This window comes from Amblyomma maculatum, chromosome 9 (genome assembly GCF_055883805.1).
Source record: "Amblyomma maculatum isolate TAMU_Amacu chromosome 9, ASM5588380v1, whole genome shotgun sequence".
NCBI classification, from domain to species: domain Eukaryota; kingdom Metazoa; phylum Arthropoda; class Arachnida; order Ixodida; family Ixodidae; genus Amblyomma; species Amblyomma maculatum.
The window spans coordinates 90839449-90911258 of NC_139352.1; the positions used below are offsets into that span (position 1 = coordinate 90839449).

At 45.2% G+C, this 71810-nt stretch overlaps 1 long non-coding RNA gene across 1 annotated transcript; it reads left to right on the top strand.

Moving 5' to 3' along the window:
* The first annotated feature begins 21186 nt into the window (after window positions 1-21186).
* On the top strand, window positions 21187-52922 carry LOC146179728 (uncharacterized). The gene is made up of 3 exons (XR_014700938.1): window positions 21187-21276; window positions 21809-21919; window positions 52818-52922. It is a non-coding gene; the product is annotated as an uncharacterized LOC146179728 (long non-coding RNA).
* The last annotated feature ends 18888 nt before the right edge of the window (window positions 52923-71810 follow it).

Here is a 71810-nt window from a genome sequence, read left to right on the forward strand (position 1 = left end):
CTCCTCATCACTTGACGGCGAAGATGACTCGCCCGGCCAGAGAAGCAACTGGATGTGTCCAGAAGGTTCAGCTGAAGCTGACCAATGACGACGCGGATCTGCACGAAGAGTGGAGAGAACGCTTGCGCAGTGAAGTTACGTGTATGTGCGCGTCTGCCTTAGCGCGCTGTAGAAGACACGTGCAGTGTGCCCTATTTATTGAGGTCACGTCGCGTCGGCAAACTGGCCATTGTTGGAGCCAGTGCGGCAGCGATTGCTACTGCACGGTTCCCGGGGTCAACCTGCTGCTCAGCAAGCCCACTGATCTGCGAGCGAGCGGCGCTCGTCAGCAGGACAGCACATCGTGGCTCTCTAGACATCGGTCTGCGACAGTGCCCGGTGAGCAATTTGGTACTTATTTGTTCTGACTCTCGTGTATTGTTCAGTGTTGCAAAGACTCTGTGTTAAAAGCCTCTTTAGTTCCATGTCACTAAGTCCCTTTCTCCGATCCTCTTGTCTGTGTATTTGGAGTGTTAGAGCAAATTCCTTCGTATTGTCCCTTGGTTTATAAAGTTTGCTTTGATCGCCAATTCCGACTGTAACGTTTACTCTGGCTTGAACCAGCGAAGGCTGCGCACCAAAGGGACACCCCCTTCTGTCCGTATAGGTAGCTCACTTCCGGCTGAGCTTGCAACGGAAGTCGACAGGCCTCTTCTTTGTGTTCGGCACAGCTGCCCCTCCCCCCCCCCCCCACACACACACACACAAACTCCAAAGTTGTCTGAGAGTGTGCGCATCGATAGTGGCGCATTGTTAAGAACTTATAATTATTAACGGGTGACATCAGTCTTCCTTCCTGCTCTTCGGCGCCCTGAGTCCGGGAAAAGCAATACATCAGCGCTCTATTCCGCTAAGAAATAACGGTGTCTCAGCGCAACCACGCATTTTGACGAAAATGGTGAGCCAAACGGCAACACCGTTGGTCATTATAAAGATATTTTTTCAGCAATTCGTCACCAGCAGGTAAGGGTGCAAAGCCAAGTTCATTTCCTAAACCAGCCTCTCATATTGTATAACTCAGAACGTATTGCCGGACGTCATAGCTCTTAGCTTGTTGCAGTTCCATGCCCACAATACATTGACTCTTTGCAATGACTATGAAAACATAGTTGCTTGTGGAAAGCCGAAAATCCCATATTGTCGTTGTGTCGAGACAAACCTTGCTAGCTTTTTGAACTTCGCGCCCCAAGGGTCAAATCAAGAGGACAGGGGGATGCCATATATTTTGACATAACCAAAACTTTCGACCTTGTCAGTTAATTTCTGCTATTGTGCAAAATGCGAAAGTACGGATTCTCACCTTCTCTCTGTGAATTTTTTGCAAGTTACATTTCTGACCGAGTAAATATTGACACATACGACGGATGCTTCTCATCTGCATGTCCTGCTAAACTGGTGTACCGCAATGGTATAATCTATTGCCCTTACTTTTCAATCTGCTTATTAATGATGTTGTGGACTCGGTAAGATACTCTGACATGGTACAGTTAGTTGATGAACTGAATATTTTAGCTCTGTGGACGCTTACAGAAAGAAGTCCATTCAATTTGTGAATGATGCGCACAAAATGCTCTGATGTTCAACTGCAACAAAACGGTAGCTATTTCGTTCAGTAGAAGGCAGAAGCTAATATTGTATAAACAGTGTAGATGGCAGTCTTGTACGTCGTGTTGATGTTGACCGCGACCTGTGGCTTGGGTCTATACCTGGATTCCCAGCCGACATTTAACGCCCTGGTTAACAACGTAACATGCTCGAGTTTACAGTGTTCAGGTATCACTGCACGTGCTAAAATGAATTCTTGTCAAAACACAGCATTTTGCTCCTGTACAAACCACTCATTTTATGAAGATTGACTTTTGCAGTGTAGTGTGGAGCTCTTTTCACACTTACGCAGTGCGCCGCAGTTGAACGTGTAAACAACCGCTTTATTTGGTTACTTTATGGTCGGCAATTACGTCGGCAATAGTACTTAGAATACAGCAACCTGTTGTCGTCTCTGAACCATGTTTCACTCTCTACACGACGTGGCTGACGTGACGCTATCTTGTGGCAGAAATGTTTGCATGGTGTATTTGTTTGTCCCACGCTTACCATCTCGCTTTATTTGGATGTGCCCGGAACAAACTCCTAAAGCAGTCGTCCATTCTGCGTAGCCGGTGCAAACAGTATATGCCCCATGTTGCGCATTAAGCACGTGTTGGATAAGTCTAGCATGTATGAAGAAACCACAGTAGATATTTTGACGAAATATTGTGTTACAGTGTACACGATAGCCTTTCTATTGTTCTAGCTTCTTTCAGCCTTTCTTTTTCAATCTCTCCTCCCTGGATGGTGAAACAAGCTCTCCTACGCATGCTTCCATGTATGTACCTTGTATTTGGAGATGGGTGTAGAATGTGCACGCAGACCTGCACTTACTCGATTCTTAAACTTGACACATGTTTGTTTCATGTATCCCAATGCACAACTGTTCAGGTAGAACAGCTATTTGTTGGCACCACGTATACAATAAATGAATAATAAACACAATAAATTAATATTTTTATTGCATTCAGACACACTTCGGCCCTCTTGGCGAGGAGGAGGCCAAAGTAGTATCCAATGACATTAAGGGAAATAGGACATACCAAGCATGAAATAGAAGACGATATACAATCTAATAATAAAAGATGACAAAAACTACAGAGGTCAAAAAAGCAGTTTTTGGGCTCTGAAAAAAACAAGCAATTTGAAAGAGCCCTTGCATTAAAGCTGAAGATGCCCCAACTAGAACATCGAAGCCAACAGTCGATCCTCAATCTCCACTCCCCTCTATAATGCCCACCGGGCCAAAGAGGGTAACTGAAATAAATAAATAAATAAATAGAGAAAATGAACGAAATAAAACATGAAAACTTTCTCATCGAACACCATTTAAGAATATATTCGAGAATTGTGGATTTTAAAACCACGTTCATATATTGATCTGAAACCCTCTGCAAATCGAAGCTAAATGACGTCGACAAGAGCAGGCCTGCGCTTGTGTAGTTACAGATTACTATGAGAATACAGGGCTCTTAAACGTGTACTCTGCTAAAAGGAATTCATCACTGAATACTACTGTAGAGTTTTTAAAAATCGGAAAGGTTCAGGAAAAAGCTGAAGTAAAAGAGACAGGCCGGGGAGGAAAAATAGATGTGTTACTACGCTCTCTGATCGTGCAATATACAGGGTGTTGCACAATTAGACCCGCGCTGTAGAATGCTTCTCCCAGCTAAACCGCGGAATCCTTGCAGTTCAGATTTCGCACAGAAATCACATTTTGTCGCTAGTATTTTTTAATACTAAATTTGTTTAGGGTACTTGCCTGATTCGATCAGAAGAAGTAAAATATTCCCATCGCCTGCGGCGGCGGCGACGCCAGACGAACCGCTGCCCCAGCGATGGGACTGGTGGCGCCACCTCATGCTGCTTACAACAACTCAAACCTTCTGCCAGAAACGTTCGCCCCCTCTTTTCCTGCTACAGAGTTGTTGTTAGCAGCATGAGGTGGCGCCACCAGTCCCATCGCTGGGGCAGCGGTTCGTCTGGCGTCGCCGCCGCCGCAGGCGATGGGAATATTTTACTTCTTCTGATCGAATCAGGCAAGTACCCTAAACAAATTTAGTATTAAAAAATACTAGCGACAAAATGCGATTTCTGTGCGAAATCTGAACTGCAAGGATTCCGCGGTTTAGCTGGGAGAAGCATTCTACAGCGCGGGTCTAATTGTGCTACACCCTGTACAAGCGCAAATCAGAAAATCGTAATGCGTGTACAGCGCTCTGCGCCATAAACAAAGATGGGCGTCCTATAGAGGTGCTGTGCATAGATTTCTGCGTTGCGGGTGCAATTATTGGCATCCTGTCGAAGCCGAGCGTATTGTGGCGCCCTGTCTTTTTTGTCTAGTAGGATTGGTTGCAAAATGGCCGCCCTGTGCTGCTCTGTGCGTAGGAAAGCCCATTCTAAGCGCGAACCATATCATATCGGTCCCAATATTCAATGCCTCTTAGAGCAAGCTATCGTATAGGGAGGCCAGCCAGTACATATGCGTTACCGACCTTTATGTAAGGTGCGGAACTTTCTCTGTTTCATTTATTCAGTGCAAGGGGCAAATAACTTGAACGTCTTCACCGAACCGACTCCGCACGTCCACGTTTGTCCTGTCTCCACCACCTAAATGCTCAAACGCTGCATTTCTATACAGCTGAACTTAGTGGCCTCGTTTCAGCAGCGTGAATATATGGCACGAAAAGCGACCAAAATGGTTCCGCTCGATGTAAATCTGCTGCTGCGCTGTTACAACAGATGACACGAGCCGCCACACGAATAAAACCTTTATACATGCATCGATTGTCATCAAAGCATAGGGATTTGAGACAGCAAACAAGGCCCGATAACATTATCGCGTTGAACTGTTAATCGTCCTCCACCGTTATTTTGTCTTCCACGGCGTCGAGATCGTAGAAGTCTGGCGCGAATCGTCCTGCGTGCCACCGCGGTGCTCTGCTGTCCACGCCGACCCATTGCCGCCGTCGTTTTAGCTTACAGCGCGCGCCTGCTGCGGCACCCGTGACGTAAATTTTGATCTCTCCTTCAAGCTTTCTTAGTCGCTTGTTTTGCCAATATTTCATGAATTAGCTAAACGACTGCTTGAGACTCATGGTACATCAAGCTGCTTTTCGGGAGTGTACGCGATATTTCCCCAGGAATGCGCCGACGGCTGAAGCTGCACTTGGCGCTACGCCTGTTTATTAGCTATATACGAGCAGATATATCTGTTTACGTGACGTAAATTGCAAGCAGAGCTTACTTAATATTATCAACGTGACAATTTGACATAATATTCATCCGATAGTGGATTCATTTGGTTTTCAAAGCACGTTAAATATAATAGCAGCGTCGATGAATGAGAACGTGCTTGCCTCCTCGTAATCCATTGAACACACATGCGGCTGAAGCATCCAGCTTATTGTATCTGCTCTAGACAAAACAACCAATATTAGATAATAAATCGTTTTATCAAGCAGTATTTCCGGCTAGCAACTGCAATAGCTATAAAGTGGCCTAAACTGCGCTCAGCAAGACGCTCGAACTGCAGCTGCCGCCCACTTTAAGCAATTCTCAGCAGATAGGCTGCATCGCAGGAGCGTTTTTGCAGGTTTTACGCGAGTCCAGCGACTTACGTAATCGTTCACTTCGTATTACTGCGGCTGCTACTGCACTTGGTCTACATTTTCATTCTTTAAAGCTTCCTAATTCGCTGCCTTCAAACCAAACATGCGAATTCAATGATTTCAATTGTCTCCACGGGTTTCGGGCTCGGCATCGGCTATTTGTGTGAAAATGTTAACTTTAGTTCACAATCTTGCCATATTTTTAACCAGAATGGAAGGTGCCTCTTGTTTACTGAACAACATATGACGTCTACGCATACTAGTACAGGGGGATCGTCTAATATTTGAGTAGCAGTGATAGTTTTAGTTGTATATTTAAATGTCCAAAAAGAAAATGATTGTTTATTGTCCAAATATTACATGCTTCAGTTTCTTCGCCAGCTGCATTTCATGGGAGAGGAGGAACCGGCTAGACATTTTTCGGTCGCGCCTCTGAAGCTGGAAAGCCATGTCGATACGTAAAACATACCGACATGCTTCCACGCAGGCAAATTACATTACCTGAACGCAGAGCAGCAGAGTGGCCATCGAATTTCTTCATCAAATAAACATCTCAAAGGCTTCCATTTCGTCGCTAAAGCGCCCAGATACTCGAACAATGTGTCCAGTGGACCCTCGGTGCGGATGCCGTGAGCGGAGTGTAAAGCTGTGTCATAGCTCTAGAACACATGTTTTGCCAGTAAGCATTGTAGGACTCTGGTGCAGCCTTTAAACGCTTATCGTCTGTAGCTGGATAGCTCGCTGTGGCTCTCTTGCGTCTTACGCTGCCCCCCTTAAAAATGCATAACGAAAAACACGAACAGTAAAACAAGGTGAGTGTCACACTTTGCACTAACGGGAAAGCAACAAAATATCAATATTTTTAAGCGACAGGTTATAGAGCTCCACTGAATAAACTTGCACAAAACGTTGAGGAAGGAACAGAACTGACAACAGGATGACAAGAACTTCCATGTCAACCAATATTTCTATATCAATTATTTTATTTCAGTTCTAAATTTCTATGTATATTTTTCAACAAGAAATTATATGTGGCATCTACATATCCACCATGGACCAGCAAATGTCTGACATCCTGACAGGCATAGGTGTTCTGATACTTCTCATACTTCAAGCGACAACTGGGTGCGACTTGGATGCTCTCGTGGCCAGAATTGTAAAGTGTTCATCACCGAACAAAATTTCTTAAGTTTACCTCGGAAATCCCATAAGAACAGGAGATTCCGTTTCCTTGATGGGGTCCTCGCTTTAAATATAATCCACGCAGCAAGAAAAGCCTATTGGCTTCCCAGTCGAAAAAAAAAACCGTGTCAAAATTACGAGAAAATATTCTGCACTACTGTCGTTAATGTGCGATTTTTCTGTAGTTCTGTAGTACTTTTCTGTAGTTCTGCGATTTTTTTTGTATTATATTTCATTGCCTGTAGTTCTGTAGCACTTTTCTGCTCTAACTACAGAAAGTTCTGATGTTTTTACAGAACTTTCTAATGTCACAATAGGTTTCCCGTCAAAAACCGGAGAGAAATTCTGTCGTAACAACAAAATATTTTCTGTAGTTTTTTTCCGATCGTGTTATGAAAGCGCCCACTCTAAGCTCGTAAAACGTCGAATTGGAATTATAGCTGCACTTCTTCAAGCCGCATTTACCAGAAGCTGTTCACACAACATAAAATAACATAAAAACAGCGTCATACGCCAGATTAATCATCTCGAAAAAGCGGGGTATCCCGCAGACGTAATCAACAGTGTAACAGCAAGTCTTGCAAAAAGCAAAAAGGAACGACAGTAAGAAATCCTCGACTGTGCTTCGGCCAAAACAGAAGGTTCAAGTCATGCCATATCTACATAGAATCTCGCATAACCTGAAGATTGACAAGAAAAAGTGACGTAACGGTGCTCTTTTCTGCGTCTACAAAGCTTTCGAGCGTCTGTATTGTTCTGACTTAGAAACACGACCAATGTGAAAAGCAGCATGACTCTAGGTTAATCGAATGCTCCATCAATATTGTGTACAGCCTGCCACTCACATTTGGGTGAACTTACATTGGACAGACGGATAGATGCGTCAATGACCGAATCGTTGGACATAAAAGGAATGTAGAAAGAAACGCGCTGACCTGTATGATCGTCTCTCACAAATGCAAAACTGTGTATGAGGCCACTAATATTCTTGCATGCGCCAAAACCAAAGTACAGAGGAGATTTTTGAGGGCTTTTAATTAGTGAAATTCAGTTAAAATGTGTTAGTTAGACTTCTTTAACTCGTTCGCCAGCCCACTAATTCCAGTCGGCCTCTAGGTCCTTTACACTTTCTTGATAACCCGAAGCCCAATTGAAAAGGCAAAATCATAGCGCCTTATATCTTAATTCGCTTCAATAATCAATATTTTGGTGCCGATGTGGGCGACACGCGACGGCGAAGTTCTTTGATGGATATGACGTTTCCTTCTCGCTTGGGCGCTGCTTCGCTGATAGGTTGAGCACGTGCTTTAGACTTACAATCGAATTTTCATCAAGTACTGTGAGGAAAACAAATAAAAGGTGTTAACTTCGCTTGTGTTCTTGATGTGCTTGTAAAATAGGAACTATAAACTCGGGTAGATACGGTGTTGTCAACAAGCCCTCAAATTCCAATGCAGCTGAGAACATTCGGATCTCGGAAGTCAGCAAGATCGCTGGAGAGTCCGAAATCACGTGGCTGATCGTGTATGGAGATGGTCCACAGGTGGCACAAGTTGTGTCGAGAACGCTCGTCAAGCGCACTCGCCACGCCTGAGTCCGCAGCACTCCACAGCGGGCTTCCGCCAGCTGCTGGCTCTGTAAAGGTAGAGGGTAGGCGTCACCTCAGCTCCTGTACGTCATTTCTCTGTCTCCGCCTTTCGCATTCGTTCTCGAAATTTCGCACAAGTAGCGCTCGAGTGATTCGCGGCAGCAGCCGCGATGTTACGCCCGAACACCAAAATGGCGGCGCAGTTTGCTGATCGTCGGGTCCACCTCGTCAATACACCCGCAAAGATGGTGTGCCGCGGCGCCTGGTGGGCTAGGCTAGCCTTGAGAAGACGAGAAGCCGGTCCTCACAGTACAGCTTCGCAGCGTCGTTATCATGGTAACGACGCTGCCAAAAAGCGCGGCTGCAGGTTGAGTTGGGCAGGCGGTTAGCTTCCGATACGTCTGCAGAAAGCTGCGTTTCTCATATGTTGCTCCTAAGTGGAGCGCTGGGCGAGCGAAATGCTCAGACGCACCGTTCTTTTTTTTTCATGTATTTAGAATTTCATAAGCCGAATAACATTCGTTTCCGCGTGCCGATTTTTGTCATTCTCTTTGGACGGACGTCGGCACGGCTAAAATTATCGACCTGACGAAAATCAGATTTGAATTATTCGGGCCTACCTCTCTGCCTTTTCCTATCTATCTGTCTCTCTGTCTCTCTGTCTGTCTGTTTGTCTGTCTGTCTGTCTGTCTGTCTGTCTGTCTGTCTGTCTGTCTGTCTGTCTGTCTGTCTGTCTGTCTGTCTGTCTGTCCGTCTGTCCGTCTGTCCGTCCGTCCGTCCGCCCGTCCGTCTGTCTGTCTGTCTGTCTGTCTGTCTGTCTGTCTGTCTGTCTGTCTGTCTGTCTGTCTGTCTGTCTGTCTGTCTGTCTGTCTGTCTGTCTGTCTGTCTGTCTGTCTGTCTATCTATCTATCTATCTATCTATCAATCTATCTATCTATCTATCTATCTATCTATCTATCTATCTATCTATCTATCTATCTATCTATCTATCTATCTATCTATCTATCTATCTATCTATCTATCTATCTATCTATCTATCTATCTATCTATCTATCTATCTATCTATCTATCTATCTATCTATCTATCTATCTATCTATCTATCTATCTATCTATCTATCTATCTATCTATCTATCTATCTATCTATCTATCTATCTATCTATCTATCTATCTATCTATCTATCTATCTATCTATCTATCTATCTATCTATCTATCTATCTATCTATCTATCTATCTATCTATCTATCTATCTATCACTGTGCCCACAGTGATCACTGTGCCCACAGGAAATATTGAAGAATCTTGAAACATAGCAACCCCACAAGTGGAGACTAGAAATAAGTCAATAATTTTTTTGTTTTACTAAAACAAAAAAAAACATTAATGTGTGCTCACCAACGAAATATTTGTCATAAAATTATTGTTGCCTGGACATGCTGCTCTTCAAGAAAATTATTTTTGTCCGAAAGCTCTATAAGCGCGTGCATGTATAACTGCGTTTGAATATTTTTCCAAGTTCGGCTTAACATCACGTGTTTAAATGATTGTTCCTATGCAGTAATCTTGGATGATTCGCTATGCATTTTAGTAACATTTCCAAAACACATTGCAACCAGACTGAGGGTATTTAAATCTAGAAATTACGTTCACTCGCTCGTACCATCTTTGCCAAAAGTAACCAGGCTGCAATTGGTTTCCTTGTCAAGCCCTTGATCTATTTCAAAAGGCAAAAAATGGTCTTCACAGATAAGAGTGATGTTTTTTGTTTTTTTTTTTCGCCCAGGTGAATAATAATTCAGCCTGGTTACTTTTGGCAAAGGCTGTACGTTCTTTCTAGCAGTGTTAGACAGGTGGCTGTTTGCGACGCAGCGGCACAAGCCTTCTCGTGGCAGCGTACGCATTCTTCGTTCCCACGCCTCAGCAGCGTCCATTCACTCCAGTGAACACCGGCGGAATTCCAACGGTGTCATATTAAGCCATGCGGACAGCGCTTCCGCGCTCGCGAGACTGGCGCGCGCTCTCTTTCTTCGATCTTCCCTTTTCTCTCTAGCAGCGCAAGTGCGCGCCTCGCTGCTTGTCTGCTGCAGCTCCGCTCACACTCAGAGAATAAGCAGAAGAACCACGACATAACTCGACCTGTATCACGGAAGTCTGCAGCTCAGTGTGAGTACCACTGACCCTTTTTCTTTTTAAGATATATGTTCGTACGAAGTAGGTTTTTGGGAGCATTTGGTTTATTTGCCTCCAAGATTACGAAAAAGCATTTGACTGAGTTGAAACCTCGGCGGTGAGGCAGGCATTGCGAAATCAGGGGGTAGACGAACCGTACGTGAAAGTGCTGGAAGATATCTATAGTGGCTGCACAGCAAGCATAAAGAACGTAACAAAATTCCCATAAAGAAGGTGTTAGGCAAGGAGACACAATCTCCCCAAAACTATTCACAGCTTGCTTAGAGGAAGTATTCGGAGACTTGGCATGGGAGCAGCTAGGGATAAGGGTAGCTGGAGAATACCTCAGTAATCTGCGATTTGCTGATGACATTGCCTTGCTAAGCAACTCGGGAGATGTACTGCAAATAATGATTGATGACCTAGAGAGGAAAAGTAGAAAGGTAGGCTTGAAAATCAAAATGCAGAACACTAAGGTAATGTTCAACAGCCTCGGGAAGGAACAGCAGTTTACATTAGGTAGCGAAGTACTGGAAGTAGTAGGCGAATATGTCTACTTAGGACAGGTAGTAACCGCAGATCCGGACCATGAAAAGGAAATAACAAAAAGAATAAGATTGGGATGGAGCGCATTTGGCACCCTAGCAAAAAAGACCAATAGGGTGCGTTATTGGTTTTATAAGAATCGGTATTGGTTCTGTAGGTATTCTATGTGTTTTATCTGCATTTCTATGAGACTTATTCAGAAACTCATACATCTTATAGACTGGTACATATTTGTCCAATAGGCAATAGTATTGGTTTCATAGGTTTATCTGTGGGTTGTATAAGAAAAGTATCAGACCAGTGCAGAAGCCCATACATCTTATAGGCTGATACATCCTTGTCTTATAGACCACTACATATTGGTTCATGTGTCTGATACATCAGTATGCCTTTGTTTATGGGTCTTGCAGCAGGATCAGTACGTTGGAGATTTTAGGTATTTGTCATTGTTTCCTTTTCCATCTCGGACACATCCCCAAAACTCACGCATTCATCCCGTTTATTGAGTGTTGCCGTAACGTACAATATTAGCCGCAATAACAATTGAGAACGCTGCGCGCGGTCTCAACAAACTACGTACGGTTGGAGCCGCAAGACGCGCGACGCTGTTGCTACATGGATCACTGAATGGAGATGGGAAAGCACGCGGATATAGCACGGTTCTGTCGGGGCCCAGCTCAGTCACAATCACCTACATGTGGAGAGCAGGACGGTGAAATGGATTGAGAGGCGCGCGTCCAAGCAACTGCAACGCTGCAACCGACGCCGAAGCGAGAGGAGTCTACATTGAGCACGCGACGAGTACGGCTCGAGCTGCCGACGCGGTAGCGCGATGCCGGAGGCGCTTCGTCCTTTCTCTCACTCCCACTCCCGCGCAAGCGTTCCCGTGCTGGCCTCTCTCATCCTCCTTTCCACCTCTCCTTTGGGCGCGCATGCGCAGCTCCGTAGAGGCATTGGTGGCGCTGGCGCGATCGCTGATCGGGCGGCAGTTCGGCCGGTGCCGTGTTCATAAGTTTTCGCCGATTTTCGGGATGCTTCTCGAGGATATCAACGTTCCAGCGCACGTTCAGCTTTTGATCAGGTGCGTGTGCATCACTTGCAACTTCGGGCTGACGTTTATACTTTGTCAGTGTATGATGTGGCTTTGCGTTGCAGAATGCCGTTGCTTGCACGCCAACAAAGGAATTTGAATCGCGCGGTGTGATATAACGCAGCGTCAAGTTTTAAAGTTGTCGGCACGATTTCTTGAAAGTATTGATGAAACTTTTTAGCGTTAATCTGTTTTCGAATATCGTGCGCACTGTGTTTAAGTGGCAGAACCTGTGGTGAGGCGCAAGGCGGAATGTTGGTTCAGCAGCTACCTCGGCGTTCAGTAATGGCGGCGCCTCTCCTAACTACCTAACTGACGCGCGCAATCGCGGTTGCCGGTATATGTGTGGACCGATTTTTTGAAGTCATGGTGGTGTCGCGTTCTTGAAATCGCTTATTTTTCAAGCTGTAACGCAATTTTTTATTTCTTTCAGGTGCCTTAGCATTCGAGAGACTACATCATCGGGCCGAAATCCGCAATCTTGGAACCGAGGGCTACCTGGATGCAGTCAATGTTTGGATTATGTGCCAGTATGCGTTGCCGCTGTCATTGTGGATTAAAATGTGTATACATGCACCTGCTGCGTAACTCATCCCTAGAAAATGGAACATAGCTGCCCTCTCCTTTCAGGTGTCCGGAGAGGTAAAACACCCGCAGCTACTCGATGAGACCAATATTCCTTAGGGCCTACAAAACCAATAGGAAGCCTACTGGTTTTGTAGGTCTATCAGATTATTGACAGCTATGGGTGTACTAGCATTACAGACCTATCAGTTTATCAGATGCCATAGGACCGATAAAACCATAGCCTATACGACCAGTAAACAATTGACCTATAAAACCAATACTCCAGTAGACATGTAAAACCAATCGGCTAGGATACACATAAGACCAATACTCTGGCAGACCTATAAAACCAATATCAATAATCTGATAGGCTATTAGTTTTCTATCGGATTTTTTTGCTAGGGCAAGCACTCGCAGATTATGAGTAGCAGCTGACCGGTATATCGCTCAAGAGGAAAGTATACAACAGTTGCATCTTACCTGCACTCACCTATGGGGCTGAAACGTGGAGGCTAACCAAGACGGTTCTAGTTGAGTTAAGGACAACCCAGAGGGCAAGAGAACTAAAAATGGTAGGGGTAACATTACGAGATATGAAGCATGCAGAGTGGGTCAGAGAAATAACTTAAGTTACCGATATTCTACTGGAAATTAAGAAGAAGAAATGGGCATGCGCGGGACATGTAGTGAGAAGAGAAGATAACCGATGGTCGCTTAGGGTAACAAACTGGATTCCAAGGGAAGGAAAGCGTAGCAGGGGGCGGCAGAAAGTCAGGTGGGTGCGAATTTGTGTACTTTCGCGATGAAGCTGAGGGTACACCTTGTTTTGACGCACGTTTCATTTAATTATTAACACGCCGCACAAATGGTCGATGCGGCAAGGACGAGACGGGACTACAGTACTCTGCTGCGCCGTCGGTCGCTACATAAAGGTTGATGCTGCCTATTTAATCGGTACGGTGTGAAATCGGACCAGCTAATGCTCTTTTCGCACTCCTGCACCGACGCGCACTTTCAGTCGGACGCCACCACCTTTTCGGTTAACATTGCGAACCGAAGCGCCAAGCTCGGGTTCACGCATGCATTGCAGCACTCGAGCAGACACGACTTTCCCAGCTACCGGAAGTGTGTCAGTGACGTAGAGGGCGTCGCGGCTGCAGCCAATGGCAGCCTGTCGTGGCCTGTCACTCTGTGACTGGTGACGTAGGTAATCACGGCAGAATAGTCCCAAATCTCGCCGCCACGCGGAAATGGCGCAGCCCGCGAATTTCAAAAAACGCTGTTTTTAAAAATTAATAATAAATCGCTGGATTTTTTCTGATCAGTTTTACTTTGAACGAATGCTCGGAAGCATTTGTCCTACACATTGAAAACGTTTGTCAGTGACCTTTCTAGCCGTTTCATGCCCCCTTTAAAGCCATATGGTCCATCCGACGTACCTTTAGCCACAGCCTTTTTATATTCACTGCACAGCTACAGCAAATCTATGTTGGATCTGTTTGAGGTCTGAGAATTCCCCGCCCGTCGCGCCTGCCGAGGCAAAGGTGTGCTGCGCTGCAACAGGGATGTTTGAGGAAGACTAGAAAACCACAGAGCCTGAATTTCTCCTTACGAGAGTACTTTCGTGAGTTCTAGATTAGCGCCAAGAGAGCGGGCACTTCTAAGCGGTCACCATGTGCAAACAGATGCTAACCAGAAATGAACCTGAAAAAATTGTCATTTCACGGTCAGTGTCAATATATGGTTCACGGTGTGTACATAATCATATTTATTTTTTCAAGTGTCACCATAAATCTACTTAGTACCAGATACTTCTGTATCATCGCAAACAAGGCTTTGCTTGGTAGAACTTTTTGTTCCAGCCTTACAGCTGTGCATCAGTGCAATTGGCACAACCATATCCGCACTGGCCCTGCTGCTTCCAATGTGCAGGTCCTGATAATTAAACAGCAAATTATTATTCCACGCCCACTATTCTGATTTTCACTACTATGCATGAGATAATTACGAGGGCTCTGTAGGCTCTTGTTCAAAAGAGAAAGAAGTTTTGAGCCAGAAAACCATTGACAGATTTCATTGAAAACATCAAAAAATCACTGCTTTCAGATGTAGATAAATGCTGCACTCAACATTAATCACCATTACTCTGTCAGGCAGCATCTCCAGTGTATAATTATTCTAGTAGCATTTTGTAGGAAATCAAGCATCCATTAGCATTCATCCATTTCACTTCTCAAGGCAAAGAAAATGAAAATCTTTTGACAACACCGAACCTAAATTACATGTCGACTTTGTTATTCAAGATGGTTTGATTTGTAGCACTGCGCTGCTAACCTATGGAAATATTGTATAATGCAGAAATACCTCCTCCCTCTAGGAATGCACCACATGGATAAAGCAGAAGCATAAGAACAGCGATGGAACAGCCATTAGCAAGATAGAAAATAAAATTGCTGCGAATTGTAGATGCAGTTTCAGCTTGAATTGTCTAGGTATTGCATAAAGGCCTTTAACTGTTGATAATTTCACAATCAGGAATAAAATCTGCACGTTTCAAACCAAAACTTTTTGTGCATAAATCGAATGCACTGCATAGAGAAAAGGTTTACCAATTAAGTTTGTTCTACAGCATGAACAGCTTCTTTGTTTCAAAACAAAGAAAATCTTACAAAACATACTGCACAACTCCTGAAAGAATGCTTGTGTCCAGGACTTAATTCAGAGTGGTTAGGGTGCTCGACTTCTGTGCCTAAGGAGGTGGGATCGAATCACAGCCACGAATCACGGTGGCCCCTTTTCGAGAGGCAAAAAGCATCCGCCCATAGGCTGTGTGATGTCAGTGCACGCTAAGCAACCCCAAATGGTCTAAATTTTCTGACTCCTCCACTACAGCATCTCGTACAGCTTGAGTCGCTTTGGGACGTTAAATCCCACAAACCAACTAACGAACTAAAGTCAGAAAGCACACAATTAAATGTGGTGCAAACCGTAAACAGCATGGTTTTGTGATTTGCATTCTGGCACAAAAAGGAATTTTCTCCTTAATAATATCAGGACATACAAATAAAATGGTCTATTGAATTAGCTGATATGGATTAGAAACATTATACTGTTTCATTTTAATGAGTGCCAAAAATTCAGTAGCTTTAAAAGCTCAATGATAAAATCTTACCTACAGACATTACGTTTCAAAAGAAGCAGAGTTTTTATGTGCTGCAAAATGCTAGTAACACATATTCAAAAACCCTAGATGGCCGAAAGTATTTCGAATCAAACACAAACTACGTCGCAAAACCTGCATGGAAGTTAGAGATAAGTGCGACATGCCATGTTGTCCCATATCATTTCATATTGCTCTGTTCCAACATGAAAAACTGAGGGTAACAAACTGGATTCCAAGGGAAGGAAAGCGTAGCAGGGGGCGGCAGAAAGTTAGGCGGGCAGATGAGATTAAGAAGTTCGCAGGTGTCAAGTGGATGCATGCAGCTAGCACAGAATCGGGTTAAGTGGAGAAATATGGGAGAGGCCTTTGCCCTGCAGTGGGTATAATCAGGCTGATGATGATGATGAACATGAAAAAGAAGACCACAAGTTTGAAAGAGAAGGCGTGTCCCTGTGATCATTTAAATTGGCTTGCTGCATTACAAAAATTCACCCTATGTACCAAGCTTCTGCAACTTAGTAGCAAAGCTGCAAATACTATTCTAAGGACGCCAAGCTGGATGCACTTCACAAAAAACTAGCCAGCAATTCTCGCACCTAGTTTATGCACACCACTACATGTGTTGTACATAGATGCACTCTTTGACACGGTCAATATGTATACCTTCAGAGCCAATTTACCGCTTTGTGCCCAGGATAATGCAGCCTTTATATTTACCACTGTTCCCAAGTTTGGACATCGGTCATAATCATCATAATTAGCCAGACTATACCCACTGCAGGGCAAAGGCCTCTCCCCTATTCTTCCAATTTACCCGGTCATGTGCTAACTGCATCCACTTAACCCATGCGAACTTCCTTAACCACTTGCACCCACCAAACTTCCTGTTGCCACCTGCTATGCTTTCTTTCCCTTGGAATCCAATCTGTTACCCTTAACGACCATCGGTTATCCTCTTTTAGCACTACCTGCCCTGCCCATGCTCTTTTCTTTATTACTGCCTGTAGAATGTCATTAACTCGAGTTATTTCTCTGACCCACTGTACGTGCTTCCTTTCTCTTAACGTTACACCAACCATTTTTCGTTCCATAGCCCCCTGCGTTGTCCTCAACTTAAGAAGAACCCTTTTACAGGGTATTCAGCGCAACACAAACACACACAAGAAAGAGGACACCATGGGCACCCATGTTGAACCCTTTCTTGTGTGTATTTGTATTGCACTCAATACCCTGTAATTATGTGTGACAGCCAACTAGCTCAGCAGTTAACTCTCTTAAAGGACCCTCCACATTTCAGCCACAAATGTGAGTAAGGTAAGATGCAGCTGTTGTATACTTCCTGAGTGATACCGGTAAGCTGCTAGTCATAATCTGCAAATACTTGCCAAATGCGCTCCATCCCAGTCTTATTCTTCTAGTTATTTCCCTTCCATGGTCTGGATATGCAGTTACTACCTGTCCTGAGAAGACATATTTGCCTACTACTTCCAGTGCTTTGCTACCTATTGTGAACCTACCTTCCTGAGGCTGTTGAACATTACCTTAGTCTTCTGCATATTGATTTTGAAGCCTACCTTTCTGCTATTCCTGTCTAGGTCATCAATCCTTCTTTGCAGTTCAGCCCGTGAGCTACTTCGCAGATTACTGCGATTTGAGAATTGCAGATTACTGACATATTCTCCATCCGCCCTTATCAACTGCTTCCATTTCAAGTCTCTGAATACTTCCCCTTAGTAAGCTGTGAACAGTACTGGGTAGACCGTGTCTCCTTGCGTAATACCTTTTTATATGGGAATTTTGTTACTTTATTTATGCAGAACTATGGTTACTGATTGAACGGGTAAAACAACTGCATCTGCGCCTTGTGTGTTTCTTACGTCCTGTCTATTTCGCGCAGTTTTACCCGTTCAATTAGTATGAACCAACCAGCCCTTCAGAGTGCATTACTTATGGTTACTGTGCAGCCACTATAGATATCTTAACCCAGTACTTTTACAAACGGCTCGTCTGCGACCTGATTTCACAATGCCTGCATGATTGTCCAGATTTGTACTAAGTCAAATGCTTTTTCGTAATCAATGAATGCTATGTATAAGGGCTGGTAGCTTGGCTATTATATTCCTAGCATTTTTCTATCACGTGATTCATGATATGAACATGAAATTTTCGGAAATCTGCTTGATCTCTTGCTTGATTGAAGTCTAAGATTGTCGTAATTGTGTTAGCGATTTTGCGATTACGTTAGTAAATACCCTTATATCGGGTCTTGAATATTTGGGGGCTGGGATTTAAAGAATTCCTATGCAAAATCTACTACCCCATTCGGGCTGAAATAACGTTCACAAAGTAGCAAAAGATGGTCTACGTTATCTGATAAGTGATTAAACATCGGTACTTGCCTAGATTTCTCGAAATCGAGAAAAAACTGCTCTCGGTGGCGTGCACAATTTTCGCAGAAGACAGTCGAAAAGCTATTTTAACATGATGCGCCATCTGTCGAGCAGTGAGACAAGCTCCATCCCGACCGTTGGCGCGCTTGCCTCGCTGCCCGACAGATGACGCACCATGTTAAAATAGCTTTTCGACTGTCTTCTGCGAAAATTGTGCACGCCACCGAGAGCAGTTTTTTCTCGATTTCGAGAAATCTAGGCAAGTACCGATGTTTAATCACTTATCAGATAACGTAGACCATCTTTTGCTACTTTGTGAACGTTATTTCAGCCCGAATGGGGTAGTAGATTTTGCATAGGAATTCTTTAAATCCCAGCCCCCAAATATTCAAGACCCGATATATAACAGATAATAAGCTGATTGGTCTGTAATTTTGAACGCCGCAACAATCCATAATTTCAAACTTCCCGCGTCTGCCAATGGTACTTCTGGTTCCCATTGGTTGAAAGTAAAAGAAAACTTATGCTCCCTTTTTGGCTTTCAAAACCTTTCAAAAACAGGCACACTTTTTATTACATTATTGATAAAATGATTGGTTATTATTTCTGCATTTTTGTGTATATATATATATATATATATATATATATATATATATATATATATATATATATACAGGGTTTTGAATATTTGGGGGCTGGGATTTAAAATATTCCTATGCAAAATCCACTACACCATTCGAGCTGAAATAACGTTCACAAAATAGCAAAATATCGTCTACGTTACTGATATGTGATATAACATCGGTACTTGCCTAGATTTTCCGAAATCGAGAAAAAACTGCTCTCAGCGGCGTGCACAATTTTCGCAGAAGAGAGTCGAAAAGCTATTTTAACATGGTGCGTCATCTGTCGGGCAGCGAGGCAAGCGCACCAACGGCCGGGATGGAGCTTGTCTCACTGCTCGACAGACGGCGCACCATGTTAAAATAGCTTTTCGACTCTCTTCTGCGAAAATTCTGCACGCCGCTGAGAGCAGTTTTTTCTCGATTTCGGAAAATCTAGGCAAGTACCGATGTTATATCACATATCAGTAACGTAGACGATATTTTGCTATTTTGTGAACGTTATTTCAGCTCGAATGGTGTAGTGGATTTTGCATAGGAATGTTTTAAATCCCAGCCCCCAAATATTCAAGACCCTATATATATATATATATATATATATATATATATATATATATACAAACACAATACTACGATACTACTACCGCTACTCACAAGTAACTCTGTAACTGCCAAGGTAACCAAGGTAACTGCAGCGCAGCAGTTCGCACTCGTAGTTCGCACGAGGTCTATGTTGGTTCGCATGAGTTTGTATCAACGGTCAACGGTCTGTGTGGGCCACGACCTGCTGTATAGTGGGTTTTCTTTGTGTTATCTGCCGTATTTTACTTCTGCCTGCGTGTCATGTTGGCATCAGCTGTTTCCTGACCACATCGCGCGTCGTTTACTAACAGCGGTGGATCCGTCCTCGTCTCAAGTTTTCAAGTTTTTGGCGGGGAGTACGTCAGTGGTAAGCCTTTCTCCACTTCTGTATGCTCTCAAGCAGTGCTTACGAGCAATAGGAGGTTAAGCAGAACAGTCCATTGTTTTTCATTTCCGAAATTTTCATCGAGATACTGCTTGATAAAAGCGCAAAAAGAAACTATTTGAGCTCTATCGCCGCAAGTTGTTTGTCTCTTGTCTTTTCACCGCTGTGCAAGGCGCCGTCGACGCTTTTACCGCTGCTACCAGACGTTATTGTTCTTAAGTAGGGTCTGCATTTCAGGCAAACATCGCAAAGATTAGTCGAACAGGTGTTCATGAGACTCCCCCACCCCCCTCATGCGAACAAGGCACCCTCCGCGCGAGCGAGCCGCGCTCTTCGCAGCTGTGTGCACTTCGCACTGTCGCGTGCTCTGCTCGGATAAAAAGAAAGCACTTGTATGTTAGTACTTGTCTGGCCCCAAGTGTGCTATGACATGCCAGCTGTGCTCTGCGGTGAAGGGGCACTAAAAGACGACGCAACTTGCAGCGGTGAGCTCGACTTCAAAAATTACTTTCTCTCTTGGAGCAACAGTTAACTCGATGAAAAATTCAGAAATGAAAGACAATAAGAGCGTTCGTTCTTTTTTTACTGTAATCCTTCCAGGCTGACACTAACATGTCTTCATGGTTCAACATGCACTTCTTTCTGCAAACTGTTTTTTTTTTTTTATTTCGATATACACTGATTTACTATATGTAACATTGGATCAATTAAGGGGAAATGAGGGTGCTCGTTATAATACATGAAGGAAAGAAGCCAACAGTCGGCGAGGCCAAGGAAAGCGTTGGGGATGGTACTTTGTCTTTTTTTTTTTATTTGTTTACTTGGATAATCACAGAAATTAGTAATGTAACATGTTTAGGGGAAAGTTAAACACAAAGTAGAAGAAAAAACAACGTGCCGATGGTGGGAAGCAATATGGCTATTTCCTAATTCCCAAAAGCCTGTTGACAGTTGTAATGAAATGAAAATTTATGTACTTTGCTTACACGATGTTTAAGGAAAGATTTCGAAAATTTTGAATTCTTTATTGTTTTTTGAGTGTGATACTTGGTTTCTCGCTTTTTCAAAACATTTGAATTTTGCTCAACTCACAAAAATGTTTTGGAGCCATTTTAGGCTTTCAAACATGCCTTGGGATGAGTCATCGGGAATTTTTTTGGACAAATCAGGTTGTTGAGTGCAACCTCTGGGACATTTGGTGCAGAACGACCCTTGTTAGTTTTATATATCTGAAGAGCTCAGTCAGTCTGCCTGTACTCAAACAAGAGGACCTTTTAAGGAGGAAGTTTTAACTCATTTTTGCCTGTATGCTTACTGGCAATAACATGTGCAAGGGAAACAGTTTCAAGACAAGACACGAGCTTATGTCATGTAGCTGCACATATTTATCCCTTGCCGCTTATAGTTTTTGTGATTGCACATTTGACCTAATATGAGAGAGCCTGAATTCATAACTTTGCCATTACGAACAGCTCAGCAAACTTGGGCAGTGTGTTGGAGCAGTTTCACGAATTTCATACATCATGCACTTGTGTTCATTTTGGATATTGTACCATATTAGTTTCTGTCCACTTATATGGTTAAATGAGATTTTCTTGTTTGCCAGGCATTTAACAAAAGCTTCTCTGTGAGCACTTTTCATGTCTTTTGTGTGTTGTCATGCAGAAGGTCTCCGAGAGCTGATGGCTTCCTTTAAGATATCGTGGACCCCAGTGTCAAGGCTGATTCTTGGCAAAGTCACTAAGTCTGCTAAGGTAAGAATTTTTCTGTCATCACGCCATGACCAGCTGCGCTCAAAAGAGCTGTACATAAGTTTGGGTATTTATTAATTGCAGTTTTGTGATGTGGTCCATTTGGACAGTCCATTTCTTAATTAAAGCAGTAGCCTATGCATGCAACACTTATTGTCTAGACGAGGGACCGGTTCAAAAGTGTTTTGCAAGATGAGGCTAACATGTGTGCAGTACTAGATACGTTGTGACCCTCTAAATAGTAAGTGAAAGTGCATGAGCAATATCACTTGGGGTTCATTTTATTATAATAGTATGATTAGCTACCACCTCCTTGAGAATCATAAAGGTGCTTGCTGAGTAACGGTTTTGCACTGTAGGGTCATTGCAAACTGGCTATTTTAGACAACCAGTATGTCTACAGAGCAAGATTTATTGAAAGGAAAATAGGTCTGCTGACTACTATAAGGGTGGCAGCAGAACGCTGGAGCTGATCAACTGAGGGATCATCTATTCAACTGCACGTTAATCTTTGAGTGACTTGTCTTCTTCCAAGGCCTCATAGTGTCCAACTGAAAAAGAGAAAAGGAAATGGAAGTGCCAGGTGAATCGCATTGAGATGGAGAACATCCTCAAGGCATTCAAATCTTTCAAAACTCCCGATGAGGTATGTTATGTTCATAATTTGTCACCTCCTTGATAGTCAGTAAAGAGTGATATAGCAGCTTATGGGGTGAGTTGGTGCATAATACTCAGAATTGCAGTGAAGCCTAGACAAACACATAGAAAGAAACACGAAATAGGCACACACTACAAACTGTAATACAAAACTGTACCTGAACTTCCTCTTGCACACTCGGCCACAACTTCCTCCTCTACTCTCAAGTACAGCACACTCGCACATATCTTCTATCCCAAGCAGATATGTCTGGCCAACGATAAATGTTAGCAAGGCAGCATCCAAGCAACAAATACAAGACCAAGACCGTCACTCACATCTTCTAACAAGAGTTAAAACTCCCGCCACATAGGCATAAACTAAAAAAAAACAACACATCTGCAGCTGCCAAGAACCAGGTTCACATTCACGCACAATACATCTAAACAATGAGTCCGGTTTGTGAGTTTCAACACAAAAGACATATGAAGCGAACCCTTATTTCAATCGCTGATTGCCTTGCCCAATCTGGTCAGCTTCAGTTCATTTCTTCTTCACAAGCATAAAATTCTTTTTAATTGCCTAAGGTCGCCTTATTAGGCAAGAGTCGGGATAGGATTGGCAGAGAAATTTTCGTGGCATTATAGACACAAAAGAAAGACAGCACATGTGTCATTGATGCCTCTTTGTCCTTGTGCAGAAATGAAATTTCAGTTCTTGAAGGCTGTTTAAGTTGTTGCGAGGGATGTGTGGTGCATGAGGAATGCTTTTTGGATGGGCTTGAAGACTGCTCTTCTAAGTCTGCTTGGTATAGACCAGATTTTTTTACCCTCACGCGCAGGTTGCCAGGGCGCTCCTGCTCTAGACACTAGGCGACATATCTCAGGCGGGCCCGGCCAGGGGACTGCGGGATCGCGGATCACGCAGGCGCCTCGCGTTGAATACGCGTGTTTGTGAGCGATCGTTGTTAAATTCTGTAGTTGACGCGCTCTAGCATTTATGCATGTAGGTGTGTGCTGTGCCTCGCTACTCACATTTGTCCTTGTTCTACATAATACTACAGCATTTTGATACGCACTGTCCTCTTGAAGCAGTATACGAAGGTAGGCTACCATGCAGGTTGCGAACTGTAAATCAGCGTTTCTGTGCAGCATGGCGTATTTTTTTTCTCGGACTACCCTTCACAAGCATTGAATGCATATGTCTTGCTCTTCTACTTCTTTGATTCTGAGAATGAAAATGTAGAATTTTGGACCAGACTCCATGGTGTGAGATGTAACCGGATTGGCGAGCTTCACGCTAAAGGTTGCTTAGGCAAAGCGTGTTTTTGGCCACCAGTGGTTCGTCTTTGGCTTTCGTTTGCCATTCCTTAACGCGAGTGTAAGTCCGATTATAACGACGCTTGGGCGAGTTGGGTAGTCCACAAGTGCAGAAAGCGCAAAAAAAAAAAAGGTGGAGCTATGTTTCTGAATTTTTTTTTTGACAGCTATTCAAATTTTTATTCCTTATTTCAAAGAGAAGTCTGCATGAAAAATGGTTGAGCGTAGTAGCTTTTTATGATTTCTGCCTAAGACTCAAAAACATAATTTTATTACATGCTATGACCTGGCCGAAATGGCTAAACAGATCTTTCACATACACCGAAAGCATCTAAATAGAGAATAGTATTCGTATTCAGCTGCTACTGTGTTAATATTTGTTCAAAACTTGAAGAAATGGAGAAATTGTGTTGTGCCCTCCAGCGAGTGGCTTGGTGGATAGGACTCTCGACTGCTGAACCAGAAGACATGGGTTCGGTCAGGGAAGCTATGGCAGCTCTTCGAAGAAGATGAAGCTGACAGCGCTTGTGTGGTGTGCGATGCCGGCGCACGTTAAAGAACCCCAGGCATTAATGCTCCGGAGCACTTCACTACGGCGTACCTCATAGCTGATGCCACTTTTGGACGCTAAACTTCATATACCACATCAAAACAGTTGTCATGCTCCAGCTAGCATTTCTTTGCTGCAGTTTCTTCCTTTGGCGTGTATGACAATGTACGTGCAGAATTAAAAAAAAGTATCATGCTTGACATGAAGGCACTACTGTTTGATAGGCGCTAGATTATCCAGCGATGAATAGAAACAATTTTAATGCTCCGTTGTTTATAAATAAAGTGCAACAAAACTTGCATACTGTTAGCTTGTCGATTTCAATGAACACACCGCAATAATTTGTTGGTGTTACTGGCACAGTCGTTGGTCGTACATCAGCTGCCTTCATCAACAAGGCACCAGACAACCTGCATTCACTTTCATCTCGATGTATACTGTACTCTTTTAAGTATAAGTGATTGCATTGTTTATTGCCTACTGTATTCATTCAGTAGCTCTCTTCGAGCCATCCTACCATTTTGGCAGAATCGAGGATGCACTGCTTAATTTTTTTTTTCAAGGAATGGGAGGATGTAGTCTTAGAATGATATATATTCATTCGTGTTGAGTTTATTTTTGTTCTAATTCTCTTGTTTTGGAGGTTTTTTTATATGTAGACATTTTAGCAGCAGCCTACATAGCCACAGATAAAGCCCTCAGAAATGAAAATATGCACATACTGTTTACTTCCACAAGGCCCAACCTCATTACTTTGTCCATAGAAGGCACCCTAAATATTCGTGTTTGATGTTTTTGGACACTACGTAAATAATGTTTGATAAAACTGCCACATACTTGTTTTATCAAACAGATAAGAAGTTCACAGGGTGCAGCTAGCAGAGGACCGGGTTAATTGTAAGAATATGAAAGAGGCCTTTGGCCTGCAATGGATATACAGTCGTGCCCCGTTAATATGGACAACCCGAATTGTGGTCAGTTTTTCTGGGGACGAAACCTTTTCAATGTATTTAAGCCTCGTTAATATGGAAACTCGCTGTCTGGACAATGGACAGGGGAAGAATGCACGCGCCCCATTTGGGCCCATGTATTTTTGTCTCGTTAATATGGACAGTGCTTGAAAAAAAAGCAGAGGAGTCCGAACGCAAGTTAAAGAAGGGCACGCCGCCCGCGAACCTACGCGAAATCCGATACGGCGGGATGCCTGAACGAGCCCTGTGGGGTTGGAAAGAACCAAAGCGGGCATGTCACCATTTTAGGGAGGGGGGGGGGAACGCAAGAGCGGAGAGGAACGTACACAGCAAACTGAGGGTCAGCGTAAGAAAGACCCCGAAAGGGGGAAACCAGGAGATTTCTGGGTGAAGCGGAAGTGCCGCCGTAGTCGGGGAAAACAGCAACATGTGGTTGCAATAAATTCTCCTGAACGTGAACAGAGAGGCCGGTAAAAGCGTAAGAAAGAAATGACAGGAAGAAAGACAAGTGCCTACGGTGGCGGCGGGAACTGAAGTTTTCTTTCCCAAAGCACAATGTGTGTTCCATGAAGCCGTTAACGCTTTTCGGTGAGAGTTAAGACACACTCACAAAGTAGAGCGACAAAAGAAAGGCGACGTACGAACACTCAACCGGGACCGGGCGTCCCGTCCTGGACACGCTTCCCTCTCATGCTTCTGGTTTTCGTCCCTGTTGCGCTGCCGAACTGCCAAACTTTGCACACTAGGCGGTCTGCATGTCGGCTTCGCTTTGAGTCAATGATGCGTCCTTGACAAGGTCTGGGCTCTCCGTAGTCGACTAGCCGTCGTTCTAAACTGTATTCCAGCTTGCAGGGTTCGTTTTATAGGAACACATAAGAACGGCGCCAAGAAGATGGGATTTTCTATAGCCATCTCCATAGCAGCTTGCCAACTTGACTCCCTTGCTTCCTTACAGAAACAGTACAATGCAAAAAAAGAAAGAATCAGAAGAACAGAAAGGCAGAAAGGTTAACTAGGCAAAAAAGTGTAAAGCATCAGGAGCCTGTAACCCTCAACTTGAGCCTGGTTTTTGGCATGGCGGGAGTTAAATGCAAAAGAACAGAGCTGAACGTAGGCGCGGAGAAATCTGTGAATACAAGCGGCAAAAGCCATCTCAGTCATTCCAAGCTGCGAGGGACTAGTATCGACAGCTCAGCTGTTTCCTCGCCTCAGGAGAATCACAAGCAGCTACTTAGCGGCTACTTTGCTCAGTGAAGAGGCCATTTTGGAAGTGGCGGTGAGTAGAGAATCAGACGCTGATTTATCGGCCAGTGAGGAGTTCGTGCTCGAAAGTTCGACCAACACAAATCCCAACATCACGGGTGTCATGGTAAGCGAGTCGCTTCAGACTGCACTACAATTTTTCGAAGACAGCAATGACAAGGATAATGCACTCAATATTGCCGGTGTTCTGTGAAATTTTGAGTGTAGTGCACACCGTTGTGTACAAAAGCAGTCGTTAATTACAATTCTTTTTTCTCAATAAAATCCTTTTGTTTTTATTCATGGCTAGTTATTATGGATTACTCGCTTTATGGACAGTTTTGGTCGGAAACCAAAGTGTCCATATTAACGAGGCACGACTGTATCTCTGCTGATATAATTTTTCGAGACCTGCTACTAGTGTTGCTTTATTGTCTATTACATACACCCTATAATGCTTTTCGTGCTATAAATACCTAGTTGCCTGTTTTTGGTCCTTTTGTACATATTTGGCTACTTTATTAGAAGCAGGTGCCGTACATGTTATTGTCATTGCAAAAGGTATCTGGAGCGCCACTTGCTAATGTCAGAGTCCATACAAGTAGCTCATATTTGACCTGTATTTTTCACCTTCCCTTTCAGTCAACATGGCTCATGCGTAAAGTTGGAAGCCCCCCCCCCCCCCCCCCCTTTCACCTCATGTTCAGCTCTTTGAAGTCACCGGAAGAAATGCAAGCCCCTAACAAAGCTAGAAGGCTGTGACTTATGATCGTTCAAGAGTATTATTTAACGTGTGCATGTTGTATGATGTGACAGGTTCTGCTTATCCTATTTAATGCAGTTACATATGGCCTGGAAAACTAAAGCAGCACTTTAATATGGTGTGGTGCTAGCATAGACTATATATTTTGACAGGTACATGGCTTTAAGGCATTTGTAATATGAAACTATCTAGAATTATCTTGTTTACTCGTTTATAAAATGCATCCATGTATCACAGCAAGAAAAAAAGTGGAATGCCTTGAATTTTGCTGCGCACTGGATTTTCATGCCCAAATCTCGATAATATGAATCATGTTGGCCTAAATTGGTTCATTATTTTGAATTATTACAGTACTGAAAAATTAGTGGTTATAAGAGAGTGATCTAATCTTGCTATGAAAATGATGTACCTTGGCGGTAGAGACTTGCAGAAAAGCCAGATCTGAAATGAAAATGTTTCATGGACTTCAAAGCTGCTTCCTTTGAAGAAATAAGTTATTTTCTTCTACTGCGTGCAGCACGCAACTGATTAAAAACCTCTATAGGGAACCCAAGCTCAAGTTTCGCCATGCGATGGCAGCGCCGCATTCCTGGCATGGTGGCGAAATGTGAAACGATGAGACGTCGCTGGAGCAGACGCTCCGCTAGCTTCCTGTGCACGTGCGGCGATCGAGTTGCATCTGGCGGTTATTTGGCGATACAAAAACGCTTCCGCTGATGCGAAACGGAGGTACTAAGTAGCATTATGTCATGGGTAGCCACAGTAGTAGGCGAAGTGCCAAAAGACGAGGCTCACGTGTGGAACTTTGCAGATTTCATAGGAAGCGTTTACACAAGACCTGTTTTCCAACCACATGCAATCTGAGAAGTCTCGCTTTATTTGTGGAAACGAAAAGGGCATATTTTTCACCTTCTCCATAAACTCCGAAATGTTCGACAGTTGACAAAGACGTCTTAGAGAGGCATCAAAAGAGCACAATGGTTTAACACCACGTATGAAGGGGGTGGAGGATTATCCTGCTCTTCGCTCCATGCGTGTCTTGCTTTGCCGATTTTCTGTGCTCTCTCCCTGTTTTGCGAAAGCTCTGAAAGCAACCAAATCAACAGATATCCAGCTTGCGGCGTCCGCGATCGACAGTGATGTGTGAATGTGCCCTAGGACCAAGAAAATATCTAGGAACGAGGCCTTTTTTTCTTTTGTGGGGGGGGGGGGGGGTGGAAAACATGTTTGGCTGAGTTGCTTTTACAGATTTCCGCAAATTGGCCAATAAATGAACCAATATTATTATTATTCATAACAAAAATATGTTGGAAGTGCAATACAAAAGCGATCCTAGTTATGGCTCGATTGGCACTACTCGCACGGTGCACCCTATTCGCGTCAGAGGTTTCGTAAATGCAAACCAAATATAAATGAAGCACAACCATTTAGTAAGAACCGAAATAAAGCACGATTGTAGTACAAGCTTGGATTTCACCTTCCTTCCGAGCCAGCGAGCCAGTTATGTCGCGTGCAGCGCACGGAGCACGCATGTGCTTTTGAGACTGCTAGCGTTCGTGCCTTTGAAGAAACATCGCCTTCGGACTGTAGCTTATTCTTCTACTGCAAGATCTGCTTTAGTAACGTTGTAATAATAAAAACAAAACCGTATATAGATCTCATGCTACAGCCTAAAACGATGATCAACAAGCGAGCAGCTTTATTTCAGAGTACTGATAATACTTCCGCAGTTTTTAAACATATTATAATGTAGCGTGTGCAACAGTAGCCGCTAGGCAGCTGCTCATCGAGAGTCTCGTGCGCGGACTCGAAGTGACCTCGTGGCATTCGATGAGAAGAAGCTGAGATTGGCTGCTGTCACTTGGTGCTCTGGACCTGCTCTCCTGTGCCTGCTGGATCAACCCCCTATTAAAAACCAACCTTCTTGTTACGGGCCTAAACGGCTACGTGACAATATACGACAATATAGTTACATAGCTGACTTACCTCGAGGTAAACTTCCTGTTCGAAACTGGGTTTGGGTCCACTGCGGAGGAGGGGCGCGCAGCGGAGTTTACGGAGCTTCTCCCAAACGCACACCCCTGGAAAAGCAGAGCGCCAGGCCGGGGGACGCTTGTACCCATTTTTACCGGTGGGTGTCCGGCGGTGCGTTTCGAACTAACCACCTCCCGCAGCCGAAACGGGTGCTCTAACCACTAGGCCATGGCTCTGTATAAGACAATCAAAGATATCAAAGGAAGCTTCTGTGCTAAGCTGGGCGTGATAAAGGACAAACGAGGCAAGGACCTCACTGAAGCCTCGGAGATAAAGAAGAGGTGGCAAGAATACACAGAAGAACTGTACAAGAAGGACCCGAATGTGCAAACCCAACATAAGACGGTTGTGATTACTGATCTCGAGCCGTGCATCCTGAAGAGTGAAGTTGAATGGGCCTTAGCCAGCCTCGCTAAGAACAAAGCTAGCGGAATTGATGGCATTCCAGCTGAGTTGCTTCAAAACCTCAACCATGACGCTGTTAACATTCTGCATACATTATGTCAGAAGATTTGGACAACCCTGCAGTGGCCACAGGATTGGAGGAGGTCAGTTTACATCCCCATTCCACAGAAAGGCAGTGCCAAAGATTGTTCCAACTACCGCACGATCGCGCTTATTTCGCATGCTAGCAAGGTGATGTTGAAAATCCTCCAAGGTAGGCTGCAGCAGTATGTGGATCGGGAGCTTCCGTACGTGCAAGCTGGGTTTCGCAAGGGCAGAGGAACTAGAGACCAAATTGCCAACCTTCGCTGGATCATGGAAAAAGCAAGAGAGTTCCAGAAACCCATCTACTTCTGCTTTATTGATTATGCGAAAGCGTTTGACTGCGTAGATCACAGCAGATTGTGGCAAGCCCTCCAAGAGATGGGAGTTCCAATTCACCTCATCTGTCTCCTCGGGAACCTGTATGAAGGACAAGAGGCCACAGTCAGAACTGGGCATGGTCTTACTGATTGGTTTCCGATTGAGAAAGGAGTGAGGCAAGGCTGCATACTGTCGCCCTGCTTATTTAACCTATATGCAGAGTGCATCATGAGGAAGGCCAGTCTGGACGAGTCTTCAGCTGGAGTGAAGATTGCTGGAAAACGTATCAACAACCTTAGATATGCGGATGATACCACTTTAATGGCAGAAAGTGAAGTGGAACTCATGAGACTTCTGATGCGCGTACAAGAAGAGAGTGAGAAGTTTGGGCTTAAACTGAACATTAAAAAGACAAAGATCATGGCACCTTGCCCTATCAAGTCCTGGAGCATCAATGGACAAGAAGTGGAAGCTGTGACAGATTTTCTCTTCTTGGGCTCCAAAATTACCTCGGAAGGAGACTGCAGCCATGAAATTAGGAGACGCCTGCTTCTGGGAAAGAGAGCAATGGTTAGCCTTGACCGCCTAGTAAAGAGCAGAGACATTAGTCTGCCAACCAAGATCCGTATAACTCGTGCTATGGTCTTTCCAGTTGTGATGTATGGATGCGAGAGTTGGACTGGGAAAAAGGCTGACCGCCGAAGAATTGACGCATTTGAATTGGGGTGCTGGCGAAGACTCTTGAGAGTTCCTTGGACTGCCAGAAGATCAAATCAGCCGATATTGTCGACCATAAACCCTGAATGCTCATTGGAGGGTCAAATTCTAAAGTTAAAGCTCAGCTACTTTGGTCATCTGATGAGAAGAGAGGAGTCGCTGGAGAAAGATTTGATGTTGGGAAAGGTTGAGGGTCGCCGGAGAAGGGGTAGGCAGCGAACGCGATGGTTAGATGGCATCCTCGGGGCACTGCAGATGAAGTTATGGGATGTTAGGAAGATAGTGAGAGACCGGAAAGCGTGGCGTGACACGGTCCATAGGGTCACGAAGAGTCGGACACGACTGAACTGAACTGAAACTTCCTGTACGTTTTCGCTAACGTGGGAAACGCATTCACAATCAAAATTTACTCATTGCCGTCTGTCGTCTGCTCTACAGTGCAGACGTGAATAAAAATTTTCTTGCCTATAATTAAGTTTCCTCCATGGAAATACGCGGCAGATTGTCCAATCATCAAGACGGAATGCAGGCGGAATGTTGCGATGCACCTGCGGGGCCGCGTGCTCGTTCGAGAGAAAGTGCGCGGCGCACGTCGCGAAGGCAGCGAGCCGAGCCGGCGGCATCCCAGTGTGTGTTTTTCTGCCACAGATGGCGTTGCCCATCAGGAGCCGCAGCGCCGCTCAACGATGCTTTGGGAGCCTATAGCTTTGTGCAGTGCTTCATCGGGTGCATACTTCATTGCACCGACGCTCTCTATTTGCTAACATGTTTATGTTAACGTGTTTGTAGTAACGAGATTTGGGTGCACTTGAATGAAAACATAAATCTGGTTACTTGGAACAACCAGATTTATTGCAACCGCTCAACACTTGTAGTGATATAAATGGCGTCAAAGAATGATTTGCCTTTCTGACAGGTGGCTGCCTGTTCGCCTTCAAAGTGAAGTTCATAACAAAGAATCTCGATTGGCTTTGAACACTCTGCGTTAACCCTTTCTGCAGTCTGTTCTGTGCATGAAATATATAACTTAATATCCCGACTCATCGCCCTGCTCCCCTTAATCAAAATATTCAGGCAAAACCGTCATTGCCAACCTCTAGGAAGAGTCAGTCACAGGCCGAAGACGTTCTCGGTAATCGTTCTTTTTTTTTTTTTGCTTATTACGCAGTTTCTTATCTGCTTTTGGTATAGCCTCTTTGTCTTTTGGCTACTGTTTTTCTTTTCTTGTATTTGGTATTTGTTTTTCTATTGAACCGGTATTGCTTTTTGTTATGTGTTTGTACTGCATACGCTTCCAATTCAGCTTTTCCGGAGCTGCCCTTGCATGAGACAAGCTGTAGATTTCATAGACAGTAAAACGTTTTGCGAGTCTTCTGAGCAAGATAAGATCCCATGAGTTTGTTTTGTTTGCGACTCAGGCTATGAGAGACGCCGTAGTGGAGGACTCCGGAAATTTTGACTACCTGGGGTTCTTTAACGTGTGCTGACATCGCACAGCACACGGGCGGCTTGCTTTTTGCCTCCATCGAAAAGCGGGTGCCGAGGCCGGAATTCGATCCCGCATCCTTGGGAACAGAAGTCGAGCACTGTAACCACTGTGCCACCCCGGTGGGGCATAAGATACCATGATTAAGATCGTCAAACCGCACTAGATGCAGAAAAAAAAGAATGAATATTCTCTAGATTTTGGATTTTTATTCAGTCCCGGAAGTTTGAAAAATTAACCTCCTCGGGTTTATGGCTCACATTCTTTTTTTTTAGTGTGATAGCATGCCTTGCAATACAAAATGCTTACTTACAAAAATAGGTACATGCCAGATTTTTAAAGGAAATATACTAAGTGCCGGTGATAGGTGGCCCTTTCTAGATTTCCTTTGGATCAGATTCATACTGTCGATGTTCACATCTTTTCATTTTTTTGTGCCGAGATTAATGTTTCCTCCCTGTTTAATGGCTCCAAAACTTCATGCTTCTTCCAAGTGCAGTTTTTTTCTGCTCCAAATATGGATATTGCTACTCCAAAAATTAAGATTTTGTTGCTCTTAAAATTGTTACAAATCCTATTTCAGCTGTTATATCCCTGCATTTCTGTACTCTATTTTTAATTTTTACCCAAAATTAGTTTTTCTCCAAAAAAGGTGCACTTCAGGCCATGAAATGCTTGTAATTGTTTCAAGATTTTTTTTTTCTTCCTCCACTTGCGAATGCACAACTCTTCGACGTCATTTTGTTTTGTTGCAGCTTTGTTCCAAATTTCCAGTGGCTATAGACCAAATTTATAGCTGCTCCCGGGCGCGGCCATTTTTTGCCGATGGGCGCGCCGCCACGTGGACACTTCCTTGGGGACTGCGGGACCGTGCTTGTTCAGTAGGCATGTTCAGCTAGCGTTCAGGAGCTAGACGAAATTGCCAAAAATATTTTCATGGCATGATTGTGTTGGAGCAAGTTTTTCATTGTCGTAGAGTTAAAATAGACTAATTATTAGTGGGATTTAGTTCATTCACGTTAACTGTGTTTGATGCTCAGCATGCAACTGCGCTATAATGCTGCCATTTTGGTGCCTTACTGATGACAAAATGTCTGAACAATTGCAAGCATTACTCTTGCACCCCGCTGGGGGAGCGCGGTGGTTATGGCGCTCGACTACTGTTCCCAAGGATGCCAGATCGTATCCCGGCCGCCGACGGGCGCTTTTCGATAGAGGAGAGAAGCAAGGCGCCCGTTGTGCTGTGCGATGTCAGTGCACGTTAAAGAACCTTTAGGTGCTCTAAATTTCCGGAGTACTCCACTACGGCGTCTCTCATAGCCTGAGTCACTTTGGGACGTTAAACTCCACTAACCAAATCAAACCATTACTCTTGCGTACGACTCGCATATAATTTCACTTCCAGTGAGCTCTTCTTCCTTCATGCCACCCATTTCGAACCTCACCAATTGCGCTGTGCTGTCGTTAGCGTGGTGTGTGCCATTAACACCAACAAATTATCGCGGTGTGCGCATCTGAGTCGACAGGCTAAGAGCAGGCAAGTTTTTTTGTGCTTTATACATACCGCCACATTAGGATTGTTTCATTTTATCCCTGGAAAATCTAGTGCCTATCAAACCGTAATGCCTGCATTTCAAAAATTTTTGTACATGTCAAAGGAAGAAACTGCAGCAAAGAAATGCTAGCTGGAGCATGACAACTCGGTTATCAGTGGTATATGGAGTTTAGCGTCCAAGAGTGGCATCGGCTATGAGGTGCGCCGTAGTGAAGTGCTCCGGAAATTTAGCAAATACCTGGGATTCTTTAACGCGCGCTGACATCACACACTACACAAGCGCCTTCATCTTCATCGAAGAGCGGCCATAGCTTCCGTGATCTAACCCATGTCTTCTGGCTCGGCAATGAAGAGCCCTATCCACAGAGCCACCGCTAGAGGACACAACACAGTTTCTCTATTTCTTTTAAGTTTTGAACAAATATTAACACAGTAGCGCCTGAATACAAGTACATTCTATTTCAATGCTTTCAGTGTGTGTGAAAGAGCTGTTTAGCCATTTGGGCCAGGTCACAGCATGTAATGAAGTTGTGTTGTCTCGGGCAGATGCTAACAGCAAAAAGCTATTGCTCTCAAATGTTTTGCACGCATACTTCTCTCTGTAATAAGGAAATAACAGTTTGTATTGCTTATAGTCGGATTGCACACAGCACCATAAAAAAAAAAGAAAAAAAACTTTCGTACCAGTATTATTTTTTTTTTTTGCGCTGTCTGCACTCTTAGATTACCAACTCGCCCATGCATCTGTTATAGTCAAACTTACACTGCTGTTAAGGAACGGCAAACGAAAGCCAAGACAAACCACTGGTGGCCGAAAACATGCGTTTTGCCTAAGCAACCTTCAGTACGAAGCTTTCAGATTCCGTTACATCTCACATTATGGAGTCCGGTCCGAAATTTTACATTCTCATTCGCAGAATCAAAAAAGTAAAAAGTGAAGCGTGTGAACTATGCGAAAGGCAGTCCCAGAAAAAAACGCCGCCACTGCGCATAAACGGCGATTTACACTTTGCAACCTGCATGGTCTACTACTTTCGTATATTGCGTTAAAAAAAGAACAGTGCGCTTTAAAATGCTGTTGTACTCTCTGGAACAGGGACAGGTATGAGTAGCGAGGCACAGCATGCACCTCCATGCATAAGCGGTACATTGCGTTAATGACAGCATTGAAGAATGATCGCTCGCAAACACGTATTCAACGCGGGGCATCCGCATGACCCACAGTCCTGCAGTCCCCTGTCACGCGTGCCTGACAGATGTTGCCCAGTGTCGAGAGCAGGAGCGCGGTAGCAGCCTGCGTGTGAGGGTAAAAAAAAACTGGTTTGTAACCTTTAGCTTGTTTTTCGCTGTGAAAGACTGCTGCCGAGTCGCACTCACGGCACCAAAACAAAGGCCATCAGTGCAAACTGTGTTGATAGGGTGTTGAAACAGCACCTGACAAAAGGCCTAACAACTGCTGGCGGAACAAAGTGTCCAATGGCATGGAGAATAAAGACGCCTGTGCCTTCTGTTGGCTCCTTATCTGTTTGACAAGCGTTAATGACTATGGGAATGGCGGACTACGTGTGGAGACTGCGCATTGTTGTGCAATGACCACTGCCTTCCCCCCCCCCCCGCCTTCCTCTTCCCCCTGGAAAAAATTTGCAGTTAACCTGCACCCCCAAGCCTGCTTTATAGTTAAGGTAGGTTCTAGAGCTGTGCACGGGCTGGGGCTGCTCAGAAGCCCTTGGGCTTGGTCCGGGCCCAGGTATATGTCTTGGGGTGGGCCGGGCCGGACACCCTGATCACGAACACATGCAACATCTGCAAAAGTGCGAATACAGTCATAGTGTGATAAGTGTCTAGAATGCACAACATTTTCCTGCGCCGTTCCCACGCGAGAGCTTGAGAGTTCTTTCTCGCGTTACCCGTTTTTCCTCCTCGCTGCGAACGGATCTTTGGTAGCCATCAGTGACCGAGCAGAAGGGCAGCTTGTGGGCTATTTGGTTTCGAGTTTGCGTCTCGGCTTTGGTAACACCAGCACTGATGTTTAGGTGTCCGTTTTAAAATTCGTGCCACGCTGTCGCCTATCACACATCACTTGTGACTTACTCCCGCCTCGACATGGCCTCATTTGAAGCGGCACATAGCTCAAAGCATTTGCGGTGCAGGTGTTTCCTCTTGTTCCTGTTGCTGCGAAAAGTTCACGTGAAAGGCATATGGTGTGGTACAATGGTACTGTCCGGATTTCCCTGGTTCGAACCCGACCTCGGCGGCTGCGTTTCGATGGAGGCGAAGCGAAGAGGCGTCTGTGTGATGTGCGATGTCAGTGCACAAGATCCCCAGGTAGTCTAAATTACTCCGTAGCCCTCCACTACGGCTCCCCTTTCTCTCTTTCCACTTTAACTCCCCCCTTCCTCTCTTCCCCTACGGGGCGGTTCAGGTGTCCACAGACGCAAGTGTGACAGATACTGTGCCTTTCCCTTCCTGTTAACCAATTATTATTATTAAAGGCATATGGTGAGCCAGGCGAGCTCACCGAGTACTTGGCCTCAAAATCAACCCCTTTTTTAGCTTTAGAGCTAGCGCACTTTCCAAGAAGCAAATAAGCTGCTTACCGAAAACTTGTTTTCTGATCAAAGAACGTGTTAGTCTTTCCAGCCACAAATTGTAGCAATGAAAGAAGCTTCAGCGCCACCGGGTTCAATATCCAGGAACGCCGCAAATGCCTCAATTCAATGAATAACTTTTTTTTTTGTGCACTAAGTTAATTCTATGTATGCCTTGTGCCACATATATTCAGCAGATTTTTCATTTCAAATGTGACAACTCATTTAAGAGCTTGGATAAACTTATCATTCTGAAATTATTTTATCATTGTGAAATTATTTTCTTTTTCATCGCTTCAACTGCAATTAAAGAAAGACGGGCTGGGCCTGGTCCTTAAATCTATGCACCGGGTTGGGCTGGGCTCAGGCAGAAAATTTCGGCCCGTGCACACCTTTAGCAGGAACACGGTCAGCATGAATTTGTAAACAAAACAGCACCAATAATTAGCCAATGCCAAAAATTAGTAGTTGCGAAAAAATGTTTGGCCATTTTTACTCAGCTGTCATGTGTATGCATATGTGTCCAGCAAACATCCACTGTCTAGTCTAGTCTCTGTTCTTCTCTGTCGCCCACCTGACTGCATGCAAGGAGCTAAAAAGCTGGGTTAGTTGCATTGATGCCAAGCTGGATGGGGAATGTTATTGAAGCTAACATTAAGGCGGGGGTCCCACGGTGGCCATCTTGGTTTTAGTTCAAATTCTGCCATCAGGCTACGCCACTGATTCAGGACTGAGAAAGTGCCTACCGGCCTTGTCCCCAGTTGGCCGAGCAACCCAACCTTTGCTTTGTAGAGAAGCTTTTTTTTGTTGGAGGGTGGGTTTTCAAAGCCCCATTTTTCTCCCCGCCATGCGCAGGGGGAAACATTCACCTGTTCTTAGCTTGACTACAGCGGATAGCAGGACTGCGGGGGTGCTAGCTTGCCTTACCACGGCTGAACTTGAGCGGCGACGCACACCGCCGCCGCTTGATTCGGCCATGACCAGTGTGAGTAACGTAGTGTGCGTAACGTAAATGAAAAGTAGGTTGATCGTCACCTCAATTCGTTGTTGTTCACAGTTCTTGATAGAGTGGAAGCTTGAGTGAGTTGATGATACATCGTCGACATACATTCACGATAGCTCAAGTGGATACCAAAAATGGAAAGGTGTGATATGATGGAAAATATTTATGTGGCCCTTGTATACTATACTTTGACTCATACCACTGCGAAAGGCAGGGGCTCCCTGGCCCATTCAAATGCGCACTGTAATAGGTAATTGTGCTCCGACGCACCCCTCGAATCGGCAAGGGCGACAGTGGGAGCACAATTGCCTATTATAGGTGGTGTGGGTAATGGTTATTCAAAGAAAAGGAATGAAAGGAGTGCTGCCGGCCGCTTCAACTGCTATCTAAAATCTGAAGTGCCCGAGCTGCAGCAGCCGGCGGGAAGGCAAAATGATAAGCAAAGGATAGCGAAGGGAAGTGCAGAGGGGAGCTATAGCAAGAAAGCACAGGGGGAGCTTTGTACATTATCTACTACGTACAAAAAGAAAAAGGAAAACGCGTTCGCCTCGCTCGTGCGCAAGTGTCAAAGTGCGCTTGGTCCATGGCGCTCGGCCTTTCGCAGTACTAAAAACATTTTTTGAGACGAAGTATACATCTTTGGTGGTTTCGTCATGAACTCTGGCTGAAATCGACACCTGTATTGTCTTTCCTTTGATACCCATCTTTTGAGCTGTTATCATTTCTGAAGTTATAGCGATTATAGTATGTTCTTGCGAGCTCCCTGGTGCAGAACTACTTTTATGAAACGTTATTGCAAATAATAAAATTGCAATAAAGTCGGTTTCAATCAACAGTAATCATTTTCTTTTTTCTTTTTTTTTAGTTCGGGCTTTTCTAACCATAAAAACTGGCGTTGGTAACCTAGTGAGAGCTGAGAAAAGGGCGATGGCCAATTTCATTTTACCTTAGAGAAGAGAGTCGGCATTGCGAAATAGGTGTGAAATACCTACCAAGAGGGTAAGCACCACGCAGCTGCCGCAACGCATTCAGGCTAAATTTTTGGGGAAATGAAGTGGAGAGGGGAGGGTAGCAGGCAGTTAAGAGCAACGTCGCCAGTAGAAGCTGGTTAGTTTCGCAAGCACATTAGACCGCTCCTTCTCGACCCTTCCCCTTTGAATCTCCTCTGTTCTCTTCATTGGTTAGAGGTATGTCTTTGCTGCATTGCGAATCCAGTGTACTTTCTATATATTTATTTACTTATTTATTTATTCACTACCAGCATCACCTGCTTTCATAAAACAAGCATAGAACGGCCACTCGCGCTAACCACGGTAAAATGCATAACTGGCTGCCACTGAGGCATTCTTTGGAATCAAAGGATTCGTTTCTGTCATTGTATGTGCAACAAAAGAATAATGCACGTCGTCACTTCGGTTACTTACTGCCCCCAGAATTTGTCCAGACATGTACTTCCTCGCGCTGCCCTGATTTGGCCATTTGGCGTGCTGAGCAGCTTTTTTATGTTTTTGTTTTAGAGCACAGCTCTTTGGCGCCCGTTCCTGCGTTTTGCGTCGCGGTCTGCGTTGTCCCTCGTAACCAGCTCCGCAGCCAGGGCAGCGCGCGCTCCTGCCACCATTCGCCGCTGCGTGTCCCGCCCCCTACCTTTTTCCTTTGTGGCGACGGTGTTCTCCGGTGTAAGCGGATCACGGTGCATACATCCTAAGCCGAAACGTAGAGCCACGTTGACTTGACTCGCTAGCGGCGTCAGCGACATCAGTCAGCCGCTGCTATCTCTTCGCTGCGCAACGCTCCTACAGGTCCACACGCTGCTTTCTACGAACTCCTGATCCACAAAGCTTCCTTCATGACAGTCAAGAACTGTTAGTGGAGTGTTTCTTGCAGAAATATGCGTGAAAAAATAAAATAAAAAAGTCTGTAACTGTACATACATGTCTTGCTCGAAATCTTTGCTTCAATCTATCGAAAAGCTGAAACAGCCAATGAGATACGCTCAAATTTCTCATTATAGGAAGTAACGTAATCGTCGGCAATTTTTCTGTTGTAATAAAAGTAGGAAAAAAAACGCGCGCGCTGATAAATGTGGGTGTGCGTACTTTCCTTTTCATAACGCGCTGACCGCTTTCTTTTTTCCCTGGGAGGAAGGGGGGGGAGGGGGGAGGCATTTCCATTGAAACACACGACGCTATATAGCGTTGACGGTAAGCTAACCTCCCCCCAACCTCCCCCATTTTTGTTTTTGTGTTTTAGATTGAGCTCCTTGTGCTATATATAGCGACATGAGTAGGTGGGCTGAAGGTGAATGCACTAGCGCTGGCAGTAAGCGTACATTGGTAATGGTACTCCAGCTATAATAACTACCGCAAGCTGTAGTTTGAAGTCAGTCTGCGCTCTTGTTGCTACATTTTTAGCTATAAGGTGCGTTGAGAAAGCGGACTGCCATACTAGCAGCACTCGAGAGCGTGAGTGCAACATGATTTTTCTGAAATATATGCTAAATATATGTAATGCCTCCCGAGGGGTGATGTAAATAAAATAAATAAATATATTTGAGCAATAAGACGACCAGAAAACTGAGACATCACGAGCAGTTATCTAAATATGCGCCGCTTTGCAAGTAGCACTTCACTTCACTTTAATACCTTAAAGACCCTCATTAGAGGGTACTACATAAGGGGTGGGGCGCACGGAAATGAAAAACAGAATAGGTGACATATATGTGTAAGTTGTACAAATACAAGAATTTCACTGTGCAAGTACACGTGTGATTCGTTCAAGAAATAAAGATGGACATGTGATAGCAGCAAGTTCTCTGGGAAGGCCGTTCCAGTCGTTGGCAGGCCGGGGGAAGAATGATGAAGAAAATGTAGTGGTGCGGGTGCGAGGTCGGGACACTTGCTGCTGATGACCGGTGCGGAGGGAGATACGTGGTGGGGGTGCGCAGATGTAAGGTTCCTGTCGTAGCTCGGAGTAAAAAAACTTCTGAAACAAACATAAACTAGCAATGTAGCGACGATGAGCAAGGGTAGGTAGGTTAGACTGTGATTTTAAGGATGATATGCTGATATCAAAAGAATACGATGAATGAATGAATCTAGTTGCTCGGTTTTGAACTGCTTCAATTGAATTACGCAGATATGCTTGTTTCGGAGACCAGATGGGAGATGCATATTCTAATTTTGATCTAACTACTAGTGATTTGTATGCGAGGAGCTTGACATGCTGAGGTGCAGAGCGTAGGTGACTCTTTAAAAATCCTAGTGTTCTGTTAGCGGATGATATGATGTTTGAGATATGTGTATTCCACGTAAGATCCTAACAAAGATGAACACCAAGGTATTTGTATGATTGGACAATGTCGAGAGGAACGTTAGATATGCTGTAGCTGAACAGGAGGGGGTAATGGCGACGATGAAACGACATATATTTACATTTACTTGTGTTAAGTGTCATTAGCCATTCATTACACCAGTCTTTCACACGAGTTAAATTATTTTGAAGGGATTGTTGTTCAAAAGTGTTACTGACTGTTCTGTAAACAACACAATCGTCAGCAAACATCCGAATATGGCAATATAAGTTCTCAGGAAGGTCGTTAATATAAGTTAGAAACAAAAGTGGCCCAAGTACGGATCCTTGGGGCACGCCCGAGGAGACTGGTAGGAGGTTAGACATTTGATTATTGACGATGCCTGATTGGAAGCGGTGAGTTAAGAATCCTTTTATCCATGCTAGTATATCAGGATGCAAGTTTAGGCGAGAAAGTTTCAAAAATAAGTGGTTATGAGGTACCTTGTCAAATGCCTAGGCGAAGTTAAGGAAAATAGCGTCAGTTTGGAGGTTAGCATCAAGGTTAGCATGTAAATCATGAATGAAAAGTGCCAGTTGACTTTCACAGGAGTATCCTTTGCGAAATCCGTGCTGCGAAGAATGAAAAAAATTATTTGAATCCAGAAAGTTCATCGTTAAAGAGTAAATAACGTGTTCCATGAGTTTGCATGGTATGCTGGTGAGTGATATGGGCCGATAATTCAGTGGTGAATCTTTGTTACCCGACTTGTGGACCGGAACAACCTTCCCCACTTTCCAGTCATGGGGTATGGCACCTGTAGAGAGAGACTGCGAGAAAAGCAAGCATAAAATCTTAGCAGAAGTATGATCAACATTTTTTAGAACCCTTGTGTTAATTTCGTCAAAGCCGGCGGATGATGACAATTTTAGTTTATCAATAAGACATGATATGCCGGCATTGAAGTTCTTGTGTCATTTGCTGTCGTGAAAAGAGGCGGTTCTTGTCCTTTAGTGAATACAGATGCGAAAGCAGAATTAAAGATATTAGCACACTCAACATCGGAAACAGCGCGTCCGGAATCATCAGTGAGGGTAACAGTACGTATGTATTGCGGGTTTAAAAGCTGCCAGAATTTAGTAGGATTATCTTTAAGTATGTTGGGCAGGTCAATATAATAAAATGAGTGTTTGGTGTTTTTTACTGCAACCAGGTATGTCTTTTCAGTGGTGTAATATTTTTCCCATGCGCAGTCCTGTCCAGTCTGGTTGGCACTGCGGAACAAACGTTTCTTTTTGTTTTCTAATCTCCCCAGAGCCTTGGTGAACCATGGTTTCTGTTTGTTCATGCGGAAGCTGCATTTGGGAACATATTTGTTAGTAAGTTCGTTCATTTTATCGGCAAACATCAACCAATTTTCGTGGATTGTTTGTTCTTGGAAAGAGCGCTGAAAAGTTGGGAAAAAAGCTTCCAGTTCCCTGTTTATGGCTTCATAGTTTCTTTTGTTATAAAGGGTGACTGTTTCTTGACATGTGTTTCTTGACAATGATTTCATAATTTGAAATTTACTAGCCCCGGAATTCTTTCTACATGTCTGGGGATCGTACAATAAGATACCCTTGTTGGTTCATCAGCGGTTCCAATGAAGATGGGGGAAAAAGGGAGGGGGGGGGGGGAATCGCCCCATTTAGACAAGTACTGGTGAACCTACACTGTTTGCAAACATTGTCCCCACGAATGTGTGAAGGGTTGTTTCATCATTGATGAAAGAAAAAGAAAAACATCCCGAGGAAACAGTATGAAAAATTGAAGAACTGACAAACATGGCTGCTAATCCTCACATTCTCTCTGTAGGTAAACCCTCGTAACTGCCATAAATAAAGCGGGTACTCCAAAGCACCTTCCATACGCTGCGACGTCAACGCCGGCATCACGGCAGGCGTCGCAAAAGGGGAATGCACCTGCATGTTCGTGGTGCTGGCTCGCTCACCCTCTCGCGCGGACTGAGAAAATTTGAAAACCACGAAGAAAACCATTCTGTGAAGAAAGGAAGTAGGGGGAGCTAAGTGGACTTCAGGACGAGAAGAACGGAGTAGGAGACAGCCGCGCGGTCCCAACCCCTCGCTAGTTTCCGGACGCGTGTAGCGCGCACGTGTGACGCGCCAGATATCTGGCAGGGACAAATCGCAGCATCAGCGCTCGCGATGCACGCATGCGCAGACCGGCTTTGGCTGACGCATGCGACGACGTTGGCGCGGCACTGCATGACGCGTGTGTGTTTGTAGTCGGGGCTTATGTATTCCAGTAGTTCCCTTCACCTCACGCCACTCTACCCCCAACATGACGCAATTTTGGATTGACTTTGGGGAAGTGGTGTGCCTTTATACTTTCTTCAATCGCCGCACTGAGAGAAAAAACTTTACTAAAATGCTAAGCAGCACAGGCATCAGAATGTGTTCATTTTTATGTTAGACATGACATTTTCCCAGTGCATGCCCAGATTATTGTGGTCAATTTTGGTCAATCTAATCTGAATTTATTAGCTTTTGAAGGCTTACAAAAAGTGGTTGTGAACTTTAGGCACACTGTCTCTGTGCAATGCTGTTTCTTAGGCTAGTTGATGGAGTTTCCTCATTTTGACAAAGCGCGAAAGAGGCAGGGATGGTCGAGAGAGACATGGAACAAAGCGTTTTGCCTGTCCCTCGTGCCTGTATATTTTTAGCCCTTCCCCAAAATGACCAGTCCCTGTCCTTCTCTCTTCCTTTCTCATGAGATCAATCATAGTGGCAATTCGTTGACCTCATCCTCGTGTTTTGTTGTTCCAGTATGCCATGCAGCGTTTCAGCAGGATTAGAGTTGAACAATGGCAGAGCTGGTTCACTGCCACTTGCTGCACCTAACCCTTATCCTCCTGCTTTTTTGTCCACACAAAAACTCCTTAGAATGACTTTCCAATCAGTCGGCTGAAGTATGCTCGTGAATGTTCAAGATGCAAGTTGACAGACCCTTGAAGCAATTTGTCTAAACCAAGAAAATGGCAGATGCTCCAAATATTTATGCAGTTTCTTCTGTGGCGATGCTGTTTCAAGTCATTTCGTTTTTTTAACATTATGGTTCTCAGATTTATTTCCGATTTTATCATTGCAAAGGAGAGGAAATTTGCCTTTCTATGAATAAAAACAGTCTGCAAGGTGTGGTCACCATTTGTTATCTCTGCACAGCAAAAATTGATGTTCGCTACATGTGGGAACGAAGCTATAGCGATAGCTCGACGCGGTCAACTGTGGGTTTCACAGCAAGGTCTCGACATATAGCAGTCTACATCGAATTGACGGGGTATTGTTATCAAAAGTCCATTCGAAACGGATTGAGCAGGTTCAGCCCAGTTCGTGAATGTGCCTTCGTGCAAGACTCATGCTCCTATCTCCTGAGGGAAGCAACAACTGCTGCCTTGGTAGAGCTTGCTGCGTGTCTTCTGCGTGTTTGCTTGGAATTGCTTTCGCACTGCTAGCTGTGCTACTACGCTTATTTCTGAATCTTTTTGATAAAGACCACATGGCTCCTTGATGCTAAGCAGTAAGGATTACAACTAGCGTTAGTCTTGGTTTTATTTCCTTTCACTGCTTTGCATGTTTGTTATCGGAAATGCTTTCAGTAAAAAAAGAAAAATGCCACTGGTGGCCTCGACGTCAAGACTGCGTGCTGAATCAGACTGCCATGCGATTTCCACTCCACACATCGTCGCATATTTCATTTCGGTGGTGTCAATCGACATTCAGCCATTCGGAGGCAAAAATTCTGAGCCTCCTCTACTTACTTCACTAAAGCCAACTGACGTGTTCGAAGGTGTGAAGAGAATGATGTCCTATGTCGAAAGCAAACACGACGTTTATCTACTATTTTTTTTTTGTTTCAGTACAAAACCGGAATGAGGTGCAAGAAACACCCAAAAAGCTCGGAATTTCACTGCGATGACTAATCGGGGATGACCATGTGCGCTCTTAAAGGGAGGCTGTCATTGTGCTGATAAATATGTTCAATTTTTTTCATTGCGGCAGTCTAAAAACAGCTGCGATGTGCGTGTGCCGCGATGGATATCAGTACTCTGTTCTGCACGACCGCTCGATACAGACACGTGCTTTATTCGGTCAAACCACCACATGCACTAAATGTCCGTGAAAGCGTTTACGGTGCATTGCAAAATAATAATAATAATAATAATAAAAAAACAGACCCCTGGCCTTGAAACATGAATCCACGGCTTCGAGGCTTACTATTTACGCACAGAGAAGTAGAGAGTGGTGGCTGTGCACGCGCATTAGCCCTACTTGGCCCCACTAATGCCACTGCGTGTCCGCAGAAGGAATCTGGTAATTCGGTTTACATGTAGGTAAGCACTTTTCTCTTGTCACAGTGAAATGCTCCCAGCTGCCCTCTCGGCGTCGCTTTATTTATGTTACGCTGTCTGCAGTTGAAACTTCTCTCCACGCAGTTTAGTGCGGTCAACTGTCCCACATTTGCAAAGATGTCCATACAAGCTTCGTAAGTGAGCATATACAATTAGACAGACGTACAACGGCTGCTACGTTTCATTATCGTTTCATTACGGTGATTATCGGTGATGATGTTTGGTTTTTGATTATCTACGAGCACATATTTGTGAAGTTTGTAAGAATGAAAAGCACTGAACCAATTCAGTGTCTATTCTCATTTCAGCTAACGTTCGACATTCAATTCAGCAGCCTTGAATTCCTTCGTATTTTTTTTTTTCATCTGTATTCCGTATGCGACGTTGGCCGTTTTGCAGTTGTGTCTCTTATAGCGGCTGCGAAGCTACATTCAAAACTGTGCTTTCCGAGAGGACGGCTACAGACGCACATGTGCCACTGAAAGCTCTAGGGAACAGAGCACGCACCAACGAAGATGTGAAAGAGACAACCGCTCGATACCGCTGGCCGAAACTATTTCTTGTGGTCCACTGTCCTATTCCTTTTTCGACCAATATTTGAGAGTCGCATGACGCACATAACATCAACGGTGGATCATACGCGTGGTACGCCAGCTGCAAGCATTTTGCCAGCACACCATGCAGCATAACGTGGCAACATCCGTAGCACTCGCTGTCAAACACATAATGTCTAGATTTTGCTAGAAATACCACTGGCTACCAGGATGAAGAACCTTGTCCAAGCAACCTGCAATCTGTCAAGGCATGTCTTCATTTTGATAAATTTGCACCTCTGTCGTCAGCCGAAAAGCACGCCCGAGACATGTAAATTTACCGGAAGATTCTGCGCATTCTGTTTGGTTTTTGCTAGCCGTATCACTTGCTATCCGAGCCTGAGGCGCCTAGCGAAATATGAATGCGTGAGGGAAAAGGTACAGGACCAGAAGTATATTCAGAAAAGCACAAAATAGCGCAAAGCCCCTCAGCGATTGGGCGTGAAGGTTAGCGGCTTAGCACTGCAGGTGAGTGTCCACTGTTCGTATACAATGCAGGGGTGCAAAGGGTGATGCGGTGGCCATGTGCAGGCTCTTCGTGCGCGTGAATAGCCCCCGCATAAACCACAGTGTATGCGTGCAAAACATGTGCACGCACGCAGTGTGCGTGTCATGTCTCAGTGTCACCTAAAAAAACTTTCACTCCGCGGTCCTTCCCTAATGAACTGCTTGTGTTTCCACTTTGAGTAGATGCGTCTTCTTGTGCTAAGAACCAGTGGTGTCTCGGGCGTCCTCGATCGAGTGGTGCCTCCAGGCATTCATTCATTCCTTTCACTCCACTGACACTCTGCTTTCTTCTAGACCACGAATTGTAGCCTCTGCATCAGGCGAGAGAATTGTCAAAATTCTTCCTCTATGGAATGTTTGAAACCGGATCTGCTGCCGAAAGAAGTTGTTTCCACAGGCACTGAATTTTTGAAAAGTGTGACACTCACCTCACAAACAGCAATGCAAATAGCAACAAGCAAAACTCTTCACAGCACTTCACAGCACAAAAGTAGTAATAGGTGGGTTGCAGAAACCTAGAAGTCAGCAGAGCAAAAACCCCTTCACCATTGCAGTATCCCGGCCTCGGCGGCCACTTTTCGATGGAGGCGAAAAGCAAGACGCCCGTGTGCTGTGCGATGTTAGTGCACATTAAAGAACCCCAGATGGTAGAAATTTCTGGAGTCCTCCACTACGGCGTCTCTTATAGCCTGAGTCGCTTTGGGACGTTAAACCCCACAAACCAAACCTTCACCATTGCAGTCAAACCTGTTTTGGGGGCAGAAGTTTGGTGCAGTGCAGAATACTTCTATGTCCAGCCTGATGTCATGCACAAACCTGTTGAGCAGAATTCCTTCACTATTGAGAGCCTGGAGGAGGTATGGGCAGGGGAGGTGTTATGAATGGCACTCACAAATGGAGGGGTTCTTAATCCCATAATTGCCACAAGAAGAAGAGGGGTGCAGGAAATGGACATGGCCATTATTACCACAATAGATGTCTCCTGCACCGCACCTGATTTCTGCCCCCGAAACAGGTTTGGCCGCCGCGGTGAAGGGGTTTTTGCACTGCAGAGAAGCTGACTTCTAGGTATCTGCAACCCACCTATACCACGGAGAGATGACTGGCTTCAATACTGTGAAGGAGTGTTCGTGGTAATTGAATGAACTCACAATTTCACTGCTTTTACCTAGATGGTGCTAGCAGCAAAAAACCTTTAATGAGCAAATACAGGTGCAAATACTAATTATCACCATGGTTTGTGCTTTTTATTTGAACTTTATTTTACAGTAATACAATATTAAAAGGAAGCAGACTCAAACAAGGCTCTCGTTGAGTATGGCGGCCTTCTCGATTGAATGCCGTGTAGGAAAAATTGATTATATTTGAAGGCTCAGTATAATCATGCTAATTGTATAATGCGCAATTTACGCTTATACGAACCAAGAACTTCTATTCTAGTTTTGCCTTGCATGATTCCTAGGCTTTAGAATAAGCGGTTTTCCTGGTCAAGCTATGCGATGCGAGGCAGTATTGCGGAAATCTTCAAATTGGAAAGGCAATAAAAAACGAACTAGCGAATAAATTTCGATGAAATTTCGTACACTGAACTATAATGTGCACCCAGAATGGTAAAAATTTTTCTGCTGTGCACGTTGATAAAGCACAGATATTCGTGCCCAAAACAGCCAAACTTTACCATGTTTAGAAGGCTGCTGATCAAATACCGATTAAATTAAAACTGTTATGCGTTATTCAGTCCAAGATAAATACCCATTCTATGTTTAGGCCAAAGGAAACTGTCCTAAGTGCAGCAGTTTATTCAGAAAATTAATCCGAAGTAGGGTATATCAACGACGCTACCGAATTTGTCATCAGCAATACCACCTCTTATGCAGTTGATAACGCTGGCACACTAAAGCAGTGCACATCATTTGACAGAGCGTATATTAAGCTTTTGAATGATGCCTACATTGTGATGTTCGAAAAAGAATGTGCAGAATGCTCACGAAAGCATTGCCTAAAATGGTACATTTGGCTGCCGGAGTGAGACCCCCGCCTTAAGCCATTTAAAGGAGCTAACATATAAGTCGTAACCACGTGAAGCGACAATCCTTGGCGATGTGTCGTGCCATCACTACGTTAACGCCTGTCGTTGCCACTGGTGCACACCGCACAAACAACGGGACTGCAACAGAGCGGCGCGTTTTCAGTGTTGCTCTGTTACTGCTGCCTCGCGGTTCGGTCTAGGGAAGTAGTTAGGCTAATACTCTATTTCTAACACTTAACAGCATGAAGTATGATATAACTGATGAAACACCACGTGGTGCATGGTGTGCTCCTATACATCGATGCAGACTTCCATTGCAAGCAGTGACTTCCTCCAGCTCCTTTCGAAAGTAAACAATATCTAGCCACTCTATAACCTTTGTTTTCCCTTATTACCTTACCAATCAGCAGACTCTATGCTTTCGTATTTGCATGGACGAAATGAAGTGATCGTCTGCAGGATCTTCCTTTGCCCAAACCGATTATAGAAAAACTTCTCGCAAAAAAAGCCAAAACTGAAGTTGAATACCTCAAAGCCTTCTGCAATTGGCTGTCTCGCGATCTGATTCTGGGCAACGACTGCTGAACTCAAGGATGCAGGATCGGATGCAGGCATTGGCATGTCGGGAAACGGGCAGCAGCCAAATTTTGAATTCCATAACACCACAATGCATCCCAAGACTCAGAATGAACATTTATGGATGCCGGAACATCTAAATTGCTCTGTGCACGAAATATATAGCCTTGCTTATACGAATATATACGACTTGCTTTCCTATTTGCTTTTGGCATTTGCCCTTTTGCCTTTGGGTTGCTATTTTTCGTGTTTTTTTTCCTGTTTGCTTTTGAATCAAGATTTTTTTTGGCACTGCGCTCGCAGTTAAGCACAGGCTGATAGCAGTTATGGCTTTGGATCTCTACCGGAGTTGTCGTCACACGACATAAGCTATGAATTTCGCAGACAGTAAAATATTATTTTAAGTCTTGCAAGCAAGAATCTCTGAATGAGATTGTCAAACCGTGCTAGATGCAAAAAAAAAGCACATTCTCTAGCTTTTTGTATTTTTTTTTTTTGTGCTGCGAAGTTTGAAAAATTGACCTTGGTTGTATGGCTAACATTCTTTTTTTGTTTGATGCCATGGCTTGCGGTACAAAACGCTTACAGAAAGAGGTGCACGCCAGATTTCGGAACGAAATATGCCAAGCACCTGTGATAGGTGGCCCTTGCTAGATTTCCTTTGGATCACATCCATACGGTCCGATATTCATATTTTTTTGTTTTTTGCCCCGAAGGTAAGGTTTCTTCTCTGGTTAAAGGGGGCATGAAACGGCTAGAAAGGTCACTGACAAACGTTTTCCATGTGTAAAATAAATGCTTCCGAGCATTCGTCCAAAGTAAAACTCCTCGGAAAAAATCCAGCTATTTATTATTAATTTTTAAAAACGGCATTGTTTGAAATTCTCGGGCTGCGCCATTTCCGCGTGGCGGCGAGATTTGGGACTGTCCTGTCGTGATTACCTACGTATCAAGTCACGAGAGTGACAGGCCACGACAGGCTGCTGTTACGACCGTGCATCATCCGCACTTGCGCGCTCTATTGTTCGCCTGTGGGCATGGATAAGTGCTGTGGATATGTGGTGTTGGTACAATGGCTCTAAGTGAGCCTGTTTCCAGGAATCCTGTTTTGTAAGCCTGTTTTGCTTTGTGAACACCCTGCAAATGCCAAATTGACCCTGTCAAGAGAACGTCTAGAAAAACACAAAGAAATGTCCCCCTGCGGGAAATAGCCGGAAGTGCTTTCGTTCAATTGTTCACCCTTCCAGTCGAGAAGCACCATCGTCCAGTGAGGAATGCCTACTATCTAAAGGAGACGACAGAGTGACATGTCCGCTGACTTGCAGGACAAGAAAGGAGCATGACGCATACGGCCATTAGATGATTTCCCGGGAATGCAGGAAAGATTTGCAATTGTTGAAAACGGACAATGCTGGGAGCGTATGCGGCGCGCACGCGCACTTGGGTTTCTGAGAAGTAAATCCACTTGCCGGAACCAGCCTATCGATTCTTGGCTGAAGAATAGAAATGTACCTCCTCGCCGTTCCCAAGCTTTTCGAGCCAACAAGTGACCAGGCTCAACGAAACAATGCCGGGCCAGTCAGTGCTTCAGACCATCAGTGCAGTGATGTGTTCGATTGGATGCCGATATCTGAGGGGCGTGCCCTGGATTTGGTTGGTCAGCATCTTCAGAGAGGGGCTGGACCTAGGGGGTTTTAAGGACGCTGCAGAGCACGAAATGTCGCTCTGGGCCCTGGGTAAATGGCTCATCCAGTCGCTTCTCACTATGAACTCTTAACGCTTGCCATTTTGCTGATGTACCCTTCTTTTTCGTGTAAATAATCATGTATATAAGTTTCTCAAAGTGCCATTAAACCTGCTTGTATATATTTCACCAACTTCGAAGATTCAATCCATCAACCCCGAGTCTCTGCACGCTACCAAGTGAAGGCCGGGTCGACGTAGCCCCAGCGTCACGACACTGCCATTGGCTGCAGCCGCGACGGCCACTACGTCACGGACACACTTCCGGTAGCTGCGAAAGTCGTCTGCTCGAGTGCTGCAATGCATGCGTAAACCCGAGCTTGGCGCTTCGGTTCACGATGTTAGCCGAAAATTGTTGGCGTCCGACTGAAAGTGCGCGTCGGTGCAGGAGTGCGAAAAGAGCACCAGCTGGTCCGATTTAACACCGTACCGATTAAATAGGCAGCATCAACCTTCGTGTACCGACCGACGGCGCAGCAGCGTACTGTAGTCCCGTGTCCCGTCTCGTCTTTGCCGCATCGACCATTTGTGCGGCGTGTTGATAAATAAATGGAACGTGCGTCAAAAAAACGTCTACCCTCGGCTTCATCGCGAAAGTACACAAATTCGCACCGCTTATTGCACTTAAGCACCTGATGTCGCCAGGCGTGGGCGCTGCGGCCGACGGCACTCCGGTCGTGCGCTGCTCCCTGCTCATCGCTAGGCCTTGTTTCTTTTGCATCGCAGCCACGGCGGACGGCGTTTTAGAATCGTCCGCTTCGCTGTGTCTCTAGTGTAGTCGCTCGCGTGCTCCTGTGTACGATTCTTGCGTGTAGCTTCAGAAAGCGGTGACAACCTGCGCTTCCGAACTGCATGTGGCGAGCTGCTTTGCTCATGTTTTGCGCCGTTGTTTCTGGCTTGGCCGATGCGTACACATGCAATAAAATGCGCACACGTTACGCATTGGCACTTCCTAAACTATGTGCGTCCGACTGAAAGTGCACGTCGGTGCAGCAGTGCGAAAAGAGCACGAGCTGGTCCATTCAACACCGTACCGATTAAAAAGGCAGCATCAACCTAGCTTCGTGTAAATGAAACGTGCGTCAGAAAAGGTCTGTCCTCAGCTTCATTGCGAAAGTACACAAATTTGCAAAGCTTATGTGCAGCACCGGATGTCGCCAGGTTACCGCAGAGATGCCGTCCGCGGGCGCTGCGGCCGCCGGCACTCCGATCGTGCGCTGCTCCCTGGTCGTCGCTAGGCCTTGTTTATTTGCGTCGAAGCCACGGCGGACGGCGTTTTGGAATCGCCCGCTTCGCTGCGTCTCTAGCGTTGCCGCTCGCATGCTCATGTGCGCGTGCGTGTCGCTGCGAAAATCGATGACAACCTACGCTGCCGAACTGAATGTGCCGAGCTGCTTTGCTGATGCTTTGCGCCGTCGATTCTGGCTCGGACGATGCGTACACATGAGATAAAACACGCGTGCATGTTACGCATTGGCACTTCCTAAACGATGTGCGAGAGGACGTAAAAAAAAAACAAAAAAAACACTACACCATCCTTTTTGTTAACCTCAATTTTAAGATTAGCGGACGAATAATTCGTGCTCACCTGTCATATCCGATATCCAAACTCTGTAGTGATCATCAGTCCGTGCTCTCGTCAGTGATACGTACACGTATACATTCCATTCGTTATACTCAAGAGATGCCTCTCGCCGACTATAATGAAAGCAGCTCCGGACTAAAAGCGACGATGGCATATGTTTGCATGCGGGCAACTCTCACGCTCGATCGTCTGCCAGTATCCATGCAGAGTCGATGCTATCATGTCAACTCCGCGAGGGATTACCGGCCGCCGTTGGTCAAACCGCAGAAGACGGTACCAAAGCGACTGACCCATGCAGCGCGAGAGAAGAAAGCGGTCTTGTAGGAAGCCGTGCCCGGCAGGAGTGCACGCTAATTTGCGCTGAATGGGACAGGGATATAAAGGAAAGTGCTCCCTCCGCGGCGGCCGCCGGTCTGTGTGGACAGCAGCTTCCCACCTGCACGTATGCGCTCGCGAACGACCCGAGTCGTTCGGGCTGCTGTCGCACACAATTCCGAGAGGTCAAGAAACTGAAGAAACTGACGGCCGAGGAAGACAGCAGACAAGGTTGAAACTGCTGAAAGCTATGTAAACGCAGACGGGACGGGGAAAGGCAGAGACCGTGAATGCATGGGCGATGCTCGGGGAAAACAGGCGCGACGACCGGAAGTCTGAGAACCAAGCGTCACCCGAGGACGCTTCGTGGGCGGGGCTAGCGGAGCGGAGTTCCCGAGCTGTTTTCTTCATTTTTTTCTGGTGTCTCCGAGTGTTGAGTTGAGGGGAGCGAGGAGGAGCGCCATTTTTAATTGCCGATATCTCTGGTGTTAATGAAGCTAGCTAAAAAATTCTTGCGGTGAATTGACTTGTGAGGGAGTACCTATCTCTCGACCGATTTGCTTTACCCTATTTTAGACATTGCATGACCCCTTTAATGGCTCCAAAATTTAAATGCATTCTGCAAAGGGCAGGTTTTTTTTTTTCTCCTGTGAGCTGCTCCAAGTACGGATTTTACTGCTCCAAAAATTGCTACAAATCATATTCTATTGCGCCCCTGTGAAATGAATGTTAAAATTAGTAGTGGCAGATCAACAGTGTAATTCTGAACCATGACCTTAAACACCATTTTTCTTCCGTTACTTATGCATATCTTCTTTTTTTTTTAGATCTAATACAAAAGGTGGTCACTGGAAACCCAAGTGACGTGTCGACTGCCAAAAGGATCTCAGACCGAAAGGCCATTGGTGATATGTTTGCAGAAGTAAGTGGTGTGGGCCGTCAGAAGGAAATGTGTGAAAATAAAGTTGCATATATCATGTGAAGCTCTATGTTGCAGTCAATGGGAACAGGGCATCACTCGCTTCTGTGCAGGGTGTACTCTGTCCTGCATGCTAGTATCACGTGTGGTCTGTATGCTGGCTAGCTACTGCCTTTGTGCCAGCACAGTGTCAGCCAGTGCGCCAGTGTAAGCCAGCACGCCAGTGTGCCAGTAACAGTGCCACACTAATCCGGTAATCAGGTATGACACTGGCCCAGTGTCTCCCAGTGGCACTCCTTTTTCCAGTAGGGAAGTATGCTATCACAGGTTACAGATTGGCACACTCAAAATATACAGCTAGGTGAGACGGAGAAATGATTGCAGCAGTTGAACCCCAGGACTATGTTCGTCATAATACAGCCATCTTCATTAAGGCCAGGCCTTGGTGTTTCCCAGACCCTGAACTCAAACAGGAAACCATAGAGGCAGTGTAGGTCATGACCTTTCAGGACCACAGAAAGCTGTATAACAACTTGGTACTCATAGTGAAGCTTTCACAACACAAAATAAATAATGGTGTATTCACACAGCGCTCATTCATGTTGAGACGTTAGGCCGGTTTCCTCAGGCCTCGCCAATTTCTCGCATGCTGACGACAAGCTCTTTAGTGAAGGTCTCTGCTTATCCAAAAGTTGAAGGTACTTGGCAGTCATTGACATAGTATTGACAGTTGATGCAAAATAGTCGCGAAGCTTGTCATAAATTACCTATGCCGCTACACTGCACTAGGAAAATATTGACATCGTTCATCTGTCGTCTTCGTTCTCGTGAAAACACGGGAGCGCGACATGCGCGCTGTCTCGCCTGAAGAAAGCAGCGCCTGGCAAGCGTTCCGCTTTTGGGCTGCTACCGACATCCGCTGTCGTTGCCTTGCAGCTCTGCTACGCAGACCTGTCCCAAGTGTGCCTGACATACTGGACCAGGCGTGGCATCTGACGGAGGTCCGGGGTAACGCATTCTATGCCTTGGACTCCCCCAGTAAGCAGAGATTCGTGTCCGCTGGAGTCATCTGCCATCAAGGTGACGCCTGTAAACTATGGCAGCCGCCAGCTCCAAGGCCTTCAACCCGAGTTCAGGTCTCTGGAGTTTCGTTCGACCCAAGCATTTCATCCAGCACCATAGTTGACAACAGTGCAGCCCAAAATAGGTATGCAGACGATGATTACCTCATCTTCTGTTGTATTGCAACAGCCTCGGAAGCCGCCAATTTTGGAAGGTTCCCCTGCTACTGGGACTTGCACATTAGAGTGACAGTTGAAGGCGCCACCTACCTGTTGTCATACTGGAACATTGTTTATGTGATGTCATTCTCTGAAGGAATTTCTCGACTGAGGATGGCGCGGTCATCGACCTGCAGTCAAAGGCTGTGTGTTTCTCCACATAGAACGCAATACACAGAGATTCAGACCACCCAAACAAACTTTGCATCCTGGATGACCACACCACCATTTCACCTCGTTCGAGCCTAATGGTTTCTGTCGGTGCCAAGACTGCGGAATTTGAAGGCGTCGCAGAAGACAACCAGATCTTGCTTTTTGCCTGGAGATTTGCTGTGGTCAGATGAGGCGTTCAGATCGTCGACTGAGCAACAGAAGTGTGCTCATAACCAATTTTGGTGATGCACACCAACAACCGAACATCGGAACCGTTGCGGCTGACGTTTATCACATCGTCGATGCCAGCAGCACATCCAGTCTTTCTATGGTGTTGTCGGAAAGGAGTCTCTGGTTTCACATTCAACGTCAATCCTGCACTCCCTAACGCAGCAACAACAAGTTAAATATCTTTTGCGCTACAGACATTCCTCATCGGTATCGTCGCATGCTAACGAACCCACCTAGCGGAACATCGCATTATTACGGGCGAGGACGGGCACCCTGTCGGACAGTCCCCCTACCGAGTGTATCCCGCTGATCGCGACGCTACTAGCCGCCAAGTCAAGGAAATGCTCTGAGACGACGTAATTCGTCCTTCCCTCCGTCCCTGGGTGGCGCCAGTCTTCCCTCTGAAAAAAGAAGATGGAACATTGTGGTTCTGTGTAGACTACCCTCGCGTAAATAAAATCTCCACAAAGGATGCCTATTCTCTTCCCGGATCGACGACGCTCTGGATCCCCTCTGCAGTGCGAAATAATATTCTTCGATGAACCTCAATTCGAGATATTGGCAAACTGCGGTAGATGAGATGAACCGTGAAAAAACAGCCTTTATTACTCTAGATGGCCTTCATGAATTTACAGCCTTGCCTTTTGGACTGTGCTCAGCACCGGCAACTTTCCAACGTCTGTCGCACGTCTTTGCCGATTTAAAATGGCGGACGTACGTCTCGTCTATCTTGAAGATGTCTTCTCCCCGACCTTCCAGGAGCATCTTCACCGCCTCAAATCGGTCCAACAAACAATAAGATCTCCTGGGCTCGCGCTCAAAAATTAAAAATACCACTTCGCTTACACAGAGCTGAAGTTCTTAGGACATTTTGTAACTCAAGCCTAACTTAAGCCTGATCCTGGAAAAACGAGCTATTGCCAATATCCTGCCGCCGCAGGACCTGAAAGCTGTCCGCCGCATTCTTGGATTGGCCGCTTACTCCTGGTGCTGCATGAAATATTTTCCTTGAATTGCCAAGCCATTAACGCAGCTCACCAGGATGGACAAACCTTTCAAATTGCTGGCACCGCAAGCAGATGCGTTCCACACCCTTCAAAGGCTCCTGCCGGCACCTCCCGTTCTGGTTCACATTGACGTAAACACCGAGACAGAGCTCCATACTGATGCCAACAACATCGGCTTAGGTGCTGTCCCGGTCCAGATCTAAGGCGATCATCATGCCTTATGCTGGCTCACGAGCCTCAAACACCCGTGCGTTAATTTCGCCCGATGGAGTCTACGGCTCCAGGAATACGACATGACTGTTGTATTCCGACATGACATGGAATACGACATGACTGTGCGGGCCCAAGCACAGTGACACCAATTGTCGGTCCCGTGCCCCACTCGATCCTTCTGCTGACGCCTCTATTGGTTGCGACGTCTCATTGAGTGCTATCAGCGTCACCTGCGTCGCTGTCGAACGATGCATCGACCCCGAATTTCGAGATCCAATAAAATTTCTGAATAGAGGCTTTACAAAAGTTCGCGCCATCTAGTGAAAGAAACAAACTGCGCGCGGCGGCCATGTTTTGCTCAGTCTGCCCGCACCTCCCATCGAGTACGCTGTCAACGCGCGACTTCGTAGAACCCGTGCATGCACCGAAAGGTGCATTGGAATGCTCACAAGCGATTGTTTCATTTTTTAATATCACAGCAGTCGCTGTTAGCTCCAAGCTCTATTTGGAATGATGCCAGCATGTTGCGTGCCCTTCTGCAGCCTTCGGTGCCTTTTGCACCGTCGTAGACGCGCACGGAATCAAGGTATACGCGTGTATGCGACCGTTCGTTTGCAGTCCTAATCGGCTTTACAAGGGTCACTTGCATTATGTAAAGCATTACTGCACGTCCCTCTGACTGGGAGCTAGTTCACAGAGCGTGATCACCTAAAACAGCAAGGTTGTTTTGCGTACGATGGAGGACACGGGAGAAGGAGCAAAGCATGCATAATGAACGCTATTGTGCAAATACGTTCTTTGAAACATTTTGCACGTAGGTTGTTTTTACCATTGTGTATTGGATTTAAGACAAGGGCATGATTACCGAAACTACGTTTCACAGTCGTACAAATTGGTAGTGCTTGGTGCGGATAGCAATACGATTGTCTAGTGCGCCCGAGGTGCGTGTTTCACGCTGCAAAAGCAAGCGGCTGCCAAACCCGCGGCGTCTAGAAAAGCGGGAAAAGATGACATCCCACTAATGTGTTGTAACATGCTCATGTGCAGCCCGTTTCGATCGGTCTACGTCCAAAGCGCTCAGCTCAGGTTTTATACCTGCCAGTGCGGTCGATAAAATAATGAAGCGTGCACTTCACTTTTGTGCGTTTTTTCGAGTCACCCGATGGTTCGCTAATTCACAGCTACCTGAAATTCACTGGAATTTTTAAATATGTCGATTTCTTGTTTATTCCCTCTGTCAGAAAGTAAACATTTGAAGCCGTAATCTCATATGAAAGCGCTGACATTAGAAGCTTCGAGGAACTCTGAGGGGGAGGAACTCGGCTGAAACGAAAAGAAATTTGAAAAATCAACTCACATTACTGCGAAGTGTTCGTGCTTTATGCAACTGGCTGTGTTCATAAAATAAGATTTATATTATATCATATCGTTATACAGTTAAAACTCGATTTAAAGAAGTTGAGGGGAGCCGTGAATTATTTCGTTAAATCGAGAACTTCGTTAATTGAATGAGGCATTTCTTGGGCACATAATTCAGTACATTGGATTACAGTAAAACCTCGTTAAAACGTACCCGCTTAGACAGTACTTTCGTTTTAAAAGTAGTAAATTCAAGTCCCCGACTGAGCACCCATTGAACATAATGCATTTTGCATCCGCATAAACCGTACCAGCTTATCGCGGTCGTATCGGTTAGCACGTACCATTTTCACTTTTCGTCGCACACCACGACCGGCGCCGCTAGCGCGTATGAAAAGAAAACAAAAATTCTTACTCGACAAGAAAGGCCCGAGGGGACTACAAATTTATTTTCCGCCAAAGAAGTCGGTGATCTTTGCCTGCGTGCGCTTTGTGAGCAACGGCCGCAGTTTGAAAAAAGCGACGGGATGAAGATGCTCCGCGCTGTTACCGCTGACTGGCAATCAATAAATTTTGGGGTGCTGTCTACAAAATAGACCAAAAATTAATACTTTTTCACCTTTATTTCTCGAAAAAAGTTTCGTTAAATCGGGACAGATCACGGAATCGGTTTCGTTATTTCGGGTTAGTCAAAGCATTGAACCCTATGGGCGTCTGAGGGGGAATTAGGATACCTTCGTTAAATCGAGATTTTCGTTAAATCGAGATTTTCGTTAAATCAGGTTTCGTTAAATCGAGTTTTGACTGTAGAAAAATTAGGGGGTCACTTAAGCTCTGCCGTTAAAGGTATAACGCGATAGTGTCTCTCTCTCATACGCACACATGCACGATGTTTTATTTTTTCACGTGTTATATTTTAGCTCTTTTATTTATTTATTTTATTTACCAAATACTGCAGGCCCTAGCAGGGGGGGGGGGGCGAAAAGAATACAATGCAGTGAAATATGAATTCATCAAAAGTAACATACTACTCACAAGTGTTGTATGTTATATGTTGTTATGTATGTTATATTTCTATGTTATGTATGTTATGTTATATTTCATCATTTTTGTATTTATTTCTATTTTATGTGACATTTTATATTTTTATACACCAATACGCATGCGTCAGCAACAATCGGCTTTCCATTCTAATTTGACACTTTTGAACACATTCTTCAAATATTTCAATTAATCAATTACACATTCTAAATTTTCTTCCTTAGCATCACCAAGCACTGGTTTTTCATTCTGACATCTTTAAACCCTTACCTTCCAATTTTTCTTTTTTTGGTTTATTTATTTCATCAATTGGTCAATTAATTACAAACATTTTATTAACTCGTCATTGCCTATCACACACCAATCAATCTTCAATCACTGGAAGAAAAATTACCATGGCACTTTTTTATTATGCATCCCCCGATTATTTCCGAAACTCGTGCCAACTACTGCGTTGACGGCATGGGAAAGAAAGTGCTAATCGGCACTCCAACTTACGTCAAATTACGCACGATCCTTTTATCATAAAATAAAATGCATCCTCGCTCATTTCACCAACCAAGTATCTTCCAGTGGGATGAGCTACGGTGATTGCGCAAACCAAGCAAACAAACTCGCGATGATCTCTCATGGGCGTTTAAGTAAACAGCAAAGGCGCACAGACAAAAAAAATCCACATTGTAGAACTCTGGATACTGTACCTGAATAGGGATGACGCTGCGGATTGCCGAGGGGCCCATGCATGACTCTAGAGCTCGGCACCGCGGCCGGTGGGCCCCGCCACGTCTCGGCTGTCAAAATACGCTTCTAGGCGTCGCTAACAGAAACCGCCAGGGACCGAAGAAAGGTCCAAGCACAGCACACTAGGTTAAAAGGTGAAAAGCGTGAACAGAACGGCGAGCGCTGACGGACGGACACGAAGCGAACGGATGGAGCGAACAAAATATGGCGGCCAGCCTGGGATCAGCGTGCCGCTTACGGTTGCCAGACGTACTTTTGTAAACCCTCTATTGTAGCAACCGACCGCCCCGCGCGCTTTCAGACACGTGCTGTCGTCTCTAAGCATCCTCAATAGACATCTGTTCAAGCAAAATTTCACTCCGAACAATACGCAATACCTAATCGTCGTGCCGGTTAACCTGCACATTGAAATTCTTGAAGCCTCCTATGAAGAACGCACTTCTGGACATTTGGTTTACCCCGTACGCGTGCACGATTGCAAGAAACGTACTACTTGCCTCGTCTCCGTGCTTATGTCCCACACTACGTCAGGACGTGCCGAGCCTGTCAGCGTCGCAAAGTACTGTCAAAGAAATAAGCTGGGTTCTTGATGCCTATTTAACCATCCACAAGGCGCTTTTAACGAATAGCAGTGAATATGCTGGGTCCGTTCTGACGTTCTAACTCTGGCAACAATTGAATGATTGTCACGACTGACTATCTCATCCGCTATATGGGAACGCTAGCTCTGCCTAGTGGCATTGCGTTAGAAGTCCGTGCACAAAATTGTGCGCCACCATGGGGCACCTAAACTGCCGATCACTGACAGGTGCCATGTGTTCATGGCTGAGCTCCTGCATGAGATATTGGTGTCTAGTCATACGGACCACCGCCAAACGTCATACCATCCTCGGGCCAATGGGTTGACTGAGAGACTGAACCGTATATTTTCCGACATCAATAAAACTTCGGTTGGGCCTAGTTGGTTCACGATTTTCTACGGAACAGAAGAGTGCAAACAGAAGACAATTCACGGAGAAGAAGAAGAGAATACAAGGACAGCGCCTGTCCTTGTGTTCTCTTCTCTGTGGATTGTCTTCTGTTTGCGCTCTTCAGTTCTGTAGACTTTCCGACATGATCTCCAGGTACGTTGACATTGAGCACAAAGCGTGGGACAAAGTGCTTCCTTGTGTCAACTTCGCTTATAATATGACCATGCAAGAAACAACGCATATGTCCCCGTTCCACCTCGTTCACGGCCACGCAGCGACCATAATGCTCGATGCAATGGTACTACATGGATGACTGTAGCCTCCACTCTGACGCCTACACCTTGGAGCACGCCGAAGCGGCTCGCCAGCTGGCCAAGGTATAAAGTCTGGGCCAGCAACTTCATGATGCGGACTGCTACAATTGTAACCGTCCTGACCTTCATTATGCGCCTGGCGACAATGTGTGGGTGTGGTTGCCCTTTCGGCGACGAGGACTAAGCTAAGAACTCCTTCAATGCTACTTCAGACCATATCGAGTGATCAGGTCAGTGGACGACCTCAACTGCGAGGTCATTGTCGATGGATTTCAGAAGTCCCGACGGTTTTCATGCCCTGAAGCGGTTCACGTGGTCCGTCTAAAGCCTTATCACGAGTGGTAGAATTCTTCGGTAATTTTGTTCTTTGCTGCCAACAACTTCACTCACTCCCAGCATCGGGAAGATGCTTCTTTTTGCTGGGATTAATGACACCGTCCATCTGTCGCCGTCCTTCTCCTGGAAACACTAGAGCGCAGCATGCATGCGTTCTCGCCTGAAAAAGCTGAAGTGTCTGGCAAGCTTTTCTCTTTTGGGCTGCTACCGACGTCCACTGGCATCGCCTTGCAGCTCTGCTACTGAGACGTACCCAACCATGCCTGACGTACTGAACTAAGAGTGAAAATCTAAAATCTTCCACAGCTTTGCAATATCGGTGCCAAAACTACGAACCTTCCACATGAGATTATACAACTGGAAGACTCAGTAGATGAACTCCCGACGATGTGCCCACAATATTTTACAGCCCTTGATAGTAAGGCAACATTCTTTATAGCATGTATCAAGTCTCAGTACACATAAAATCCGTCTGCTGCACTAGGCAAGAATCTCTATACCTCTGCATATCGGGTCGAGTTTTTCAAATGGCCACAGACAAGTTTCTTGTTGGACATCCATACCATGTAATTATGTTATGCTTGTTTTACTCATTTGTGGAGTTGGAGAGCATCTCACTAATATTCCAATACGTAAGCTGGTTCAGTAAACTCCGTGGACAGGGGAACACCAGAATATATGTGCACTAAATATTTATATTTCTTTGAATAGACACCCACAGCAGTCGAAGGCATTCTTGTTGGGGGCCGTACAATGAAATCAAGCTTTCTAAGTGCTATAGTGCGATGACATTCAAGCCCCCGGAACCATCATGAATACAGCAGAATCAAGAACATACACTTGTAAATGAAATGATAAAAGTTAAGTGTGTGTGATTCAACGAATAAAAACATGAAACGCTGCCACAGAGGTGTAGGCAATGGCAATTTTGAGTAGTTTGTTCCCAACAGGTATGACAGAAGGAAAGAAAAAGTTCTGATAAATGTTAGTTCGACATTTGGTTTCTCTCACCTTAAAACTACGATCACAACGATAGAAAATGTGGAAGCTGGACGTGCAGAATTTTAATAATATAAAGTTCGCTGAAATAGATCCTAAAGAATATTTCTAGTTCACTGTGCATATGCCTATTATTGAGAACTTCAAAGCCACAAGATTCCTTTATTGCTGGAACACTTTGTCGATAGTCGTAATCATTTGCGACAAAACGGGCTGATGGATCTGTATGCATTCTAAACCATCCGATAATGTAGCCACACGTGGATCCCACACCGCGCCAGCATACTAAAGAATAGTTGTAATGTGTGTGAGGCACAACAATGCTTTTGTATTTGTTGAGGCGTTATGTAAATTACACCGGAAGAAAGTCAACGTTCCGGGTGCTTTGAATATCACAAGTCTGTTCTCCTTGTAAGGTCCTCCCTGAAATACACATTGAGGTGTTTGAATTGAGAAACGTTTAAAAAAAAAAGCAGAATTTAAGCATTACGAAGAATTTATAATGTTACGTTTTTGCGAAAAAGCAACATGTTTACGTTTATTTGAATTCATTGTCATGTGCCATTGATGGATGCTGTTTTGATTTTGCTGCAGGGTGCCAACATATTATTTGGGGAAAAATGGGCTGTACACGATTTTAATCGATAAACATTATTGGGGAAAATTGGTGTTAGGGCTAGTTGGTTAGGAAAGAGCAGTGGTTGGCAATTCAGGAGCCCATTTGCCTCAGGAGCGGCACTGGCTTACTGCAGCAGCATGAGCTGTTGCGCGCGTTCGAATCAGCTAGGTCCTCCCACTGCTCAGGACTAGGGCTATATATTTTAGGCATTATGGGACTAGTCCCACATCCCCATGTTGTGTAGTATACTTTATCAGTGTCCCCGCACCAGACACATTCGTTTTTGTATTGTGTTGGTCATATCTTGTGGTACAGGGCTCTGTTTGGATATCTGTTTGTTTGCAGGCGTCTGGCTTGTTCTCTGCTTAGTGTTTACTTTCTACGCCTTTCCCTACACGATCTTATTCTTTCCCCTTATATTTCTGGTGTTGTGAAGGACTCAACCGATGGTTCCGCCGTCCGGCTAGTGAAACCTCTTACGACGGCATCTACTCTAATGTTACCCTCCACCCCAGTGTCGGGGACCCGAGCAATCGTGTGTAGCCTACTTTCGTCTCTTCCTTCCACCGGTCGGCTAGGAACTTGCTTGCTATGAGAGTAATTCTGTTGTTTTAGAAGGCTCGACAGGCAGCTTGCGAGTCTGAGACTATTCAGTAACTGTTGTCTTCGGTTTGCTTCCTTATTTGCTAGGGCTATTACCACCTCTTCCGTTGTGCAGATCCACTTGGTTCGTAGAGTTCTTTCGCATATGAGTTTGCCGCATGAGTCAGTGACCGCAGCTGCGGTCGCCTCTCTGCCTTTGCTCCTTGCTGCGTCGACGTACATCACAATTTGTTTTGTGTTCAGGTGTTTGTCAAGGGGTTTTGGCGGTGGCATTCCTTCTACCATAACGATTGGCAGGGTCGATATTTCCTAGCAGTGGTCAGACTGCGAAAATGTTGCTGATATCTGGTGCGATATTTGTGATTTTGAGCGCTATTGTCGTATTTCAGGGTATATCCCAGTTTCCTGAGAAGATCATGGCCCGTGTTGGTCTGTTTAAGTCTTCTGATCTGGAAGTCTAGCATAGCATTGCTATATTCTTCGAAGGTACAGTGTATACCTAGATCATCAAACTTGCTCTTAGAGGCGTAGGGTGGCAACCTCAGAGCCAGATTGGATGCCTTCCTGATTAGTGCTTTAACCTTGTTTCTTTACGCTTTGGTTGTTTTAACATATGAGAGACTAGGTAATGCGCAGGATGACAAGGGCTGTCACTATCAGTCTTGCGTCTTGTTCCTTGATCATTCTTCTTTTCTTTGTTATCCTGACAGTGGTGAGAGATTTGATCATGTGATCACGCTTGCCTCCTTGTAAAAATGGGCCTAGTACTCTCATTTTGACCGTCTGAAAATCGAGTGTCCAATCATGATTATGTCGATGTCCTCCGGTTTGTGCCTGGTAGAGTGAAATCTTATTTATTGTAACTTCTCCGGTGAGCACTACATTCCGCTAGAATGAGCGAAATCATGTTCTTGCATAGCGAGTTGTAGCCGTTCTTATTTTTTTCGATGGAAACCTTCTGGGTCCATTCTTTTATATCGTCTGCGTAGATTGCATGTTCTAGGTGTTATCCTTATCATGACAATGTTAAACAGTACCGGAGGGATAACTTATCCTTGTGGTGTGCCCTTGTTGGGACATTTTCTTGTTTCTGCCGTATGTTAATAATCCCAATTGTGGCTGTTCTGTCCGTTAGGAACGCCTTCACATACTCGAAGATCTTCCTTCCACAATTTGTTGCTGAGAGTTCCCTGAATATTGCTTCGTGGCTAATGTTGCCAAATGCGCCCTTCAAATCTATGGCAAGTATGATGCTCTCATTTGTTGCCGTTATTCTGTTTATAAGTCTCCTTGAGCTGTAGTTGGACGTCCTGTGTAGAGAGTTAGGTCTGAAGCCGAACATCTTGTTTCGAAACAGGTCATTGTCATCCAGATAGCTACTGAGTCTTCTCTTACTTTTTCATAAAGCTTCCCACGCAAAAGGTCAGCGAAATGGGCCGGAGATTATTTAGGCTAGGTGGTTTTCCTGGTTTGGCGCTCATTATGGTCTCCGCATGTCTCCGTTCCTCGGGAACTGTAACTTGGTTTCAGTGTTTGTGTACTTGTCATTTAGGTTTCTAATTATTGCGTTGGTAATGTGATCCTTTCCTGGTGCTTTAATCTTGACAAATGATCTCGCCGCTGCGTGTACCTCATGTGTTATCTTGGAGTCTAGCTTCTGGCTGTCCTCTCCCGTGTATTGTATCGGGCAAGGTGGTATGGGCGTTTCCCATCTGTCTGGACCAAAGGTGCTGAATGACTTGCTCGTCTGTTCCTCGGAACTGATGCGTTATCCTTTGTAGTGTCTTGTTGTGTTCTTTCTTGAGTTTTTGTGTCAATAAGGTGTCTTAGCAGTTCCCACGTTTTGGCACTGTTAAGATTTCCATTTAAACTTTCGCAGACCTGGTTTCAGTTATTGCGTGTATGTTTAAGGGTATATTTGTAGATTTCCTTATTGATTTGTTCAATTCTCTGAGTTTCCTTTCATGTTTGTGCTCTATCTATTGTTTGGTCATCGTCCTGAATGCATCCTGTAGATGAAGTCTACAAGTGGGAAGTATTCCATGGACGCGACTTCCGTTATGTTCTTCTTATTGGCTTTTCTAATCTCTTGTACAGCACTTAATTTTTAATTTATAGTGCTTGTTTTATTCACAGCTTCCTTCTTTCCTTTACGGTGTTTCTCAGGTGTCTACGGAGTAGTGAGATAGATACTGTGCCTTTACTTGTAAACTGTTTTGAACACCGCTGATTCCTGCTTTACTGTGTCTGCTTCAGTATGCTGTGTAGTGCGGCATTCAAGGAAGCATCAAATGAAACACTAGTTAGGGGTGCCTGGATGAAACGCCCAATACCGCGAAATGTAGCTAATTGTGACAGTTCTCGCTGACGCAAGCATGGACACTCATGGGCCTATCAAAACTTTCGCCTTCAACTACGAAAGAGATTTTCTCACAGGTCGAAGAGCCGAACTAAATTTTGGAAGCCTGAAATCTTACAGTATATCACTTGGCAGCCGCGGCATTCAGCAGGGGTACATGCTGTACTTCTTCCTCTTTAACTTGTCCCTCTTATCACTCCTGGCCGAACTCAACCATACACCCACTCATTCCCGTACGTTATACTCCGACGACGTAAAGCTGTGGGTCACATCAGGAAATACGCAGAAATAGAATAAACCCTAGTACTAGCAGTTGACGCCGTTACCGAATTCGAGGAGACCGCGTAAATAAGAACTTCTACTTATGCGTGATTAACAAGGAAAAGGGGACACGGAACAACTTATACGGGAGGTATCTGTCATAGGGGTTCTTGGAATTTACATCCAGAACGGCCGAAATAGAGTTCGTCAATCGCCTCAAGGCTATAGTGTGCGTTCATACGTCGCATCGCTAATCGGCATTCGGATATGAAGGAAACTAATCTCGCCGCCTTGTCCACGCCACCTTACCTCAAACATAAGACAGCAGAAACACAACATGTGAATTGCCTGATCAGACGGCTGTTCAATTCTACACTTGGCCTCCCCATAAATACCTCCACGGAGGGCTTCAGCGCCCCCGGAGTGCACAAAACTCGTAGCGAGCTAGTAGAGGCCCACCACACCTCTCAATACGAATGGATATCCCCCGCACCGATAGGACGCGCTATATTCTTGCCGCCCTCTAATTGGTTACCCCGTACCAAGACAGGACAGTGTCACTTCCAATGAACCTGCAAACTAACTTTAAAATCCTACCTTTCCCAAAGACTGCACCATGATTTTTATTTAGACAGGTGACTAAAAAGATTGAAATCCCTACACAAGCATTATCAGTCCAAACAAGGCGTGGTCTATGTTGATGGCGCTGAACACCCAGACCGTAATGCCTTCACGCTCGTGACTGTAAATATGAGGGCCAACAGCTCACTGGGGGTTTGTTTGGTCATTACCAATGACCCAGAAAAAGCGGCGCAGGCTGCGATCGCCGTCGCGATAAAGTCAGCTTTTGCTCTTCATATATAATAGCTTCTCAAAAGCCACAAGATGAAATTTCAGCGAGATAGATGGATTTATTGAAAGGAAAAGGCAGAGAGGTTGGCCGGAATAATTCATATCTGACCTGCTACTCTGCACTGGGGAGGGGGAAGGAGAGAAGAAAAAAGATCATGATGAGTGATGATGTGGGAGAAGACATATGAAATACATATCTACAGGCACAGTGACTTGCTTTACAAGCGCGAATCAAGTCCGCTGGCACACAAAAAACGGCAAAGAGCACAAACTGCCTGGATACCCTTCCCCTTATCCTGCCAAGCGCCCAGCAGCAGTTTCGCCGACAGAAGCCTCTTGTCCAAACGCTTCAAGGAAGCGGCTAGCACACTTCTTTCGCACGCATACGCTAGGCACACAATATATGGTCCAAAGTCTCTGGTATGCCACAAGTTGAACATTCCGATGAGTCCACCTGTCCAATTAAATGTAAGTACTTTCGTGTGAAAGCCACATTTAACCGAAGTCTATGTAGCAAGCATGCCTGATGATGCGGAATATCATGCGGAACATAAAATTTCAATGTTGAATCGAGCCTTCTTAGACGAATGTGTCGGGCGTGTGGCTGGGCCCAGTAAGCTGCTGTAGCATTCTTCATACAACTTGTAAGAAGGCACGTCGTATCCACTCTTGAATAAGGCAGAGCTGTTTGGAGGCTATTGATGAGTGCGCTTTTCGCTTCAACATCGGCCTCTTCATTCCGATGGAGCCCGCAGTGGGCAGGAATCCATTGAAACATCATCCTGTGGCCTTGCAGCTGTGCAGATGTGAGGAGCTCCATAATGTTTAGTGCCAGGGACTGGTAGGCAGTGTGGCGTAAGAAGTTTTGCAATGCATTCTTTGAGTCCGCGAATATGCACCACATTTGAGGTGGTTCCCCACATATGTAGCGAATAGATTCCCGAATGGCTACAAGTTCAGCAGTGGTTGATGTAGAAGTATGCCCCAAAAGGAAATATAGAGTCGTTTTCTGAGCTGTTATGACCACAGCTGCAGCACATGTCTGTGCTGACACAGATCCATCGTTGTATACGTGAATATATAATTGGGACGTTCTGACCAGATGGGCGCTCGAGTGAGTTGTTTGAGTCCACTAATTGGCACTATTGATTTCTTTAATATTCCGGGAACACGAAGGTACACCTAAGGTTTATCCATCGTCCATGGTGGTTGGGCGGGATGATATGGGAGGGCATATCCTGTCGTTACTTGCGACTGATGGCGGCGTAGTGCACTTGTAAAACTGCAGTCCGGCCGCTCATCCAGATTCTTGCTGAGTGGGTGAAAACGGTGTCTTGTAAGTGCTCGTAAATATACACGAAGGGGTTCATGTGACAAGTATATGGATATTGGGCGAGCATGTGCCTCTTCAATTGTGCCTTTGTTAGAGGTGCATCTGGGCAGTCCAAGGCGTATTTTCGGTGCCTGCGCTTGCACGCTCTCTAAGGTCTGCAAGCAGGAAATGCTCATACTAGAGAGTATTGGGAGACTGTACCAGATGTAGCCAACAGTCTCGTCAAGTCGTATTAAGGAGTGCTCAGTTGGACCCCATTTGATCCAGCTATGAAATGAAGTACATGGCAAAAATTAATTAGCCTTTTCTTCACCATAGTAACATTGCCACGCTACTGACAACAATGAAGGATTGTGATGGTGTGGCAGAAGAGGAGGAAAATTGGTGTGTTCATTGATGATGTGTGTACACTAGCTTTGGTGGATACGGGTGCGATGTGTCTGATGTTTAGGTGCTTGTTGGGACGCAAAGTGATGTTTGAATATGACCGTGCTTCAACATTTTGTGGTGTCAGGAGAGAGGTGTTGCGGCCTCTGGGTGTGTGTACTGCGGAAGTGTCTGTGGGTGGTGCAATTTTTCAAGCCAAACTCGTCTTCTTACTCCACTCTACGCATGACATTATTTTAGCAATGTACTTTTTGAAGTCTTTTGGCGCTACCGTGGACTGCCGAAGTCAAGATGTTCATTTTGACAGCTCGCATCTGCCGACTCTTTTTGAAAGCGGCTGTAATGAAGAAACAGTTTTTAGTATTACCGAAGACACAGTAGTTCCACCCTTGTCTGCCATGTTCGTCCCCCTGTCCGTTCCACTTCTTGAGCAGGTTTCATTTCAGGCCGGGGTGCACCCAGTTCACTCAGCTTGCCTGAAGAAAAATGTTATTATTCCTCATGGTATGATCTCCGTGCATCACGGTAATGCCTCGTTATGGACAATCAATCCATCGTCCGAGCCCGCAGTTTTACCCACCGGATTGAAACTTGCCTTCTGTGGATCCGATGCGCCCCACGTTGTTGTTGCTTTGGTCCCAGATGCTACGAGTTCCACCGTACCTCCGGCTGCTGATGAAACTTCGATCTGCCACATGATCAGCGCCGATCTCAGCTCACCTCAACGCAGTACTCTTGTGGATATTCTTCTATCCTTTTCGCCTATTGTTTGACTTTTCTCAAACAGATGGACCAACCTTTTGCCCTGCACTTCGGACACATCATACCATCGACACTGGTTCGGCTCGTCCCATTCGTCAAAAGCCATATCGCGTGTCCCCTTCTGAGCGCAGTCATTCATGAGCAAGTGCAGGATACGCTACGGAAGAAGGTGATACAGGAGTCATCTAGCCCCTGGGCAGCCCCTGTTATTTTCGTACGCACGAAAGATGGTTCGTGGCGATTCTGCATCGATTACCGGCGTCTAAATTCTGTTATGAAACAGGATGTCTATCCTCTTTCTCGCATAGACGACGCCCTCGATTGCCTCTCTGGTGCGTCTTATTTTTCTTGTCTTGATCTCAAATCTGGCTACTGGCAAATTCAAATGGATCCTGCGGGTAAGAAAAAAACAGCTTTCGTAATGCCAGACGGTCTTTATGAGTTTAATGTTATGCCATTCGGGCTGGGCAATGCGCCTGCCACATTTGAAAGATTTATGGACACTGTTTTGCGTGGCTTAAAATGAGGCATTTGTCTGATGTCGTCATATTTGAGAAGTCCTTCCAAGAACACAATGACCGCCTAGTATGTGTCTTGAATTGTCTGCACGACGCCGCCCTAATTCTAAACTCGAAAAAGTGCCACTTTGGAGAGCGCCAAGCGCTGGTGCTAGAACACCTTGTTTATGGTGATGGTGTAATGCCGAATCCCCAGAAAACTGCCGCTGTTGTCTTTTAAACCCCCGCAGACAGTGAAGGAGTTGCGCAGTTTTCTAGGGTTGTGTTAGTATTTTAACGCTTTATACATCGCTTTGCTGACGTTGCTTACCCATTGACGTGCCTTCTGCACAAAAACTGCTTTTGACTGCGCACCAGACTGCGACGCGTCAGTCCGTCAACTGAAGTTTCTTTTAATATCGAAACCCATCCTACGTCACTTCGATCCTGCTGCAATGACAGAAGTACACACGGACGCTAATGGAATCGGTCTCGGTGCAGTCCTTGTCCAACGGCACGATGGACGAGAGTACGTTATCGCGTACGCAAGTCGTACCCTGAGCAAACCGGAGCGAAACTACAGTCACCGAACAGGAATGCCTGGCTGTCGTTTTCGCTGTACAGCGTTTCCGTTCATATTTGTACGGACGGTCCTTTACTATCGTAACTGACCATCAACTCTGTTGGCTGCGGAACCTTCGGGACTCATGTGGTCGCCTCGCACGCTAGGCCCTCCGGTTACAAAAATATGACTTTGCCGTGGTATACAAAAGCGGGAGGCGTCATGCAGACGCAGATTGTCTTTCTAGGATGCCAATGGCCACGACCGGATCTGACAGCAACAATTTCGACAATTACATATCAACCCTCGAGGCAGCGTTCCCCGACTCGAATGTTTTCAAAATAGAACAGCAAAGGAATAGCAGTCTGCAGCCTCTCTTTGCCGCCTCCCAAGCCAGCGCAAAAGCCGTTCTTGTGTGCGTGATGGCCTCCTATGGAAAAAGAGTTATTAGGCTGTCGGCCAGCGATACCTACTCGTAGTTCCCAAGACACTTTACACTTTGCGTGTCATGCATGATGATCCAACTTCTGGGCATTTGGGATCAGTTCGAACACTCCCCCGTGGCCAAGAAAGATTTTACTGGCCGAGAATGCGCTTGACTATCGAACAATACATTGTCAGTTGCAAGCACTGTCAACGCCACAAATATCCCACTGCGACTCCATCTGCTTGCTGCATCCTGTGAAGACCCCGACAGCTCCGTTTGATCAAGTAGGCATTGACCTCGTAGGTCCGTTTCCGAAGTCCTTGGATGGAAATTGCTGGATTGTAATTTGCGTGGACTACCTCACGCGTTACTGTGAAACCGCCGCTATTCCGTCTGCTACGGCGCATCAAGTGTCGCTTTTCCTGCTGCACTCAATCATCTTACGACACGGGCCGCCACGAATTGTCATCACTGATCGGGGCCGACAATTCACCGCTGATGTTGTTGAAGAGCTCATGCTTTTATGCGCCGTAACTTCCAGACAGTCGACGCCATACCATCCCCAGACAAATGGCTTGACTGAGCGCGTCAACAGAACTTATCTAGCTATGTATGTGGATGCAGGGCATAAGAACTGGGTCACTATACTACCCTTCATCACGTATGCGTTTAATACCGCCACGCATGAGACGAGTGGGTACAGTCCATTATTTCTGCTGTATGTCAGACCGCCACGCTACTCCCTGGCTACTATCATGCCCTTCTCAAGCCGTGAAGATCCCTGCCTGGCTGAGACCCTCTGTCTCGCCGAAGAAGCTCGGAGAATCGCCCGCTTACGCTATGGTGCTTCACAAGAACGTTCCAAAACGCGGTACGATGCCAGTCACCGGCGTGTAACATATTCCATAGGTGATTTAGTCTAGCTGTGGCGTCCAATTCGGCGCCGCGGCCTACATAAAAAACTTGGCCCACTATGACGGCCCATATGTGATTGTCAAACGCATCATTGATTTAACGTATGCAATAGCCCGCCTGACAGCATCGGGTCGTCGGTCTGCCAAAATCGAACTATGTCATGTTGCCCGCTTGAAGCCGTGTCAGCCTCGCACGACTCACGAACACGTCCAGCGGGCTTCGTCTGAGTAGGGGGGAAATGTCACGCTACTGACGACGATGAAAGATTGGGATGTTGTGGCAGAAGAGGAGGAAGAAGCGTTGGTTTCTGGTCCCGCTACATCAGCACTGTAAATAAACACCCCTTCTTATTACATCGTAACAATATGTTTCGACCGAGATAGTCGGTGGTCAATAATTACTCCCAAGAATCTGTGCATGGAGACGTGTGGTATTACGACTCCATGAAGAGTAATCGGGCAACGGCTGACACTTTTTTCCGTAAATGCGATCACTGAACCCAATTCTGCTGCTAAAAATAAGCCTTGACACCGTAAGTACATCGATGTCATGACACAGCTCGTTGCAACCTCGCACGTAGTTGTGGGCGCGTCGAACCAGAGGCCCAGATGCAGATGTCGTCGGCATATGCACTTATGTGGATGTTAGTGGGCAGTTCACTCACCAGGCCAATTAGCGT